The sequence below is a fragment of the Molossus molossus genome, unplaced genomic scaffold (assembly GCF_014108415.1).
Source record: "Molossus molossus isolate mMolMol1 unplaced genomic scaffold, mMolMol1.p scaffold_m16_p_3, whole genome shotgun sequence".
Taxonomy (NCBI): domain Eukaryota; kingdom Metazoa; phylum Chordata; class Mammalia; order Chiroptera; family Molossidae; genus Molossus; species Molossus molossus.
The window spans coordinates 48,238,930-48,289,904 of record NW_023425366.1 but is presented as its reverse complement, the minus strand read 5'-3'; the positions used below and the strand labels follow the sequence as shown (position 1 = coordinate 48,289,904).

The window sequence follows — 50,975 nt, the reverse complement described above, 5'->3', positions numbered from 1 at the left end:
TGTATCTGTAGACAAGCTATGTTGCAACTGAACCATGATTTAATAAATGGAGTCGCATCCCAGTCTTCTAACTCTTTTCCTAGTAAATTGATCATTGTTATTCTAACTTGAAGACTATTGTTAACTATTTCTTATCCTTGTACAGGTGGCATCCATTAAACTGAAACCTCTTTCAGTTCGGGCCCTATGCGGGTCAGAACTTCATTCATTCATCCGTGGTGTCAGCAACGTCTTTGCTTCATTGAATTACAGTTTTCGAATACTGGAAGAACATTTTCTCAACTTTTCTGTGTGTGCTATTCACAGAGTGAGGCCTAAAGAATGACAGCTTTTAAGTTTAATCTACATTATTAACATTTTCCTTATATTTTCAAGTCTAGACAAACAATAAAATAATATATCAAGCCCCAAGGCATAGCATTTTCTGATTTCCATGGTGTAAACACTCCCATCATGCTGATTTCCAGCTAACCATGTAACATCACTGAACACGGAGTTGGGAAGAGCGGCACGGTAGCACCAGCATTACACAGTATTTCTGCTATATTCATGCAGTAGACAGCAATCCCCAAAGAACACAGATAATAGCAAAATAATTTCATAGTGATGAGTTTTGAATATTTATTACCTCTGTTTTAATAAAATATATTCAATTATAAGTTCATAGGATTTAATTTTTAATAGTGGCTGTGTTTTGCAACCAGCTCTTAAAATTCCAGGAAATTGAACATTGGCTCCCATGAGCCGGCGCAAGCTGGCTTCAGCACAGGGGTGGATGTTACAATATTTAGTGGCTTAGCATATATTTTTTTAGTCCAAGACTCCACCAGAAACTTTATAATTATCCCCTCCTAGAGATTTCAACACTCTTCTAATTGCAAATTCTTTTAGTTTAGGATCTTAAACTTTGAGCTATAAAAGAGTTTTCTCTTTGCGACTGTAAGGCACTCCACATTAAGAAAAATGGGGTGGTGTTCTAGACTCCAAGAAGTTTTGATAAATGTTGTAGGACTTCTCAGAGCCTATAATAGGCCAAGTACATATTTTGATTCTCCCAGAAGAGTATATAATATTCAGTTATTATGTTTATTTAGGAGGATATAGTTTAGAAAATGCTGCTACACTGTGGATGGACTTGTGATAACACTGCAGCTTCAGCACAGCCGTCTCTGTTCCTCTCCCCCAGCACTGTCGAGGCCCCCAAGTCCCTACAGTGGAGATGAGTATTCCGCTCCTGCAGTTGTCCATATCACACCATGGTCCTTTGCCCTGCTCTTAGAGATCGGGGTCGACCTGTGTGGATCGAAGGGATAATGAATACTTGGGTTACCACTTTAATTATCCTTTTAGAACGGAGGCCTGAATCACACAGGTTCCTAGGTTACTCTGTCTGCCACATCCTTTTCTAGAATGCTCTTCGTCCTATTCCTGTACAGGGAGCAGGTGTAGAGGAGGTGGTGGGAGACTGACTCACACCCTCCCGTGCCAACATAGGCCAGTTTGCTTTCGGATGCATGCCTCGCCTTTTCTCTGTTTCGCTATATGTCGTGATGAGAAGGGGGCCTGCTGGAGAAGAGAGGTGGCCACCAACCTCCGAAGCTTCTGTTTTCCAGCCCCCCTGTTAGCTGGCTCCCAGCCAGATTTGGTCCTTGGTGAAAGACTAAAGGGAGGGAGGAAGAGGGAAACCTAGGTAGCTGCCCCTACTTCTGCTTCGAGCAGTGTCTGTGGCAGTGGATGCGTCTTCTCCATTGTTCTGTTCTTGAAGGGCCATCCTTTTTCCCCTGGTTCCAGCTAGTACCATGTGGTGCCAACCTAGGAACATGGCTTCCCAACTTCGTCTTTCTGGCATAGAATTGGTAGACACGTTCTGCTGCTGCTCCTCTCTAGGTGGCCTCACTCTCTTGGGTTTGTTCTCGGCTTTCACTGCCTGTGGTGGTAGACACTGTGGGGCTCTGCCCTTATCCTCGAGGTCGGCGATGTTCACCCGGTGTGCTGCAAGAGTCTTTAAACATGCAGTACCTGACTGTTTAGTCAGGGGCACTGGGCTCTTTCCCTTAGGTTGTCAAATAAAGAAATGACAACAGCCAACACAACAATAGCTGTCTGGTGTGAATGAGTCAAAATTATACCTATTTTTTTTGCGAGATCTGCAAAAACGGTGTTTTTTGATGTGCCACAGACTTTTAGTAATTAGTTGATATGTGCTGTGAGATGTAAGAGGCTGAAAATTGCTGCTCTAGGTGTTTATGTTTATGAGCTGGAGGCTGCTTCCTGGAACACCTGAGACTTGCTGGCCCGGTCTGGTTCTGGCCAATGGAGCACGCTCAGCCTGTGTTTAGAGCAAGCTGGGGAATTAATGTTCCCAGAAGCAGCCATAACTCAGGAGTGTTGATAGATAAACACCCTAAGGCTGTTCTGCATGGCTCCCAAGGTCCTCTGCAGGGTTGAGCACTCCTTCCACACCGGGAATATGCTTGGTAATGAACCCTTTGGGTTGGCTTTCTTCTCTTGCCCATCTCACTTACCTACTTTATAAGTTTCTGGGGTCACCTCCCAGCTAAATTACTTGCATTCGAATCCCTGTCTCTGAATCTTTTGGGGACCGCAACCAAGGAACCTGTGTAACCTATTTCCTGCATTAAATCCTCCTGTTTTCCTGGTGAGATTCCAACTGATACACCTGCTCTCTGACACAGGACCAAGCCCTGCTGTAGCCACCTTCCTACCCTGCTGGGAAGGGGGAGGAGACCTGCAGAGCCTCTGTTCCTCCCAGCAGATCCAACAGGGAGGCCTGGGGCAAATTATGTAAACTGAGAATCTAACAGGGGCAGGGAACCCCCATCATCACTATGTATGGCATCATTGAACAATCTGCAACACTGGTGGAAGAAGGCATTTGAATCTGGCCAGTTTTGATTTCAGATTCTTTCAGATACTGTTCTGTGGTGATTCACTCTTCTAGAAGTCAAGTCTTAATGCTCAACTAATTCTTTGTTTTCCCCTCAGGATTAAATGTGCCCATTCTAGTCCTCTGTATACGGGGCACTGCCAAAGCGGTGAGCTGCCAGGAGCCTTTTGGTGGGCTACTCAGTGCCTGGTTACTCAGTGGATAGACTACTTAGCGGTGTAGGGCTCCAAACCCAGAGTGTTGAAAGGGAATCTCTATGTGGTATTTTATTTTATTTTATTTTATTTTTATTTTTATTTTTTAATCCTCATCCGAGGACATTTTTCCATTTTTTGTACAGACAGTGTGGGAAGGAGAGAGAGGAAGAGAGAGAGAGGGAAACATCGATGTGAAAGGGACACATCGAGTGGCTGCCACCCGCATGACCAACCAGGGCCGGGGACAAACTGCAACCGAGGTACATGCCCTTAGCGGGAACCAAACCCGGGTCTCTCCGGACCACAGTCGGATGCTCTAACCGCTGAGCCAAACCGGCCAGGGCTCTATGTGGTATTTTAAAACAAGCTCTAACGTAGTGGTCATGAGCAAAAACCCTAGGACTTGGATGCCCTTCATTATGTTTGTTTTGTGGCCTCGGACTGTGTTTGTTTTTCACTGTGAATCACATCATGTGACTATCAAATAGACACACAGCCCTGTGTAATGATGGCAGTTGTGTGGGGCAGCAGCCCTGGGAAAAGGAGGCATGACCATAATTTTATGCTGAGAGTCTCCATAGATTTCAGCATTGCTTTGGGTCTGTAATATATAGGGGAAGTAGAAATCAAGACATTACCAGTGACTGCATGGCAACCTGACTCCTAGGAGGTCAAAGAAAGCAGAGATCTAAAAACAAACAAACAAACATCAAACCAAAGTGTTTGTTTAAAAAGGACCCTTTTGGCATGGCTGGTGTGGCTCAGTGGATTGAGTGTTGTTCCATAGACTGAGAGGTTCTGGTTCCATTCCGTCAGGGCACATGCCTGGATTGTGGGCTTGATCCCCAGTAGGGGGCGTGCAGGAGGCAGCCAATCGACATTTCTCTCTCACATCGATGTTTCTATCTCTCTCTCTAAAAATCAATAAAAACATATTGTTTAAAAAAAAATAAAAGGACCCTTTTGGTTACAGGGAAGCAGGTGATAAGTGCCCAGGAAAATCACCTGCATGGGGTGTCAGCATGGGGAGAGTCTGAGAAGAAGAGAGGGCCACTGGCTCCCATAGCTCATTGCAGCAGAAGGAAGAGAAAAATAACATGATTAGCATGTTTCTCTCTCCCCCTTGATTAAGATGACAGAAGAAGCAATCTGCTGTTTGTGCAGAAAGGCCACCGGGAAGGAAGGAATAGAGCATCTGTTCTGAGAAGCTGCTGTTTAAAAATGCAAGAAGTACACAGAGCAAAGAAGAAACTCTCCATAGTGCAGGCCACTGGCTCGGAAAACAGGAGAACCGGAGAGGCACCTGCTGAGAAAGCCACAGGTTGTCCCAGTTTTGCCATGCAGCTCTGCTGTCCCGTGGAGAGCTGGCATGTCTTTCCCCCAGAGCTGTGGCTCTTGGCGGTGCTCCCTGGCTCTGACGTCTAGCTAAGGAATACCCTTAGTAAGGAGGGAAGCACCACCTACCCTACCTCTGTGGCCAACCCCCCCCCCCCCCCAGTGACAGTGCTGTCCATTTTTAGAATGAGCCACAGCCCCACCTTCACACCTTCTCTGTTCTTTACCCAAGGGTTGATGGTAACTCTTTCTAATGGAAAATATTGTGAACCAGTGTCTCTGATGAGATGAGGTCACTCTGAATCCCCCAGGTTTAAAAGGCTTGTGTGTATCTAGAAGAACCAGGCACCTCATTTGAGGGGGCTAACAAAATGGCCTGCCATCTGGGCCAAATGGTATGACGTCCTGAGAATGTCACTTGGCTTCTCAATCCGCCCCTCCTTGGGGGAAGCAGTTAGGTGCAAAGCGAGGTCCCCTCATCAGGCACTGCTGCCTTTGATAGTCACATTCACCACCTGAAAAGCTGTTGGTCAGAGGGATATAGTGTGACCCAAGTTCTTCTAAGTACCTTTCTGATGACACGTATATTCTACCCCCATTAATTTGTAGACCAACTAGATTGTAAGGTGTGTGGATAGCAGCCATCAGAACATTCCTTGTGTGATTAACTTAAGACTATCCTCATAGCAGGAACTTAACTGCTATTGAACTCTGTGAATAAGTTGGCCCTTGGGTCTTGTACCTTTCTCAGTAATAGCAAACCAGCCTTGAAAATAAGAAAATGAAACAATCTTCTTCCCTGAATCCCAGGGGCCTTTTTTCTCCCCATTCACCTAGTAGAAAGAATCATCTTCAAACCTATTTTCTCATAGTAAAATGGGAGTAATAACAGAACCTTCTTACAAGGATTTAATGCGGTCAGGCATATAAAACAGCATAGCATCTAATAACTATTATTATTATTAATCTATTCTTGTTTCTAAGATAAAGCATATTTTCTCTAGGAATTCGGTGAGCCAGACGGGAGCTCCCTGGCTCTCTCCTTGAAAGGGAAGGCACTCTAAAAATGTCTGATGCAGAAGGAACCCAGTGGTAGTCACACTATTCCGCTGGCTCCTGGCGGCCATTTCTCAGTGAGGAAGCATTTGCATTCCATAGCCTGTCTGCAAATCCGGCGGAACCCACAGACACATAGCTTCCCTTCTCTTATCACTCTAGCCAAGTGTCGCCAATTCCTCGAGAGAAGTACTGCCTCAGCCCTGCCTTGGCTTTGGATGGATACTCCCATTTGCTTTGGGCTTGCTTTCCGGTCAAGACAACTTATTCTCAGGTTCTAGGCTGAGAAGATTTTTCGGAAATGGTAAAGAAATGACTTGATGTATCTGTACTCTGTGAAGCCGAAACACCCGCAGCCAGCTCTGAGCTTCATGTTGTCTGCAAGGTCAAGAGGAGAGAGGTCGCCCAGGATGACTTTGGTTCTGTGACCCACCTTGCAAAAAAGCCGTTTGCTGAATTACTACATTATTATTACTGTTGTGTCCTAGTCTTTTAAAATTAAGGGCTAATGTAATAACTGTCATTTGAAGACTGTGTATGTCTCCTATAAAACCCTCACAGGACACATTACTATTATTGCTGGTGTTACTGTTCTTAGTCTCAGCTTTAGTAACAATATCTTACACTTGTAACATGCTTAGCAGGGCAGGTACAGATAAACAGAGGCGGGGAGAGATGTGAAGTGGTGGTGTGAGGCCGAGCCGAGCCTCACATCCGGGTGTTGGAGCTCCACAGCCCGCCACACCGTCAGACCACACTGGAAGCATGCTATTCTATGTAAAAAGTCCTCTAAGAATTAGGACCAGAAAAAAGCTTTAATCGCCTTCGAACTTGTGTTAGCTAATCTTTTCATTTGGCTTTGGGCTGACAAAAAGTTCAGAAGCCAAAGTAAAGATCAACCACAACCACATCAGTGTAGGCTTTTGGATTTCAAACTCCCCCATCCCTTTGTATTTCTTTTGATTTTCTATCTCTTTTAATGGTCTGATGGGTTGTGCCTTTTATTTTGTGCCATTTTAATCCTGTGGAGAAGTAAATGGGGAATACATTTTAAGAAAGACAAATCAATCAGCTACTGCAGGTTTACTCAGCAGGAAAAGAGACCACAGAACTTTTCTTTTATTCCAGATGTTTTGTCGCTCTGCTCTCTAGGAAAGATCTAGTCAGAGTAGGGTTGCCAGATAAAATACAGAACACCCAGTTAAGTTTAAATTTTACATAATGAATAATTTTTTTGTATAAATATGTCCTAAATATTGCACACTAATTTTATATACTAAAAATTACTCTTTGTTTATCTGAAATTCAAATTTAACTGGACATCTTGTGTTTTATCTGCTAAATCTGGTAACTCTAATTCAGACTGACAAAGATCCTAGATGTCTAACTTGCTTTTTCACCCATACATAAAATAGCTAAGGATAAAGATGCAAAACTAAACCAAGTTTATAATAATAGTTAAAAATTCTGAAGATGCCCTGGACACAATTAAACCCAGTGATCTCACTTTTAGGAATATATCCTAAGAAGCCTGAAACACCAATCAGAAAGAATATATGCACCCCTATGTCATAGCAGCACTATTTACCATAGCTAACTGCCCAAGTGCCCATCAGTAGATGAGTGGATAAAAAAGCTTTGGTACATGTTCAGCTATAAAAAAAAGAAGGATCTCTTACCCTTTGAGACAGCATGTAGGGAACTGGAGAGTATTATCCTAAGCAAAATAAGCCAGTCAGAGAAAGAAAAGTGTCACATGATCTCACTTATATATGGAATCTAATGAACAAAATAAACTGATGAATAAGCGGATGAACAAAATATGTCCAGAGGCATGGACGCATGGCATAGACTGATGGATCTCAGAGGGAAGATGTGGGGAGGGGAGAGATTAAGCAAAGAACTTATATGCATAAGTGCATAGCCCATGAACACAGACAGTAGTGTGGTGAAGTTCTGGGGTGGGATGTGAACCATGTGGAGGGGGCCACTGGGGGAAAAATGAGGGACATCTGTAATATTCTCAACAATAAAGATAAATTTTAAAAAAGAAAACAATTTTGATCAACTGGCCTTTGGAAACATTTAGGTTCATGCCAGAAGTCATTGTCCATGCCCGGGGAAAGCACGCTGCGCGAGGCTGGATCTGACTCAGGCCTGGGACTCGTGCAGACCACGTGGACCCTCCCATGGTTTCCCAGCCGCTGCCACCAGCACTTGGCTGGATCAGCCTCTCCACCATATACCAACTCAGGGTTTGGCAAGTTTTCCCAACCTTTGATTTGGATTTTTTGGTATCGATTCCGGTTCATTTATCTCCAAAGTGAATGCTCTTTCACAGCAGTTTGGAAGTATAAAGGGATGATGAGTTTTTAAATCACACAGACATGAGTCTGAACCCTAGCTCTTTTACTTGATAACTGTGACCTGTACTCCAGTTAACTTGTTAGAAAGAAAATGAAAATAATACCATATACAGTTGTGATATAGAATGAATGAGAAAATATTTGTCAAATTACCTGGCACAGCCTTGGTAATAATTAGTTTTCTTTATTAGGAATATTTTTTAAAATATTTTTTTTATTGATTTTTTTGAGAGAGAGGAAGGGGCAGAGAGATAAAAACATTAATGTGAGAAAGATACATTGATCGACTGCCTCCTGCACACCCCCCACTGGGGATCGAGCCCACAACCCAGGCATGTGCCCTGACCGGGAATTGAACCAGGGACGATGATCAATCCACTAAGCCACACCGGATCCGCTTGATTTGGAATTTTTAAATCACAAATTTAACTCCTACCTCACATAAAAGAGGCCAAATTCTTTCTCTGCCCCAGTTAAAAATATCTGCCAGTCACTTCCGGGACAGCTGGTGTATTTATAGGAGCTTCCAGAGTTTTCTCCTGTACCCACCCCCCCAGGCCCCTCATCATGGTCTGAAGCCCTCGTTCAAATGAGGGGTGCCTAGCCCAGAAACCCCATGATGACCTCCTGGTCCCACATTTCCTTCGGCCTCACCACCCTGCCATGCTCCAGGGGAAGCAGAGAGGATCATCTTTCCTGAACTCTGTCCCACTGCGGACATACGGCCCCAAAGCAACTGTGCCGGGGCCTGTATGAGCCACAGAGTCCTCTCCACAGGGCTTAAATGACCCATCCCTTTGACCTGGCAGGGGACAGACACCTCATGTCTCTTTCCTTCAGAGAACAGTGTTCAAAGCTTTCTCCCTATAACAATAAAAGTCCTCATGCATATGCTCTGGTCTGGATTATTTTCCAACAGTTTTCTAGACACACCTAAACGTAACTAAAGCTCAGCAAGCATCAGACCCTAAAGCTCACTCTGTGATCCTCTTGGCATAAACCATGTCTGACGAGGGGACACTACATGGCCTTAGGGAGGGTGTGGTTGTGATCCTAATTTGCTTAAAGCCGTGTTTCACAGACATTAGTACAAAAGGACATTAGGCTGCCTGTCAGACTCTACTTCCTCTTCCCCTTGAAGCTGCTTTTTTGGGGACATGAAGTCCCAGAGTTTTCTAGTTTCCCCCAACTATACCAGCAGCCAACAACCGAAGATGCAGCAGGAGTGATCCTGCGTCCAGGGCCAAGTGTCCTGCTGAGCCAGAGGGTGTGCTTCCCACCCAAGACAGACAGTCAGTGGCTAACAGCAGGCCTTTCAGGGCCTCTACAGTTGTCTCTCTTTTCCCGTCCTCTCCTCTCCCTGCTCTGGGGCAGGGATGGATAGCGGTGCCTGCAGAATACGCAAGACATTCCATCTCCCTGCGCCAGAGCCTCGCGTGAATTCCGCACTCGGCCCAGCTTCGCCCTGCAGGTTTCCCTTGGGTGTTTTCCTTCCATGTTAAGTTCTGACTAACGGTGCTGGAAGGGATACCACGTGACACACACACCCTTCCTAAGGAAGGCGCTTCCGGTTTTCTCAGTGAGGTTTGCGCAAGTGAATCTGCAGCCTCAATAATAATAACGTTTCCCAACTGCTAGGTTGGAAGCCCCTGATCCTCAGATCTGGGTACAAGTAGTTTTTTTAATAAATGATCCCAAGAAGCACAGTGAGCAATGGAGCCAATGAGGGAGGTGGGGGGTGGGTATTAATGACATTCCTGCTGTGAGCTCAAGACCTGGGGCTCAGTTCTGTTGGGGAACTTGGACAGTCTGTAAAGGGCATGCCTCACACTGTCCCACAAAAGAGCAAGGAGGCTAAGGTATTTATCCACTGATTTCTTCCCCTTGTGGAATAAATACCTGATGGACTCTCCTGGGCATGGGCCAAGCATGCCATGGCCAGAGAACACCCTGTGGCACCGAGAGGCTGGAAGCCTTTGGCCTGGACTGGCACTGTCTGCAGGTGACCTCTGGGCTGGGCAGACTAGAGTGGGGCATTAACAGCCTCTGCTGCAGGAACCGTGTCTTCTTCCTCTCTGCATCCTCGCACTGTGCCTGGCACCTCACAGATGTTCAATACATTTTAGTTGGGTGAGCAGATGAACGAATGAGGAGCCACGTACACAGATACAGTCCAATGGCTCAACAAAGGTTGCCCAATTGTCAAAAACCATTTGGGACCTTTGGAACACAGCTCCAATGTCAACGGCAGTGGTTAGTAATGGATATGTGAAGATAACCAGCTTTCAGTTTGAGCAGAGTAGATGGGGAAGAACCAGCAAGGCCTTCAGACTCCAACCAAGAAGGGGCATCTCCCAATCGAGCACCTTGGGAGTTATAAACTGGATAGAGGTAAAAGATGTTATTATTACCTCTTTTCCTGGCTGTTTCTGGCCACAGGATACTCAGAGCCCCTCTGGGCTGTCCATCTCATTGTTATGTGGCGTTTTGCCAGTTGGATATGTCTTTTAATGTTGAAGCAAAATTTCCCTCTCAATTGCTCATTGGTCTTCATTGGCTTCAAATTCTGGCTTCATCACTGTCAGCAGTGTGGCCATAGTTCAGTGGCTCAGGCTCTGTGTCTTGTTTCCCTCGCCTGTAAAATGCCTATGCAAATGCCGCACAGCATTGTGCCTAAGAGCTGCTCTGATTTCCACCTGTCTAGGTTCAAGTTCAGGCTCTACAATTGACCAGCTTGACTTAGAATAGATTTCCTTATCTGCAAAAGAGGGATAATAATAGTGCCTAATCCATGGGGTTGTTGCAGACCACTTGGTAAGTGTTAGTTATTATGTTATCTCTTAGAGGTGTTGTAGTTATTACATCAGATAATACATGTGAAGCTCAGTTCCTGATATGGGTTTAATACCAGTCACTATTTTTTACTGCAGTGTTATTAAGATACCTTGTCAATTATTTCTTTGTTCTACTTCCTCTCTTTCTCAACTAAACATCCATTTCTCGTAGCATACATAGTGAAGTTTCCTATAATCTGACCTGTGCAAATGCACTGTGACCATCATCCTGCCCTCTATACATTCACTGTGCAACATACAATTTCTGTGATTCAGTAAGTGTGTTCTTTTACTTTTCTTCACAGTTAATTACATATCCATTTTCATCAGAAATGGCATCACATTTAAACATTTATAAAAAGACTAGAAAATAAGACTGCACCCTACAGTCTCTTCTGGTCTGCGGAAACCCAGTTTTATCTTTTGACCAAATAGTCTCTTCTTTGGTCCAACAAATACTGCCCCATTGGCCCAGTTTTAACAAACAACAGAACCTATGTCAGGAACTGATAGAGAGATCGCATGCTAGAGTGGGACTAGAGTTGAACTGTGAGATCATGGGAGGGGAGGAAGATGTGAATAAAAAGGAAAAAAAGAGGAAGTTTGAGACTCTGGTGAAGGGTCTCAGGAATGGAGTTTAGGATTCCACTTGGACAAGCTTCTCCTCTAGCTAATTTCTGGACACTGTCATTTATTGGATATTAGCTTTCTTTGAGCCCCAGTCACCAGTCTCCCCTTGGGATCCTCTTTCTCCAGCTGGTTGATTCTTTGAGACCCTGGGCCTTGGGTTTGTTAGGTGCAGTCAGCACCTTGCACTCTCACCTGCACAAGGCCTCAGGCATCACCCTGGTGTCTGTCCCTCCTGTGCCTCTAGTAGCTCTTTCCCAGTCCTTTTATGGGCCCGCCTGGGATCCTCACATCCTCCTCTATTCATTCCCTCTCTGCTATCCCTGCCTGTAACCACCATCCATGCTCTGTCATCCCCAACATTGAAACCCATAGTCCAAATCTCCTGCTTCTCTTTGATATTGGCCCACACATTTATAACTTCTAACTAAATATTTTCATCTGGATTTCCTGCTGGCCCCAAAACTCAAAATGTCCAACATGAAATACTTTATTTATCCCCACTCCCAGCTTCTGCATCATGCTGCGCTTCCTATTTTGGAGAATGACACAGCTATTCAAGCATGAAACCGAGGAATCATTGCCCACTGCCTTTTCCACTTCACTGAGACCCCTCTGATTGTATTGATCATGTATCTCTTGCGTCTGTCTTGCCTTTTCCAGGTCTCCTGTCCTTGCCATTATTTAGACATTCTCCCACCTGGGCCATTCCACAGCTTCCAAAAGATGTCCCTGCTACCATCATCTCTCCACCTTTTTCTCCCCTAGCCTCGTTCTCCACACGACCACCAGAGCCATCTCCCTAAGCTGCAGATGTCATCGTCATCTTCTTGGACGTGGGATTTAAGCTCTTCATCAGTTGGCCTTCCTCCAGCTATATGTTAATGCCTGAGAATTAATGTGTTATCTGCTGAAATCAGCCAGTTAAAAATATTTCTTGAACACCTTTTATATGCTTAAAAATGTGTTAAGTCTTGCGAAGGACATAAAAGAAGTTTAGTACATGATCTTCAACTCGAAGGGCTTTCAAAATTAACACGTGAAAAGAATTATTACATAGTTAAGTGCTTAATTGTATAGCATAGACTATAAAAGCAAATGAAGTATATTTCCAGGTTGGTTTTCTAAGGTCCATAAAAATCCACAAATATGTGTACACATATCAATTATGCATGTGTAATTCCCTGATAAAAAGTTTATAATACAAATTTGCCTTGATAATGCTAGTTATTTACACGATGAAGGGGGAAGGAGGTCACCTCTATCGGGCAACAGGCCTTCATTAGTTTGAGTGCTTATTTCACAGAACTAGTTATTTCATTACATATTCATTTTACTCTCATTTCAGTAGGAAGGAAAATGGTCTATGTAATTGAAACCAAAAACGGGCCATTGCTTACACTTTTTAGAGGGATATAAATCAGACAGAATCGACGTCAGGTCAAATAGGCAAGGTGAGGAAGAAAAGCCACTCATAACTGTATTATGGACTGCATGTTTGTTTCCCTCTAAAATGCATGTCATAGCCTAATTCCCAATGTGACGGTATTTGGAGTGGGGTAATTAGTTCACGGGGGTGGAGTCCACAGGAATGAGATTAGCAGCCTTGTAGGAAGAGACAGGAGAGAGACGATCTATCCCTCCCTCTGCCACATGAGAATATGGAAGAAGGGAACTTATCTACAAGCCAGGAGGTTGGTCCTCAGCAGACTCCAGATCTGCCAGTGCCTTGATCTTGGAATTTCCAGTCTCCAGAACTATGAGAAATCAATGTTTATTGTTTAAGCCATGGTCTATGGTATTTTTGTTACAGCAGCCTGAACTGATTAAGACAAACTCTTTAGCATAACAACCTAAATCAGCGTATTGCCCAGCTTCCAGATAAAGAAATCCAGCTCAAAGCAGAGAGCCTCTCAAATGATGGGACTCCTCCACAACCTAACACAGGTCTCTCTCTTCCATTATGAATCTTGGGGCAGGCTGGCCCATTGTGGTACTCCCATTTTGTCAAAATACTCCCCATGAAGAACTCCCCAGGGAGCCACAAGAACTCAGCTTTTTTCTCCCAAAAATGGATGGCATCAGCTTTGCAGAAAGGAGACCAATTTAGATGAAACATGGTGCCCATTACTTTCCCTATAAAAATTGTTCTTAGGTGATGTATCAGAAATGCAGGGACGTGATATCATCTCTACTTGTTTCTGCTCATTAAAAAGGAAACAGTACTAAAGGATTTAAATCATGCTGGAGGGTTTTCCTAAACTTTAGACTAGGAACCGGGAGGCTTGAGTCCTAGTCCCAGCTCTGCTGTTTTTGTGTGCCTCATAAGCTCTTAACTTCTTGAGTCCAAGACCCCTGATTCCTCAGAAAATCTTGCTGACAACAAACACATTCTGCGTGAAAACATTTCAGGTGCCTGAGACTCCTACTTCAATCCTTTCAAGTGCCCCTGGGCTATTTATATCCGAGGGTCGTGATCCCTTGGTGACTTGCCTCTGTGCCGAGTTTATTCTGGAGAGCACCTGCTCACTCGGTCCAGCGCCAGCATGAGCTTTAAAAGGGCCTATTGTATTGACATAGTGTTTTTAAGGTTTGGAAACACTTTTCCCACACACCATTTCAGTTCATTCTCACAACACCTCTTTGAAATAGGCAGAGCAAGTATTATTCTTATTCTTATTTAAGGATGAGGGAACCAAGCCTCAGAGTCCAGGAGTGTTTCACATCTTTTAACTCCCCAACTCCCCAGCTTCTCTCTCTGCTTCGCATAAGGTTCACATGTTGATTTTTCAGATCATTCTTCATCCTCTGTGCCTTCCATATTAAAGCCTAGAAGCTTCCCACCCCACCCTACAGACAAATGTTTTCTCTTGTTCCTTTTAATCTCAGGTTGTTTATAATTCTTTATCTGGGAGAAAATGAAAATTTCTACCTTTTCTATAAGCACATGCTGCCTGCCTACCCTACACCAGGTATTCCACCCACTCTCGTCCTCCTTCCCTTCCATTTATTCTCCTTCACTATGAAGGTCATGTATTTATTCAGCAAATATTCTTCGAGTTCCCACTTTTTGCAGGGCACTAGTTAGATATTTAGCAGTGAAGGTAGCAGTACAGTTGGTGGGGACAGCTATTTGCATTTTTAAGTGGTATGCCTTTTATGGTGCTCTTTATTTCTCTACATTTGAATGTTCAGTCTTGAATTGTAAATTACACAAGGATGGATCCCTATGTTTTGAACTCACCCCTAGTGGGTACATGAAGAGAGATACTTCAACAGGGCATTTTTGTCTAACTCTGTGATTGCTGCTGACATCAAAAGCCAGGACTGGTCGAAACATGAAAATAAAACAAAACAGTTTCATCTCAAAAGAAAAGGCTAAATAAATGGTGGCAAAAGCAAGATCACTTTAACTAATGAACAGAATATGTTCTTTGGTTATTATTTCTAACACCACACCCAGATTCTCCTACACCCTGCTGCTGGGTTAATGGAAATTTTCTACTAAGGACCAGCTACATTGACAAATGCTCATTTGTGCATCTGCTTCATGAAGCCTGTAGTGAAGTGTAAGTTCAAGACCTTTTTAATTCATTAGTCGGTAACTTACTGATTCTGAAAGCTACAGCTCCTGTGCCTTGTCATCATTTTCATAAAGCATTCCTCGGGGTGGTGTTCACTGTAAAATATTGAGCTTATTAAGAGTTTTTGGGCCTCTGATTAACTTCCACAGCGAAAGCTATGTTAAGTAAATTAGGTACCAAATAAATCTAAAATGATTGTGGAAAGTCATCAGCTAAATTAAGACACTGGCAGCTCACATAACAAGATGCAAAGCAATGGTAATTAAGAAAAATAATCACCTTTGCTGCTGAGAGTACGGGTTTGACCCCCAGTGAAGCAGCTCCCAAGGCATCTGTTCTCTCCTAGACAAATCTTGCTCTCCCCTTCTGCTGTGAAGGGCGAGGGGCAAGAGGGCCCTTCCCGTGTCTCAGTGTTCACAACATACCCTGGTGCAGACGACTTTGTTTGGGGCCTACTCTAGCTGGAGGCAGAAGGACAGAGACAGAATTACCCAAGATCTCCCATAAGCCCTATGTGTGGCTGCCTCACAATTCTCCTCCCGGCTCTCCTCTCTGGAAGAGGCATGAAAACCAAAAAGTTCACTTGTATAGACTCATTTACAGGTATGGTCATGTGACTAGTGAGATGTGACTGGGGTCACTGGATAAGGTTATGAGAAACCTTTTCAAAAGGGACGGATGTGACCGGCCTGACCATCCTGTCTTTTGCTCCCTTGCCCTTCTGTCTTCTTCCTGCTTGGCAGGTAGGCAGCTGCCTGGCTGGAGGCGCAGCAGCCACGTTGAAGGATGGCAGAGTGGGAAGCCAAAAGGAGCCCAGGCATCTACTGGTTGCCTTCTTAGTTGGGAGAAGAACCCTTATCTGTTTAAAGCATTTTCAGCAGGATTTTGTTGTTTGCCATCAAATACAAACCTTTTAGGATTTCTCAGCTCAGAGGATCATTCCTCAGCAGTTCTGTTGGGTTTAGCAGAAATAAACTAACAACAACCAGAACAGCAGTAACATGACAACAAGACTTGATTCCTTCAGGGTAACAATGTACATTTTAAATTTTCAGACAATGACATGAACTTCTCTGGGAACTCAGGCCCGAACCCATGAATACAGACCAGTGTAGTAAGCATTGTTTTCATCTGGCCCTTCGATTCTCTTCTTAGGAGATAACTTTCCATCTATCCCAGTCGACTTATCTGAGAATGATGCATCTGTGTTCGCTGTCTTGGGATCTAGCATTTAAATCTCTCCTGCTCCGAGGAGAGCGTCTAAAGTTTTAACAATAAGATGGAGTTTCTTGGCTATACCGCTTTCACCTACCATACTTCGGTTCTTTTATTAGTCCTGGCAAGTGACGTGATAACAACAAAGATAAATTCAGACCAAACAGAAGAGGAGGAAGGGAGAATGAGAGGGTGATAAAACTTAACTCTTAAAGAACATGATCTCCTGGGTCACCGTCCGTTTGCCACGCCCTCCATATGCTTTGGACACTCCTTGAGCATTGAAGTAAGAAGACACTGGAAGGTGGAAGAGATGTTGGAAGGAATTTGAGAGGAAGGGACCCCAACAGTCCTGGATGGTAGAGAGGAGCCAGCTGAGGTTTGATCGTCTGGGTCTGCTGGGGAACAAGCGTCGTGGTGGCACGATGCCCTCTGGCTTCACGCAGCTGGCTGCGGGCTGAGGGGCAGAAAATGGAAAATAACAGCTGCCCACACAAATGGCTGTGGCTGGGACTCTCGGGAGACTTGAACCATTTGATTTTCACCCTGACTGATTGTTCCCATTACATGGGGTAATTTCATTCCTTTGAAAATCACTATGAACTTTGGGCTGAGTAGAAATGGCATAATCTGTCACTTAAATGTGTGGTGTGTAATGGGGAAAATATGGAAAGAGTTTGAAATCTTTTTACCAATTCTTAACATGAACAATTTAAGATTCAGTGTTGCCTCAGATCAAATAAATGATGTCACCGTCCTCTTTGTAATTCAGCTCATAGGAAATAAACACTTCGTTTTCATGATCTTACATAGATAGATCCTATAATGACCTATGTAAAGCCAACTGCATTTTATGGGAAATATTCTTAAGAGTATAGGAAATAATACTGGACTGGGGCTTAGAAGACCTGGGTTCAATTCCAGCTCTGCCCCTGTTTATGTGACTGACCCTGGGGGAGTCTGTTACTCCTGGGCCTTAATCACTCATCTGTGAAAAAGGAGACTGGACTGCATGCTCTCTAATGCCTTCCAGCTCCAACAGTTCATGGTTCTGTGGTTTCCAGCCCGTCAAATCACCTGGGTTTTCCTCTGTGAGTGCCACACAAGTTGGACACTAGAGGTCACATTCAGATAACCACTCATAACACATCTGAGTCCGGTAAACATGCTCCATTTCCTTCCATAGACGGCTCTCAGCAGCTAGATGATGACTGGCCTAGTTTCTCATTTTAAAAAACCTTAAATGAAATTGTGTTGTTTCCCTTTCTGGCCAGCTGAGGATTCTGGGGGAAAGTAAGACACAGGTTTCTCTGACTCAGAACTTTCCCTTTGGGTTAAAGGCTATTTTCTTTCTTTCACACATGACCCCCAAGGCAGGCCAATCATTCATTCATGGGGCAAATAAATTCTTCCTGAAGATTTTATTTTTTTCCTCCTCCTATATTGCTTCTTGGCTGGGTAGGTAGTAACCCACAACCAGATCACTTTAAAAAATATTGGAATTGTCCTCATGGAAAATCATTTTTGATAATGTCTCATTGAATGATCAGTATTTCTTCCACAACCTGCTTTTATTGTCCATTTTGCTTTCAGGAGAAGTTACCTGGAGGGACAGGCTCCTTCCCTAATTTCTTTGTCAGAGGTCTGTTGCAATCTTTCTTTTTCATGTTCCAATTTAAGCATCCCTCTGTTTAACCTTGGACCATAATATGCTTCATCTTAATGCTCAACTCTCAAGGAAGATAGGAAATTAAAATTATTAGTTATCATGGGAAAGGATAATGTTATAAACCATTTCCATACTTAATAGCAAAACTTCCTTGCATGTATATGACTTTAGAATTTTCAAAGTGTTTTTACATATATTGTTTCCTTTAAGTATCATTTGTGTTCCTTATCCTTCCCCCTGCACCTCACCCCCACCTGGCCCATCTCCTTTTCTAAGAACTAAAACTCAAGAGGGACACAGGAAGGTAGAGCAGAGAAGGCAGCCAGTCAGAGAAGTGGGTGAAACACTAGTCTTGGCAACCTGGATTAAGTCTGACTGTGTCTCTTACCCGCGGTGTATCTTTGGGCAAGTTGTGCTCACTCTCTGAGCCTGGATTTCCTTACCGGCAAATTGTGGATACGAATGCTTCCTCCCTCTGTGTGCTCTGGACTTGAAGGGAGGTGGTCATTTCTCACCTTCCCGGAACCAGTCTGCTACACTCAACTTCCTGGCGGAGAATTTCAAGAAATGCCAGTCTAAGGCACAGTATTTGGGCAGAGCTACTGGGCTGGAACCCTGAGCTATGTGGACAACCTGGAAGAAAAGCAGGACTCCTTATTCCTAGAGACAGCAGGAGAACATGGTTTCCTGCTTCCTCTCCTTTGGGGCACAAAAGACAGTCCTCTCCTCTTCCCTTCTTTTGTCATTCCCCTGGGAGCCCCAAATCCCTCAGATCAGAGGACTCTGGGTGGCAAGCTTGGGTGCCACAAGCGACCACGGCTTGGCCAGCTCTTTGCTTGTCCCACTATGGCCTTATTCCTGCTGCTGTGTTGCGTTAACTTTCCCAGGGTAAGAAGTTGTTTAATTTCCTTCAGTCTTTTTAGACTTAGAATATTCTCTCTCTCTCTCTCTCTCTCTCTCTCTCTCTCTCTCTCTCTCCAGTAAAACATGGTGGAAAGCATTGGCATTGGAGTCAGAAATGTTTGTGTTTGGACCCAAGCTCTGGACTGCTAGCTGACCTCGCTGAGCCCGTTTCCTGCCAATGCAGACAGCACAGTGTGGAAGCTCAGGGTGCCGAGCAGGACTCCTGTTGTCCCAGCATCGTGGTTACACCAAAGGTGAGCACAACAGGCACTAAGAGCTCAGCGCTCCAAGTTCAATGAACAGCCAGTATGCTTGAGAGAAAAAGAGGGGGGACCTCCACCCCATCAAAGGGCCTGGAAGGATGTGGAGGTGGATCCCTGTGACCACATGAGGGAGCTCAAAGGATGGTGGAGAGGTAGGAGCTTTGGGGCTGCCTAGTGGCCTCGGGGTTACATGGTGGTGTGCCCAACCCAGTAGAAAAGTGGCTGAGTATCTGGGTCCCAAGGGAGATGCAGCTGCCCCTTGGAGAAGGGGTTCACAACGCAGAGGTGGCAGTGAGGCTGACCACCAGGAAGACCAGGAGTACCATGTGTGAGCACAACAGCCAGCAGCAGAGGCCACCAGAAGTAGGTAAGAGTTTGGCCCAGAGTCTGCAGGGTGAAGAAGAAAGTTCTAAGGCGGAAAACAAAGGAAAACAATGTGTAGACCAGACTTCACTAACTCTCATTCCAGAACTGATGGGAAGAGTTGAGATTGGAATGAAGTTTTAAAATAGATAAGATTAATCTCCAATGCAGTAGTACCTCTTCTTTATGGTTTCCCCTGTTGTGGTCTCAGTTACCCATGGTCAACTGTGGTCCGAAATATTCTATGGGAAATTCTAGAAATAAACAATTCATAGTTTTAAATTGTGCACTGTTCTGATTAGCGTGATGAAATTTTGTGCTGTCCAGCTTCATCCTGCCTGGGAGGTGAATCATCCTTTTCCAGCATATCCACCCTGGATGCAACCCACCCTCAGTCATCTAGTAGTCCTCTCAGTTATCAGAGAAAGAAAGACCACATTCACATAACTTTTATTACAGTATGTTGTTAAACTTGTTCTACTTTATTTTTAGTTGGTGTTGTTAATATCTCATTGTGCTTGATTTATAAATTTAACTTTATTATAGGCATGTGTGTATAGAAAGAAAGCAGTATCTATAGGGTTTGGTATTATTCGCAGTTTCGTGCATCCACTGGGATTCCTGGAATGTGTCCCCCATGGATAAGAGGAGGCGATCTATCAAAATGAGATCGTTTCAACAACCGTAAGTGATAGTGTCACAGAAGCTGCCCTAAAAGTATTTACAGATCAGTTACCTGATGGCAAAGGAGGGTGTCAAAAGAGCCTATTTAGTAGTTAAAAAATTTTTAAGTGTTTATACCCCATGTAACTTCTTAGTGATCCAGTTAAAGCAATGATTGTAGTTCATTGTTTTGGTGGTTCCTAAACAGTTTCTAGTTGCTGCTTTCCTCATCATCAAGATTCTATTTAAAAACATTTATTATTATTATTATTATTGTTATTATTAGATCCTCTATTTGGTTATCTTACAAATCTCTCTGCCCCCCCCCCAAAAGCCTCATTTTGTCTAATAAATTATATTTCTACCTCATCTTGATGAACATTTTAAACATATTTATTTTAAAATTACTTTCAGATTAATCTAATATTTGTAGTTCTTTGGGTATAATTTTTCCTACTTTTGCACCAGTTGATTATCTCTGCGAAAATTGCATTTCCTTATTTGCTTTTAGTTCATCTGCAGTGGAAATTATCTTCTTTGTGTCCTATGCATACCTGGGTTGTAGAAATAGCCCTGTAGCTCAGTTTTAAGCTCACCTCTGTCGGGCTCTTAAGAGGTCTCTCTCTCTCTCTCTCTCTCTCTCTCTCTCTCTCTCTCTCTCTCTCTCCTGCAAAAGTCTGGTTACCCAGCTGCGTGCAGAGCAGTGTGGGAGTTCCAATTTTCTAGGCTGACTCTTCTACCAATAACAGGAATTGGCACTTGCTTTTAAGCCAAGTCCTTGCACTATAGACAAAGATTTCCCCAACTCCTGACCTTGTCTAGGGAATCCATTTAATCCCCCCAACTTGTGCAGGGACTATGACCTCTGCTCTTGTCCCCCTTTCCCACATACCCCAGTTTATAAAAACCTGATGTCAGGTTTCCTTACTCCTTGGGCCAAGAAACCCCAATTTCACTCAGCACCAAGGGGCCCCTCTTCATTTCTGGCATTTAGAGCTTCCTCTTGTTTTTGAACTTGACAAATATTGTTAAAATATTTACTCAGTGTTTCTGTGTATTTGCCAGGGAGGGAGATGAATCCAAGGAATGTTTTCTCTGTGTCCCATTTTTCTAGTTGAGAATGGGAGAAAGCTTGGGGACATTTTTGTCAATAGATTTTGAAGACTGGTGTATTTGGAGGGAATTGGTACAGAAATTACCAGCAGTAGTCACCCCATATTTCTAGAATGGGTATGAAGTTAGTCATGGTGTATTTACTGTTAAATGTTCTATAAATCCCTGACGAAATTTGGAAGGGTAGAAAGACAAGAAATTAGGAGCTGTTTTCAGCTTTGGACTTGGGGAGATGTAACCCAATTCTAAGGGTAATAGACTAGTGCCTCTTGGATTTTAGGAACTATTTCAGTTTTGCAGCTGTTAGAGAAGGAACCCACCCCACCCTAGCCTAGGAATAATCAGAATGAGAAAAATAATAGAAGTGCTTTTTTGGTATGTATCTCAGGACTTTGTTTTTCTGTTTTAATCTATGAGTTTCTCAACCTCAGCACTGTTGACATTTGGGCCAGATAATTCTTTGTTGTGATGAACTGTTCTCTGAGCTGTAAGCTATTTAATAGCATCTCTAGCATCTACCCACCAGACACCAGTAGCAACCCCCAACCTTAGTTGTGACAACCAGAAAATGTCCCCAAACATTGCCAGATGCCCCTCTGTGTGTGGAGGTACAGGGTAGAATCCACCTTCCCTTCATTGAGAATCTGATTTTTGAGAACAAGGAATTGTCAGCCTTATCTAATTGGATCAATCAATCATTTGACCAAGACGTACTGAGAACTTTCCAGGTAGCAGGCCCTGGCACATAAAATCAGTATAGATCCTTTCCTACAAGTGAGCACAGCCTAATGGACACAGATAGGGGAACAAATGTGGGAATTATATTACAAGGTCACATGGGCAGAATGACACAGTGTGTGGGGACAGACTGAGGAGAACCTTAGAGAGGTGACAGCACTTGGTGGGACTTCACCCAGGAAGGGGGATTGTGGGGCAGCCCAGAACCAAACATGCAAGATGGTGAAAGTTAGAGAGCAGGCTGTGTTATGAAAATTCAAAACATCAGCCTTTAACATTAGAAAGGGATGCTTTCCTTTGAGAATCCTCAATTTTGTAAATACTTATGATGCAGTTTTCATAGGATGGTACCTTTTTATATTCCTAATAGCAGAGCACAAAGGTTCCAATCCTTGTCAACACTTGTTATTTTCTGTTTTTGTTTTTTGTTTATGTGTGTGTGTGTGTGTGTGTATAGTAGTCATCCTAATGGATGTGAGGCGGTGTAGCTTGCAATATGGATTTTGGACTTGCCATAATTGTGTGAGACAATTCTTTAAAATAAATCTCTCGATAGATAGATAGATAGATAGATAGATAGATAGATAGATAGATAGATAGATAGAGATGATAGATAGATATAGAGATATACATATAGATATAAACATAGATATACATGATATATAAACATATCCTATTAATTCTGTTTCTCTGGAGAACCCTCGCTAATGCACCTCCCACAACGGTTCTCTACTAAGAGTAGTCAGAGGGAGCTCCTTAAAATGAAAACCAGCATGCCACTCCTCTGACCAAAGAAACCCTCCGCTAGCGTCTCATTTCAAACAGCACATGAGCCAAGTAATTACATGGCCCATGAGGCCTTGGTTGCTCGGGCCTGCATATTTCTTTTCTAATGCTGTTTTCCTCTTCTCTGCCTTCCAGGCTGCTTTCAGTTAAAGGGTGTTGTAACAGAAGACTGGGTAATACTATGGATATATGTGGACACCACAAGGACAGGAAACAAATGACCTGTCAGAGGCCTAATGGGAGTCAGATTGGGAACTGGGTAGTTCCTCAGTCAAGGATCAAGGCTACCCTTTCTGTCCCTCAGGGGTCCACAGCCTCTTGTTCTCCCCACTCTACCCATGTCTGTTCTCTTCTCCTCTGCCCTCCTCTGCTTGCTCATACTGCACATGGCCTCCAAGTGGCTGACTCATGCCTCAAACCATCCAGTCATTCAGCAAGTATTAAATATGTTACAGGCCCTGTAGATTAAGCCATGAAGAAAACCAACAAAAACGGCGTCTTTCTAGAGCTTAAGTTAAGAGTGTATGTCTGGGGGTGGAGGACTGGGGATAGAGGAAAGATATAAAAATAAACAAGGTGAATATGCAAAGCAAATATTATATCACATGCTTAAAAGTATTTCTGGGAAATAGAAAACATTGGAGGGGTGTGATACTATACAAGGTGGTAAGGGAAAGGCTCATTGAGATGACTATAAGAAAATCTACAGGAAAGAAGGAAACAAGCAAAGAGAGTAGGATGGCTGGGGAGAGTAGGGTGAGGTCAGATTGCTGTTGGACAGAGAGAAGATTAGGGAAGGCCCTGCAGACCAGGAGACTTGGGCTTTTACTCTGGGTGAGACAGGGTTTTGGGAGAGGAATTTTGTGATCTGATTCACATTTTAACAGGATTACTTAGACCATTGTGTTGAGAATAGACTGTAGGGAGACTAAGACAGAAGAAGGCAGTCCATTTAAAAGGTAATTCCAGCCCTGGCCAGTTTGGCTCAGTGGTTGGAGCATCGGCCTGTGGACCAGAGAGTCCTGGGTTCGGTTCCCACTATGGGCAAGTACCAAATAAATAAATAAATAGTAATTCTAATAATCTGTGAGTGGTAGGGCAGCTTATATCAGCGTGGAAGCAGAGAATCTCCCATTACTCTAGTATGGTTTGGAGTAGATTCTTTGTAAAGAGCTTGTGGAATGGATGGGACAGAAACCAAAGCATAATCAAAACATAATTAACATCCTCTTTTAATAATCTTACAGATGGTTGCCACACGATTTGTAAGCAGATAATCACCAAATTTGATCACTAAATCCTCATTCATCATCCACCTTGCCCTCTCCTTGGGGTACTGGATAATACTTGTTTGAGATGGGGGAACTAAACTTTAACAAATTTTGTTCAGTGAATTATTAAATTAGAAAAGAGTTTTTGCATATTTCACAGGTTCTTATCTCTGTTCTGAAAGTAGTCGATAACTCCTTCCAGAAAACCTGTAGTCATCCTGTTGACATTAAACAGATCACAGTTGCCCTATTGGACACCAGAGAAAGATTATGCTGTAAGGTATTAACCTCACAGACCTCACCATTTATCTAGTTGATGCAAAGGACCTTGAGGTAATTTAAAAACTTTTTTCCATCTTATCTTAAGAAGATAAATGAAATGAATTGAAATACTGTAAAACTTATTAAGATAGTTTGGGGAATATTCTAAGTGGAAAAGTAAGATAACCTCTAGGATCTCACTTTGGAGGACTCCCTCAGTTTGGGGCCTCTTCCTTTTGTGCATAGGAAGGCCTCCACGGACAGAGGGAGAACAAAGTTCTCCTTGGTCACACATTAGCTTTGCACCTCATCAATGGTCAGAGTGAAGCTGCTTCTGCTCAGAGCCTATAAACAACAGAAGGAACCAGGCCTGGCCCAGACTTCAGAGGTCCCAGAAGCTGCACCTGATTCTCAAAACCATCCCAACATGCCTGAGACGTTGAGGTTTTGGAGGAGTGGAAAGAAGGCTGAATAGGGGCTTGGGAACCACAGCAGATCTAGGTTCATCATCCCTGAGCGCAGACCAGTGATGGGTAGCATATAGGAAGAAAGGGGTCCATCTTTCCTTTCTACGGTGTCCATAGTCCCATTCAGAATAAAATATCAGAAAGTTGCCTCCATATTGCTGCTTCTCAGACATGTGAATATTAACATTTGGTGCCTAAAAGGCCATGGCAACTTTTCTTTGGCTTTATTCTATTTATTACTATAAACTTACATTGAAAGAATACACAGTCCTGGGGGTCAGAGTGAATGGAAGCTACACAGATGATCTCCCAGGACCAAACGAGAATTACAACTAAAATAAAGACAAATCATCAGGAAAAAACAACAGAAAAGCAGCAGGAGAGGACCATATAATCAGGGACACTGGTAGGATCTGTGAAGGTGCAAGAGGGTGGAAGCCCACGAACAGCAGCGGTCTTAGCTGTGAGCAGCTCTCTCTGGTTAAAATCCCAAGCCAGCTCCACAGAGCAGAGGGCCGGGACAGAGCACTTGATTGGCTACAGCCACTCACCTTGGGCTCTGGCAGAGGGAAGGCAGACTGGACTGGAACTCTGTGGGGACACTTGGGATTTGGAGGGCACTCAGAGTTTTGCTGAGTCACGGCCAGAAAGGACAGTGGCCAACTTGCTCCTTCCCTGAGCTGCTGCAGGGAGAAACAGTAGCCCCTCTCTCAGAGATTCAACCCCACCCAGGTGAGCCAAAGAAATTCAAATTGAGGCTCATTTACAACCAGCATCTGCCCCACCCTCTGGAAATCCTCTTAGGCAGTACACCTGAGGGCTACATCCCAAGGCCCTGAGTAACCGAGACTAATAGCCTCCAGGCAAAAAGCTAGAGGATAACTAAACCTTTCCTGGGCTTGCAAATCTACCCAGGAAAGTAAGACTCGACAGTGGGGTTTAACGTGGGCCCTCCCACACTCATCCAAACCCAGTAGAGGAAGTAACAAACAGCAGAACACCAACACCCACAGGGAAAATTTGGCAGGCTCCAAAACCCACTGAGATAGCCAAAATGGTGAAACAAAGAAACAAATCCCAAATGAAAAGAACAAGAGAACTCTATTGAAGGAGATAAATGAAATTCAGTTAAGCAAGTTATCAGAGGTAGAGTTCAGAGCCATGATCTTGAGGAAGCTCAACAGCATGAGTAAGGACATCTATCTGTGGGATGCGGTGAAAGCCGTTCTGAGACGGAAGTTCATAGTACTCCAGGCTCACCTCAAGAAACAAGAAAAATTTCTAATTGACTACTTAACCTCACAACTTAAAGAACTAGAAAGCAAACAAAAAGAAAACCCTAGATCAAGTAGAAAAAGGAAATAGTAAAAATCAGAGCAGAAATAAATGACATGAGGACCAAAAGAAACAATTCAAAGGATCAATGAAACAAAGAGCTGGTTTTTCAAAAAGATAAACAAGATTGATGGACCCTTAGCTAGACTCACCAAGAAACAAAGAGAGATAACCCAAATACACAAAATCAGAAATGAAAGAGGAGAAGTAATAACTGATACCACAGAAATACAAAGGATCGTTAACAAATACTATGAACAATTATACTCCAACAAATTGAACAATCTAAGTGAAATGGACAAATTTCTAGAGATACATAGTCTCCCAAAACTAAACCAGGAATAGATAGAAAACTTAAACTAATCAATAACAACTAAGGAAATTGAAGATGTAATCAATACTCTCCCAGCAAACAAAAGCCCATGCCTGGACTACTTCATGGGGGAGTTTTACCAAATATTCAAAGAAGAACTAACACCCATTTTCCTCAAACTATTCCTAAAAATTCAAGAAGAAGGAAGACTTCCAAACTCGTTTTATGAGGCCAGCATAATTCTAATTTCAAAACCAGAAAAAGACACTACAAAGAAAGAAAACTACAGGCCAATATCCCTGATGAACATAGATGCCAAAATCCTTAACAAAATATTAGCAAAGTGAATCCAACAATACATTAAAAAATTATTCACCCTGACCAAGTGGGATTCATCCCAGGGATGTAAAGCTGGTACAATATTCGCAAATCAATAAATGTGATACACCACATAAACAAAATGAAAGATAAAAACCATATGATCATATCAATCGATGCTGAAAAATCATTCAACAAAATCCAGCACCTATTTCTGATAAAAACGCTCAGCAATTTGGGAATAGAGGGATCATATCTTGACATAATAAAGGCCATATATGAAAGACCTACAGACAACATCATACTCAATGGGCAAAAACTAAATGCATTTCCCTTAAGAGCAGGAACAAGACAGGGATGCCCACTTTCACCACTCTTATTTAACATAGTACAGGAAGTCTTAGCCAGAGCAATCAGAAAGGAAGAAAAAATAAAAGGGATCCAAATTGGAAAGGAGGAAGTGAAACTGTCATTATTTGTAGATGACATGATATTATACATAGAAAACCCTAAAGACTCTATCAAAAATCTACTAGACTTAGTAAATGAATTTGACAAAGTAGCAGGATACAAAATTAACGTCAAAAACTTGATGGCATTCTTATACACCAATGATAAACTCACAGAAAGAGAAACTAAGAAAACAATCCCACTCACCAGTGTAGCAAAAAAATTAAGATCCCTAGGAATAAACTTAACCAAAGAAGTAAAGGACCTATTTGCAGATAACTACAAGACATTGAAAAAAGAAATAGAGGAAGATATAAAAAAGTGGAAGCACATACTTTGTTCATGGATTGGAAGAATTAACATCATTAAAATGTCCATATTAACCAAAGCAATCTATAGATTCAATGCGATCCCCATCAAAATACCAATGACATATTTCACAGAACTAGAACAAATACTTCAAAAGTTCATATTAAACCAAAAAAGACCTGGAAAAGCCACAGCAATCCTGAAAAAGAAGAACAAAGTTGGAGGGATCACATTACCAGATTTCAGGTTATACTACAAAGCCACTGTAATCAAAACAGCCTGGTACTGGCACAAGAACAGGCATATAGATCAGTGGAACAGAACAAATAACCCAGAAATGGATCAAAGGCAATATGCTCAATTAATATTTGACAAAGGTGGCAAGAGCATACAGTGGAGTAAAGACAGCCTCTTTAAAAAATGGTATTGGGGAAATTGGACAGCTACATGCAAAAAAAATGAAACTAGACCATCAACTTGCACCCTACACAAGAATAAACTCAAAATGGATAAAAGACTTAAATGTGACTCATGAATTCATAAAAATTCTAGAAGAAACTGTAGGCAACAAAATTTCAGACATCATACGCAGCAGAATTTTCACTTACACATCACCTAAGGCAACAGAAACAAAGGAGAAAATGAACACATAAGACTACATCAAACTCAAAAGCTTCTGCACAGCAAAAGATACAATCATGAAAATGGAAAGGCTACCCACTGTATGGGAGAGCGTAATTGCCAATGATATATCAAATAAGGGGTTAATTTCCAATATATATAGAGTGCTCATACAACTCAACTAAAAGAAGACAAAGAACCCAATTAAAAAACAGGCAGAGGAACTAAATAGACATCTCTCCAAACAGGACATACAAATGGCTAAGAGACATATGAAGAAATGCTCAACATCGCTACTCATCAGAGAAATCCAAATTAAAACAATGAGGTATCACCTCACACCTGTCAGAATGGCCGCCATCAACAAATCATCAAACAACAAGTGTTGGCGAGGATGTGGAGAAAAGGGGACTCTAGTACACTGCTGGTGGGAATGCAGACGGGTGCAGCCACTATGGAAAACAATATGGGGTTTCCTCAAAAAATTAAAAATTGGATTGCCCTTTTACCCAGTGATCCCACTTCTAGGAATATACCCTAAGAAGCTTGAAATACCGATCAGAAAGAATGTATGTACCCCCATGTTCATAGCAGCTCTATTTGCAATAGCTAAGATCTGGAAACAGCTCAAGTGTCCATTAGTAGACGAATGGATAAAAAAGCTGTGGTACATATACACAATGGAGTACTATACAGCTATAAGAAAGAAAGATCTCTTATCCTTTGAGACAATATGGAGGGGCCTGGAAAGTATTATCCTAAGCCAAGGAGAGAAAGACAAATATCATATGATCTCCCTTATATGTGCAATATAATGAACATAACATAACAATCTAAGCAACAGGGTAGTCCCAGAGATGTGGCAGTAGGGTGCAGACTGACAATCCCTGGAAGAGGGGGTGGGGGGCAGGGATAAACCACAAAACTTATATGCATGTATGCATAACCAATGGACATGAATAACTATGCTGGGGATAGGGTGGGGAGGGAGAGGAAGGAGGGTGTCAATGGGGGAAAAAGGAGAAACATCTGTAACAACAACAACAACAACAACAAAAATACACAGTCCTATAGGAACCCATGAAGGCCATAGTCACTTAGAATGCGATAGAATAGGTTGTAAAGATATATAACTTTCCTGAACTGAACCTTGAGCAAAGCACAATTGCTTACTTCAGGACAAAACAAAGGCCCTGATGATGCACAAGGAGATTCGGGATGCCCTGCCCTGTCTCTAACATCTTCTGTGGCAGAGAGGCTCCCCAGGCCCAGCTCTGGTCTAGATGGAGGGCTGGCTGGGACACCAGTTTCATCTTCAGTGACAGCTTCTGTACGGTGTGTAAAATCACTGTTAGATGAGCTGAAGGGAGTTGTGTGATGATGTGTCCTACATAGACCTAAGGATAAGATAACTATGAAAGGGGTATTGGAAACTACTGGGGTAATTTATAGCACAGCTGGTGGTAGCTCTCTGGTTCGGGTGAGAAAGACAGAAGGTGGGAGGGAGAACTCCAGCCTGGTTCAAGCACTGTGGCCCTAAACCCAGCCTCTCCTACTGAGTTGAATAGCCAGGCTGAGCCTATGAGGTAGAAGAGAGAAGCTAGACTTTCTCCAAAGTGACCTGCAGTGGGCTAGGAAGCAATGGTTTCTGGGACTCCAGTAAGTATCCAGGATATTCTAGAACTGATAATAAGGCTTGAAATAAAATTATTCATGCACCAACCCCAAGAAGGAGAGATTTCCTTTTCCTGAAGATACAGGCTAAACACACCTTTTGTTCCAGGGGCCATATCATAAAAGGTATCTGTCTACATCTACTGGAAGGAGCTAGAATGTCCCCAGATGGCTGTGGTTGCTGGGCTTGAGAGACCTTTCTGGCATTGGTTTAGGGTTGGAATCCTGGGGCTAAAGCCAGAGGAGTGCGTTTGGACAAGTTCAGCGAGCAGGTGGGGCATCTGTGGGAGAAAGCTGGGGGTGTCCAAAAGACAGAGGAGGCAAGAACAAAATAATGGGACCAGGCAGGTGAAGTGGGACAGCAGGCTGAGGCTCCCAAGAGCCTGGATAGGTGGGTAGGCAGTCTGGTTAAAAATTAGGGACCATTGGTTAATAAAACCATACAGGTTTCAGTGCACTGAAAACGTTATTTCAGTAAAACGTTATTTGCACACTGCATTGTACACTCACTACTCAAAGTCAAGTCTCTTTCCATCCCCATTTATCCTCCCTCTGCCCACCTCTACCTCCCCTCCCTTTCCCTCTGGCTATCACCACACTGTTGTCTGTGTCTCTGTGTTATACATATGTGTTTTTTTGCTTAATCCCTTCACTTTTTCTTTTTTACCCAGTCCTCTAATCCTCCTCCCCTCTGACAGCTGTCAGTCTGTTCTCTGTATCTATGAGTCTGTTTCTATTTTGTTTACTTTGTTGATTAGAGTCCACATGTAAGTGAGATCATATGGTATTTGTCTTTCTCTGACTAGCTTAATGTCACCCCAATAAATTCAATAAAAATGTTTTTAAAAAGATTTTTAAACTAGTAAACAAAACAATTTTATAGGAAATGCTTTCTATGTGGCAGGAACTTTGGTATTTTCAATAAAACCCATTTAATCTTCAAAAAACACCAAAACAACTAGAGAGCAAACAAAGAATGAGCTCTTACTCCTCACTGAGTAGAGTGAGGTGTTAAGGAGAAGGCTTGGCAGTCTCAGTGTCTCTTCACCTTCTTCTCAGGAAAGAGAGGCCAGCATCTTGTTTATAAAGTCTGAGGCCCTCACATTACAGCCTGTGCCAAAAGGACACCCCCCCACATACACACAGGCACACACAAGCACACACAGGCACTCACAGGCACTTACAAAGCACACACAGGCACACACAAAGCACACACAGGCACACACAGGTACACACAAGCACACAAAGCACACACACAAGCATACACAGGCACACACAAGCACACATAGGCACTCACAGGCACTTACAAAGCACACACAGGCACACACAAAGCACACACAAGCACACACAGGTACACACAAGCACACAAAGCACACACACAAGCATACACAGGCACACACAAGCACACACAGGCACTCACAGGCACTTACAAAGCACACACAGGCACACACAAGCACACACAGGCACACACAAGCACACAAAGCACACACAAGCACACACAGGCACACAAAAGCACACAAAGCACACACACAGGCACACACAGGCATACACAGGCACAAATAGGCACACACACACACAAGGTGAACATATACAGGGGAAATAAAGAGCTTTCATATTTTCAAGCCCCTTGAGGAAATGTAAACTGGGTAGTCCCTTTGGGGGGTGGGGTTAAGCATAGCCCTTGGGCCAGTGAGGTGGAAGTGGCTAGACCTAAAGGTATTGCTTGGTTTGAGGGGTTCCCTGACACTGGGGGGATGGAGGAGGAGCAAATGGGGAATTGAGGCATGAGAAAGAGGACTGGGTTGCACTCGATCACCAGGTCCAGCCACCCTCCTTCCTTAGGGACACGTTCACATCCCATCCACCACTCTCTCCCTCTGACTTCTCACTGAACATTCAGGTGCCTCAGTGCAGGGCTTATTTCACATAGCCATGATCTCAGGAACACAGGGGCTTCAAACAAGTTTTACTAATCATCCCTTTGTCCAGACTTTGAAAGTCCTGCTTTAGCCTCTAAGTCAAGGCCCAGGAACATGTTTAAAGAGTAGCCATCCTTTGGAATTAAACCTCATTCAATAGTAATCTTTTAAACTGAAGACAGATTCCAGGGTCGATATAGAAGATAGCCCCAGGAAAGCCAAATTCTAGCTGTTAAGCACTTTCCAAAGCTCTCTTCCTCTTTTTGCCTTTGCACTATAAACCTGTGTTTATGTATCAGCCAAAAATATTCTACATTAAATGGTGGATTAAGTTTGTTTTCAGCAATAATACAAATGCCTGAAAGTCTTCAGACTCTCAAACAACTAACTTCTACTTTTTTTCTGCTATTCATATATAAAAAGAAAAATTTTTCTTGATCCTATTCTGAATCTTCACCATAAAAACTGTCATCTCAACTGACTGGCATGAAAAACTAAATGTTTGTTTATTCCCCAAACAAGGTTTCCACTCTGGGTTCCATGGCTTACATGTGGCCACATGCCTTGTTGTGAAATTAAAGTCAAGAAGAAAGTTTCTATTCACTGGATGAATTCCAAAAGATAATGTAGCCATGGCAACCTCCTAGTCATCCCTTTGTTAGCCACACAGCTTAGAATAATTGCTTCTGCATTCATTTATGAAGCCTATGCCCCTGTTTCCATAAGGGATCTGAGGCAGCCCTTCGGAATATCAATAAACATCTACCTCCACCTCACACATGTAACAAAGCTCACAGTAGTGCTGATATGTTTTCACTTAGAAGATACCTAGGTGATTTTATCTAAAACTAAAAAATTTACATATTTTGTACATTTTAATTATTTAAAATAATCAATTATAATTTTGTATATTTCTGTGTTCTTGAATATTATAACTCCACAGAACTTGAAATTCACAATTTTAAATTTTCACATCACCAGGAACATGACCATATGGTTCATTTATATGTGGAAGCCAGCCAGAAAACCCAAGGTCAAGGTCGCCACTCCTTCCCTTATTGTCTTGGACCAGCAGCAGGTGTCACTTTAGTTCTCACTCATAACCATCCAGTACTGAGGAGACTCTTATCCACTGTCTTTTTACTCGGCTGGTTGGCACTTATTTGGAACTTCATCATTGCGTACTCTTTAAACCAGCTTTCTTTCTCATCAACCTTCCCTTTTTTGGGACATTTTCCTCAGACTGACCTTTAGCCCAGCTCTCTCTTTCTTTGTGATTAACTATCTCTGAAGTGTTTTTTTTTTCTCACAGTTTTCCACTGCAGCTTCCAAGGTCATTTGAAATCTGTGTGCCAGTGACTGTTACCATTCTGCTATCAATAGAGTAAAGGGAAAATTGGAATTCCTTTTATATTGGCCTTTCTCAAACCATATTCTGCACAACATTAGTTCCTCCAAATGTTAACATATGTTATAAAGAAAGGTTCCATGATTAATATGGTTTGTGAAACACTGGTGATTATTATACACATTAGCATTTTGAAGGCTCCAAGAAGTCCTAGAGTAAAGAAATTTGCTTAATTTGGCTTAACCCAACATTTCCCAAATTTATTTGCTACAGACCCTCACAGACCCCTCCACCCTACCCACCACCTACTTTAATAAAATACAGTTTGGGACATGAGCATTCATGAATCTTGCATGTGGTAGACAGTTATTATCCAGATAACATGAGGATATATTTACATATTGAGATAATTACTATTATGACCCCAACTTTGGCTGGGGATTGGATAATATTTTCCCAAGGATGCCACTCTTTTGCTGAGACCAGAATGGTGAAGGAGTTAGCTACCTGCTGGTGGGGGTGGAGAGGGGTGAGGAGCCTTCCCTAGGTCATGCAGTCCATCTTTCTGTCTTAGTGGAATGGCTTCTAGGCTTATAGGTCTGCTCAGACGACAAGGATTCAGAAAAGATATTTTATTCTCTGACATACGGCCATCCATTTTAATCTCTGTAACACTGAGATTTCCTCAGAGAGAGAAAAGGAAAGAACAGAGAAGCCACTAAAGCTTTGGGGGGAAACAAAAACCCTCTTAGGATTAGGAGACAGCTGGGATGTGGGAGGTGTAGCTGGAGGCAGCGAGGAGGGACATGCCAAAGATAACACCCATTTTTATAACAAGAGTTGGTTATTTTTACAAATAATTGCACAGATTGTTCAACTGTGGTCTATGAAACATAGACTGTCAGTAGTTATAGGATATTGTATAGTACAAATCTCAAGAGTTTAGCATATTTCCCATCATACATTTGTTAATTGAATGCTGAAATTATCTACCTTCATCCATGAATGGACTAAACTTAGTATTTAAAGGATTGAGACCAGGTGCAGGAGGCATTCACAATTAGGGAAGCGATTATGGGTCTATTTAAAGACCATAAAGTTGAGGCTTCTGTCTTTGATTTAAAAAAAAAAAAAAAGATTTTCAGGGAAGATGATCTGAACAGTCCTCTCTCTCTGGCAGAAAATCTAGTTTTGAGAAATCTGAATTCACTCTCTTCTAGGCTCCCCTAAATGTAATACAGTACAGTAAGCCAGACCTTACTGTAATGTAAACAGGTGATGGTGGCTTGTTAGGAGTGACACGAATCTTGATGATTGACCAACAGAGCACCGATGATGAATGGTTTAGCTTAGCAGGCACCTCTTGGCCTGTGAGGTCAGGTAGTCAGAAAAGTAGGAATCTGGCAAAGAGAGTGGTGAGGTTGTACAAATAAAATACTTAGACCTGGTGTGTAGGTAGAATGGGTTATGAAAGGATAGGGTCTCCAAGGGTTGAAGCTTAAAGGAAGGGGAAAAGACCAAGAGCACGAGGAAGAGACTGTACTGCCGTCAAGCAGTAGCAGCCTATTGAGCAACATGAGATTCCAACCTGCCTTCACGGTGTACACTCAGTGCCTTGAGAACTGCTCATCTCATAGCAAATCCACTTCTACTAGATTGGCCCTGGGGGTTCAGGGAGCAGGGTCAGAACCGAGGCAACCCTTAGACGTGAATTCTTCCAGCCCCCCGTTGATCTGTGGCTTGGCGGCACTGTGAAGTTAACTCGTGACTGTGAGCAGTCACAGCACAAAGTGGGAATCCTTCTCATGGGCTTGCCCTGGGGGAAACAAACACCATAGTTTGTAGTTGAAGTTCAGAGAATCTCTCTGTGACCTAACTGTCAATATAATGTGATCTTCAGAGTGTGGGTTCTGGAATCAAATGGACTGAACTTCGAATTCTCACTCAGCCACTTAGCAAATGCTGTATTAGTTAGGATCTGTTCAGGAAAACAGAGCCAGTAACTAGATGAAATTTAATATGGAGAACTAATTACAAATGGAATGAAAGAGCTAAAATGCCAAACAGAAGACAGTGAGACCACCCAAAGCTTAGCAGAAGAAGGAAGCTGTTTTCACCCGTAGGGCTGGGGGGTGAAAGGGAGGGTGGGGCTAGCCTGTGGGAGCCAGGAACACGGAAGAAAGGCATTCTCATGGGATCTGGGACATGAAGAAGAGACAGTTATTACCAGAGATATTAAGCACAGGGGGGAAATATCTTGGCTTCTCCTTTATCCTGCTATTCAATTTCCTGCCAATGAACCTTTTGGTGAGTCAGAAGCCCGTTGGCAAGGGAGCCTGGGAAATATAGTTTGCACAGTCAGCAAAGCAGAGGAAGGCTGGAAAATAGATGTGAGAGCAGATAAGCAAATGACCAGTCCAGGAACTATGTAATTCAGCTTCTTAATGCCTTGTAGCCTCAGTTTCCCCATTTGTAAAATGAGCATATTATACCTACCTCTTTGAGTTGTCAGGAGGATTAAATGACTTAACATATGTTTCAGTTGGGTTTTCTTGGTTGTAAGGAGCAGTCTCATTCAAAGAACCTCAAATAATTGGAGTGGAGGAGGGGATAGAATTATAAAGATCCCTGTGAAACTAGGAGTTAGAGGTCCGAGCCCAGGACTAAGCTTAGTAGTATATTGGTGAGGAGCCAGAGCAGCAGTCTCTGGGAGGAGGGGCAGAAATTACTGCGGAGCTGGGTCTCCTGGTGTCTGAGTCAGAAGGACTTTGGAATGTGGAGCACTCCTCTGGATCTCAGTGGTAGGAGTCGTGGAATTTCACTTTTCTTTTCTCCATTAACATGACTAAATTTCTCTATGGGCCTGGTTTCCTCTTTTAGCTGTCAAGTGGTGTCCTCATCCTCCTCTGTAAAACTTATACATTTTGTGATCTCAGAGTTTCTGCTTCCTCATGACTGTATCTTGATGTGATTCATTAGAGACCTTTGCCACTCTCTGTCTCAAGATCTTTCAGCTTTAGTTTTCATTGAAACTTGTTTATTTCTCAACATAGTTCCTGATCTAATTTCATTGGAACAAGAGTCATTTGGAGTCAGTTCTTTTGCATTTGGTAGAACTTTTTATTCCAGGCCCCTCATAGGAGCCCTATGGCTTGGATACCTTGGTCCTTGGTCCAGTGAGCAGTTTTGGAGGGAGTCATGCAGGGTGATATAGTCCAAAATATGGCTGCCCAGCACTGTCGCATTAGAAGGGGCTGTGGATGGGTAATAGCCTGGGGTTTTACTTCTGTCCCCACCTTCTCTGGGGAAGTTTGGTCCCAGAGCCCCATAGGAGTTAGAATGCCTGGTCACCTCTGCTTCCTTATGGTTCAGACCTCAGTGGTCCCACTTTCCACTTTTTCCTCTTCCTATTCCAGTACATAAAGATATTTATCTTGTTTTGAACGTGGCTATGCTTTTTGATTTTTATTTTCTATTTTACAAATCACAGCAATGCCTTTGGAGCAAAACAACGCTTCACATTTTGAACATGCAACACATCTTGACTAGAATTCATGCCAATAATTTCTAAAATTTATGACCCATACAAAGCTGGGAGTTATCAAATTCTTACAAGAAACTCTTAAGGAGAATAGGTGACCAAGTGGAGAGGAGGAAAGAGTTGAAGATAATCTTGCTCACAGACTGAGAGAACATGAAGATGTTGATGTCACTAAAGGCAACTGAAAAATTAGTGTTGTGAGGAATATAACTCAGGCACAGGTAGTTTTGGAGACTGAGGTAAATGTGACTCGTCTTTTGTTGTTGTTGTTAATCCTCACCCAAGGATATTTTTTCATTAATTTTTAGATAGAGTGGGGGGAGAGGGACATTGATGTGAGAGAGAGACATCAATTGGTTGCCTCCCGCATGACCCTGACTGGTGCTGGAGATTGAACTTGCAACCCAGGTAAGTGCATTTGACTGGGAATCAAACCTGAGACCGGTCTCAGGCCAATGCTCTAACCGCTGAGCCAAACCAACCAGGGCTGGACTCCTCATCTTAAAATCAGTAACCTTCTCTCTCATACACAAAATCAACCAAAAACAAAAAAAAACCAGGAACAACAATAAAAGCAATAAACAAGTGGGTGAGTGAAAATGTTGATGAAGGGAAAATGAGCTCAAAGACAGTTTTAGAACTGAGAGGAGGGTGAGACATTTTGTCTTAAAATCATCAAATCCTACTTGCTTCTCTCCATGATATACTGGCCAAAAATCCCAAAGCAACCAACAAAAGAATCAAGAATAAACTAGGACAAGAGCTATATGGAACCATGTGAGAAATGAACTACACATGGATTTATTACTACCTGAGCAGGGTTTCTAGGGAGAAAAGGATCACAGCAAAGGATTTCTCAGTGAATCTCAGTTTCTGCAGTGGAGGTGGACAGAAAGGAGAGAGAGGCAGACCTAATTTGTTCAGCTCTGTCCCCCACACTTCAGGGTCTGTGTGGGTCCAGAGGAGAGCCCCAGGCCGGCTGTGAATGAGGACATGGTCTTTCCTCAACCTCCTGTGATCTATCAGGACTTACACCTATTGCTTTCTCCACCAAAGCATTTGGGGACCCTCTCTCATTCTGGAAAGGGGGATAGGGTAAAAGGGAAATGAGAAAGGTCTGGCCTTGGCAGTCTCGGAGAGAGAAAAGCAAAACTTTCTAAGGATTAGCACGTACACTTGGGCTGTTCCTAGCCCCACACCTATTTCTACCGCTTTTCAGACTTATGGAGGGAACCCAGACTGATTAAGGAGTGAAGGAGCTATCTTCAGGGAGGGGGGATGCCCCTCATTGGAAATATTCTAGCTAGACTTGCTGACTGGAGAAAGAAAGGCTCATTCAGTACTGCCAGAAAAGGAAGGTCTTGGCTGACATCTGTGGGGTTGTTCTTATCTTCAGATCAGATAGAATATTGACTGGCTGCCTCCTGAACTACTGTCCTAGGGCTGAAGAGTGTGTCAGGCCTGGTAAACCAGAAGGAGCAAGTCAAAGTGAGTTGGCGTTAACATGGAGGAGTGGAAGGTTAGCTGGAGAGTCAAGGAACCCGGGACCCCTTCAGGGTTCTGAGACCCTCTCACAGTGTGGCCTGGATTTCTCTTTCCTCTTCAACAAAAGGAAGGATTGGACAATATTGTTTTCAAAGTCTTTCCAACTCTAATACTCATTCACATCGGTGGGGTAGGGGATGGGGACACACAGGGCTTAGAGAGTGGTTCAGTAGGAAGCTAGTGAACAATGTAAGTTTACACATCAGAATGGCAAAAATGATAAAGGGAAGAAACAACCCAATTTCTCTCTTCTCAGAAAGATCAGGAGATTTTAGATCTGATCTTATCCAAGTTGTTTCCTCTTTTCTCTTTTGAAAAAATTTTAAATCACACTATATTTTATTTTACTCGAAATCCCTTCCAGTGACTTGAATAGTTTGCCAGCCTCTGTGTAGCTACCGGTTTTCATATTTAAGGTGGAGCGCTTCATTTATAATCTTCTAGGTCTGGAGCTTACCTGTGATTGGAGGAGCCTAGGTCAAGCAGCTCTGTCCATATCCGTGCTACAAGGGCAGCTGGCTGAATGAGTGTACGGCACTCTTAGCTTCGATAGTGGAGAGTGGGTGATTCCCATCTATAGGACAGGGGTTCAAAATGTTCCAAAGGAATGGCAAGTCCAACACAGGTGGGTTCTCCTGTTCCTTAACCCTTGCACTTCTGCCTGTCTGCATACCAAATGGCAGTTTGGGTTGAGCCTTTGCATGGTGTTTCCACAACGGCAGCAGCAGTGGAATATCACTGTTCCTGTAGTTATTCACACCCCACACCCTCTCATTGTTGGTGATTCAGGTACATAATGTGAGTCATGCTGAGATGCTATTTCCATTGTTCTATAACATTTTACCTAGTTCATTATTTGAGGTATATTGGTTGCCTTCTTCTGCTCCTTTCTTATCATTATAATTGACAGTTTAGGATGGTGAATGGATGGGGAAATGGAAGAGATGTTGGAGTCAGGGATGAGTAATAAACACCCTCGTATTCTCCCAACTGTAAATATTGTGACCTCAATCAGATGACTCATGTTATTGAAAGGACCAAACATTTTTGAGATAAACAGAATTTAGCATCTGCCATTCCTCAAGTATCATAGAGACTGGACAACCAGGCATTGTGTCGCTTCCCTTGAAGACCCCTTCTCTTCCCCAACCCACTTTCTATTTAAATTTAGTATGAATAGGTACACAATGGCCTAGGAGGAATTCATATGACTTTCAAACCCAGAAGTTGAAATGGTCCAAAGGCTAATTTGTCATCCTTACTTTCAAAACTGTTAAAATGTATTATTTGTAGATAGTTATCAGAAATTGGGAGTATATTGCCCTCTTCCACACTTGTTTGACATAATGCTTTCAATTTTTACTCCTTGCTTAAAACTTTTGATCCTTGTTGAGATTTTATTTTATTTATTTATTTATTTATTTTTAATAAAAAAAATTGTGTTTACTTAGAAGCATTCAGAATGTCAACAAAACAGCTGCAACTTTTTTTGCAATTACAGAGTGGTATTCAGTTAACAGAACAACAATTATTTCGTATAAGCTGCATCAGAGACAACTTAAGATGAAAAAACTACCATCCCCATATATAACTAATTTGTGCTGTGCACCAACAAGAACCTGCTTTAAATTTCCATGCCAATTTACAACCCCATACTGTACCAGGCAAGGTTAGTGGCTATTGAAAATACCACCAGGACAGGGCTATCTAAAGACACATTCGGTAGTGTGTTAACTATACAAAAAAAGACACTGTACAGTTTAAAAACAAATCTTACACAGCCTTACATTTCAATTTTTTTTCTTTAAAAGGAGTGAAATGTGTACAGGGGGTTAAATGCTTTATAGACAAGAAAAAAAAAACTGCGCTAGAACCAACTTGTTCATCATCATCATCTTCTTTTTCGTCTTCTTCATCTTCCTCCTCTTCATCCTCTTCATCTTCCTCCTCTTCCTCCTCTTTCTTCTTTTTCTTGCTTTTTGCAGCCTTGACAACTCCCTTTTTGGCCACATCAGGCTTTCCTTTAGCTCGGTATGCAGCAATATCCTTTTCGTATTTCTCCTTCAGCTTAGCAGCCTTCTTCTCATAAGGCTGCTTGTCATCTGCAGCAGTTATTCCACATCTCTCCCAGCTTCTTTGCAACATCACCAATGGATAGACCAGGATGCTCTCCTTTGATTTTTGGGCGATACTCAGAACAAAACAAGAAAAAGGCCGAAGGAGGCCTCTTGGGTGCATTGGGATCCTTGAATTTCTTTTTTGTCTCCCCTTTAGGGGGGATATAAGTTTTCATTTCTCTTTCATAACGGGCCTTGTCCGCCTTTGCCATGTCTTCAAATTTTCCTTTCTCTTTAGCAGACATGGTCTATGGTCTTCCACCTCTCTGAGCACTTCTTTTTTTTTTAATCCTCACCCCAGGATATTTTTCCATTTTTTGTTCAGGTAGAGTGGGAGGGAGAGAGAGAGAAAAACATCGACGTGAAGGGACACATCGAGTGGCTGCCACCCGCAGGACCAACCAGGACCAGGGACAAACTGCAACCAAAGTACACGCCCCTAGTGGGAACCGAACCCGGGTCTCTCCGGACCGCAGGCCGACGCTCCAACCGCTGAGCCAAACCGGCCAGGGCTCTGAGCACTTCTTAGAAAACTCTGAGAAGTTGACTGAAGCATCTGGGTGCTTCTTCTTGTGCTCCTCCAGGCAAGTTTGCACAAAGAAAGCATATGATGACATTTTGCCCCTCGGCTTCTTAGGATCTCCTTTGCCCATGTTTGATTACTTTTCCTCAGCGAGCACACAGTCACCCAGTGCCCGTCCGGCTCGCACTTGCCCCGGCGCTGTCTCTGTGGCGCTCGATGTACTGCAACGGCTGTGAGAGCGGGAGCCAGACGCAGCCTCCTCACTCTCTCCGCTCTGCAACATTCCTTGTTGAGATTCTAAAAGATAGTTTCTCTGATAAAGTAAACTGGGGAGCTGTTAAAAATGCCTAAACCTGGGCACTCAAGATAATTAAATCAGACTCTCCAAGGCCCACCCTCCTACTGCCCTTCATTCTAACGTGCAGCCAGAAGCTGAGAACCACTGGTCTAGACCTTGAAAGCATTTGGATGGTGAATCAAAGAATATCCAGGTGGTGGCTCAGCTGGTAACTGAACTTGACTCAGACCAGACATGGGAAGGTACCAGATGGTCTAAAGATAGTGCAGGCTTTACAACTGGGGGGGATAAGATACTAACGTGGGGCTGTGAGGGGGCGAAGTGGTGAGGCTGCAGGGAAAGCTGGTGATTTTCTGCCAAGGTCACACGGTTCTATTCCCAAAGAAGAGTTAAAAAGCTGAATTTCACCCAAGGGTGAAATCAACCTTAAACACAGGCAGATGACTGTTTAAAATAAATTAAGCAAGACAGAGGAAAACGGCTCAAAGGGTGGGCCTTACCATGACCAGAGAGAGACGTACAGGGATGATAACAGGGGGACCTGTCAGGTTGTGCAGGACTTTGGTTTGGGCGGAGTGCTGTGAAGGTCATGTCCTGAGCAGTCGAACTCTCAGAAGCAGCAGGAGAAGCCTGATGAGACGTTGCCAGCCTAGGACTAGTGGTATCAGCTATGGGGCCTGTGCCAGCTGCTGCAGCAGGAGGGTCTCCCGGGAGCACCTCGTGGCATAATTTGGAAAGACTTCCTGGTTTCATTTCCTCCACACCCGATTCCCCAGACTTCCTAGGGATCCTGGTCCCTCAGCATCCCTTAATAAATCACTGTTGTGCTTAAGCCAACGGGTAAGTCTGTGTTTACAATGAAGGACTCTGAATGATACACATACGTTCTTATTTAATACTCATTCAATTCAACGGGATCAAATATATTAGTCCTATTTAGTAAAAAGGAAAGTGAGAAGCAGGGAAATTAAAAAGCTTGTCCAAGGCCAGACAGCCAAATGAAAAAAAAAAGGGCAAAACTGAAGTCAGGGTCCCATGTAAATGGCCTCAGAGCCCCTGCCCCTTCCCAGACCCGGAAAGAGGCCGCAGATGCTGAATAGTGGAGGACGGAATATCTTTGGCTTGGCATCCTTCCCCTCATGGTTCAGCCAAGGAAAATGATCTGAGGCTCAAGGGTGCCTAAACTTTGCTAACCAATGTCTCCCATTTATTGAAGTTATTCAGAGAATGTGGGCTCTACTGGATGCTTCCATGGTTTTGTGTTTTTGTAATTTGTGATTTCCTAGCAAAACGTCTTTCTGAAAAATTTCTTCCTTTCTGCGTTGAACTTGGAGGAGGAGATTTTTCCCACGCATCAGCCAATATTAGACTGGTCACCACATGTATGGCCTGAGGACCCAGTTTTAGAAGAGTTGGGGCAGGTAGTGATCGTCCTGGAGGGAAGAAACCAGGAGTCGCTGATGGCTCCTCTTCCTGGTGGCTGCTCACAGATGCCACCCACCCAGACCTCCTCAAGGAAAACATTTAGACCCAACGCCACTGTAGCAGAACCAGCTCTATCCAGCAAACCAACTCTCATTCTCCTTGGAAAGTCGCTGAATTTGAAAGCTGGAAGGAACCTTAGATGTCTCATTTTGCGTGTGAGAAAACTAGTCCAGAAGGACTTTCCTGAAGGCACACAATTAATGGCCAGTGAGGGTCATTGCTTTGGGTTGAGCACAACAGAAACGACAGAAGCACTTTATAATCAGAAAAAAAGAAAGCTTAAGAAAGAACATATGGCTATTTATGTTTTACAATTTAACTGGGGAGACGTGTACTGAGAGATGAGCGAGCATGTGAACTGTAAAAGTGCTGCAGGAATTCAGGGCTGGAGGCATCACAAAGGGGCAGGGTGGTCAGAACTGGCTTCAGGGGAAGTGGAGGGGCCACCAGAAGAGCCTGGCATGGGGCTATTGCCAGGGGAGGAGCAGAGAACAGCGGGCCCCTCTCTGGCTGGGCCTGGGGAAGGGGGGGGGGGGCGCTTTCCAACTCTATCCCTGCGCTAAAATCCTGGGTTCTGGAGGAAAAATGGGGAAGCCCAGGAAGGTGGTTGTGCCAGGTGATCCATAGCTGTCCCAGAGAGCGCAAGCAAGCCCTGGGTTACCGGTACAGAGCAGCTTAGGGGTTCAGGCGGGGCTCTTCCCTCCTCCTGGCTGCGAGAAGTTGGCTCTCGCCCGCTGCCTTCCTCGCCAGCTGCTGCTCTTGCAAGGCAGGCTCCGTGCGCACCAGGCTCCGCGTGCACCGAGGTCGGGCCTGCAGCGAAGGCGGTGGCCCTGCAGCCCGCCCTCTCCAGAGCCGCATCCGGTGCCGGCAAGTCCCAGTTTCATTATATACTCGTGCTTCCCATCCATCCAATCCCACCACTGCCGTTCATGCTGCAGGGGGAAAAAGACACTCTTCTCCAATACACTTGTTCACAGTAGCCACGATGTGGAAAGAACAGGCACGCAATATGAAACCCAGGAATAAGGCTGTTAAAAGTATGGAAAGAAACCAGACAAGTAGAAAACAGACCATATTCCAGAAAGCAGAATGGGCCTTGCCCTCGGGTTGCTGCCTGGGACTCCGCTGCTGGGGAGAAGGCTGGAGTCCCAGTTCTCCCCTGCACTGCCTGCCCCACCCCTTGCTCTCCAAGTCTTAGTCAGTTGTCCAAGCTGTTTTGATTGCCTTTTGCCTGTTGAAACTCTCACTAATGGCACAAGACCCTTCCAGGATAGAAAGCTTTATCCACTAACGTTTTCATTCATCCAGTCCACAAATATTTACTGAGTGCCTGAAATGGACCAGGAAGAAAGAGAAAATAAAGAATAAATAAGTGAATTAATTATATGTTAGGAGTTGATTTAAAGACATAGATTAGGGTAAGGAGGATCAGAGTGTGGTGGGTTCCAATTTAAAACAAGTGACCTGAGTAGACAGGAAACTGTCCAGACAGAAATGAGACGGAACAGATTGGCTGCCTCCACCTCAGGGCAGCCCCTCAGGGGGCTTTGCGTTCACAGGTTTGCATAAAGCTGGAGGAGTGTGAAAGGGTGGCTATCTGTACTTCTAGAATAGGGTGGGAGGTGGAGCATCAATTGTTCATATCTTAATGGAGCATTGTAGTTGGACTTCCCCAGCTTCCATTCCTAACCTCTGGAGATCTGGAAAAGAGTGTGACTTGAAGAAAGGTAGGGAGGAGGGGAGGGGAAAGATAATGAAATACAAGGAGTTCTGTGCTCAGATGGGCACGGGTCCTAAGGTTGCTTCTGAGAGAGAGAGAGTGTCAGGTGGGTCCAGCTTAGGGTAGGCACGAAGTTCAGGGACATATTTTAATAATCCTAAATTAGATTTTTCAATTGGGTTGATAATAACAATAATTAAAATTTAGCCTTGGCTGGTTTGGCTCAGCAGTTGGAGCATTGGCCTGTGGATCCGAAAAGAGTCTCTGGTTTGATTCCCATTCAAGGGGCACGTACCTCAGTTTCGGGTTCAAAATCAACCGCAGTCGGGGTTGGGCGGAAGGTAACCGATCGATTTCTCTCTCTCGAATCCATGTTTCTCTCTCTCTCTCCCTTCCTTTCACTCTATCTGAAAAGAAAAAGAAAAAGAAAAAGAAAACAATCCTCAGGGGAGGATAAAAAAAAAAAAAAAGGCTTTTTACTGAGTGCTTACTATGCAACAGGCGTTGTGTACAGGTTTCATAGGGAACCTTTTGGTCTCTGGCTTTTCTTCAACTGGAATATGAAGAGGTTCAGAACAGCCCCCTCATCCCCAAATGTGCCACTTTGGCATGTAGATCATTTTGACTTAGAGACCCCTGAGATCCCACAAGAAACTTTCACCTCTTCCTTAAAGATTTAAATTTGGGGCATTGCTCATAATAACAGTTATCACTGGAAATACTTTTCTGTCCTATCTATATGGCAGAGCAAACTTCTAATCACTGAACATCTGCTCTTCTCATCATCCTGCAATGATCTTCCGCCCTTCTGAAGCCCCAAGGTATCTCACCCCATCCTTAGCTCAGAATGCCGTGAACACCTCATTTTAACTGTCCCGGAACTTCTCGTGTATGTGGGGTCTCTGACTCCCCTGTGTGTGGGGTCCTCATACATACGTACGTAATTAAATCTGGTTGTTTTCTCTTGATAATCTAATCTGTCTCATGTAGATTTAATTATTAGACCCATCAAAAAAACCTAGAAGAGTAGAGGGAAGTTTCTTCCTCCCCCACAAAGGTCGTGTAAGCTCCGGGAGAAAGAGAACGTGTTCTGTTTCACTGCTGAGCCTGAGCCGGCCTGGCACACAGAGGGTGCTCGCTGAATGCACGGAGGATTGCTGTGGGCCTGACAGTGAGGCGCTCTCAGGCCCTTTCTATTCTTCAGGGTGTGGCAAATATAACAATATATCTCTTTCTCCTTATTGGTAACCACTCTGCATATGACTCCTCCCCTGGTTATGATAATGTTTCTTTACCGTGTTTGCCACCTTCACCCACCTGACAGTGAATGGGTGGGTAGAGGAAGAAAAAGGAGGATGAGGGGACAAGAAAACCTTATCTTGCCATCACCCATTACCTCATTTAGTTCTTCTTCTTCTTCTTTTTTTTTTAATGAATTTTTTATTTATTTTTTTGTTACAGATATTTTACCTTTTTACCCCATTGGCACCCCCCACCCCACCCCACCTCCGCCCCGTCCCCGGCTTAGTTGTCCATGTCCATTGGTCATGCATACATGCATATAAGTTCTGTGGTTTATCTCTTCCCATCCCCCCACCCCCTCACCCCCTCTTCTGAGGGATGTCAGTCTGTGCCCTACTTCCATGTTTCTGGGTCTACTGTATTCCTCAGACTATTATGTTCATTATATTCCGTATATAAGTGAGATCATGTGGTATTTGTCTTTTTCTGCTTGGCTTCTTTCACTTAGGATAATACTTTCCAGGTCCCTCCATGTCATCTCAAAGGATAAGAGATCTTTCTTTCTTACCGCTGCATAGGACTCCATTGTGTATATGTACCACAGCTTTTTTATCCATTCGTCTACTGGTGGACACTTGGGCTATTTCCAGATCTTAGCTATTGTAAATAGTGCTGCTATGAACATGGGGGTACATATATTCTTCCTGATTGGTGTTTCAGGCTTCTGAGGGTATATTCCTAGAAGTGGGATCACTGGGTCAAATGGAAGTTCAATTTTTAATTTTTTGAGGTAGCACCATATTGTTTTCCATAGCGGCTGCACCAGTCTGCATTCCCACCAGCAGTGTATTAGAGTCCCCTTTTCTCCACACCCTCGCCAACACTTGTTGTTTGATGATTTGCTGATGGCGGCCATTCTGACAGGTGTGAGGTGATACCTCATTGTTGTTTTAATTTGCATCTCTTTGATGATTAGTGATGTGGAGCATTTCTTCATATGTCTTTTGGCCATTTGTATGTCCTGTTTGGAGAGGTGTCTATTCAGCTCCTCTGCCCATTTTTTAATTGGGTTCTTTGTCTTCCTTTTGTTGAGTTGTATGAGCACTCTATATATATTGGAAATTAACCCCTTATCTGATACATCATTGGCAGTGATGTTCTCCCATACAGTGGGTTGCCTTTCCATTTTGATGATTGTTTCTTTTGCTGTGCAGAAGCTTTTTAGTTTGATGTAGTCCCATGTGTTCATTTTCTCCTTTATTTCTGTTGCCTTAGGTGATGTATCAGTGAAAATTCTGCTCCGTATGATGTCCGAAATTTTGTTGCCTACATTTTCTTCTAGAATTTTTATGGATTCACGGGTCACATTTAAGTCTTTTATCCATTTCGAGTTTATTTTTGTGTAGGGTGTAAGTTGATGGTCTAGTTTCATTTTTTTGCATGTAGCTGTCCAATTTTCCCAACACCATTTATTAAAGAGGCTGTCTTTACTCCACTGCATGCTCTTGCCACCTTTGTCAAATATTAATTGAGCATATTGCCTTGGGTCCATTTCTGGGTTTTCAGTTCTGTTCCACTGGTCTATATGCCTGTTCTTGTGCCAGTACCAGGCTGTTTTGGTTACAGTCGCTTTGTAGTATAACCTGATATCTGGTATTGTGATCCCACCTACTTTGTTCTTTTTTTTTTTCAAGATTGCTGTGGCTATTCGGGGTCTTTTTTGGTTCCATATGAACTTTTGAAGTATTTGTTCTAGTTCTATGAAATATGTCGTTGGTATTTTGATGGGGATTGCATTGAATCTATAGATTGCTTTGGGTAGTATGGACATTTTAATGATGTTAATTCTCCCAATCCACGAACAGGGTATGTGCTTCCACTTTTTTATATCTTGCTCTATGTCTTTTTTCAATGACCTGTAGTTTTCTGCAAATAGGTCCTTTACTTCTTTGGTTAAGTTTATTCCTAGGTATCGTAATTTTTTTGGCATGATGGTAAATGGGATTGTTTTTTCAGTTTCTCTTTCTGTGAGTTCATCATTGGTGTACAAGAATGCCGTCGATTTCTTGACGTTAATTTTGTATCCTGCTACTTTGCCAAATTCATTTATTAAGTCTAATAGATTTTTGATGGAGTCTTTAGGGTTTCATTTAGTTCTTATAACAACCGATTTTATAGAATAGGGGACTGAGACTTAGAAAGAGTACGTGGTTGCCAAGGAGCCTTGGACCATTTTGATTATCCCCCTTGTCCCGCTTACCCCACCTCCAAGGGTAGGATAGTGTTTAGGGCAGGTTCCTTGCTGTTTAGAGGATATTAAAAACACGCTAGATCCTTTAACAATTAATTCAAAGCCAGAGACTACCGTATTTTATTTTTTGGAATGAACAATGAATTGGGTTGAGTTCACTATTACTTAGGGTTGGCTTAGTGCTTGGACATGATTGGGCCATGAAGATAATTTGGGAGCAGGGTTTAGGTTATTACTGTTTGGCCTATTTACCTCCTCTGAGATTGTCAAGGAACGAGGGTGTGTTAGTGCCTGTTGTGTACTTGGTGCTAATCACAGCACTGAGTGGGCAACAGCAGAAAGGATGAAGACGCAGTAGAAATCCTCCCACCCAATCTGACTGTGCTGATGCTTAGCAGTTACTGAGAATAATAAAAATATGACACTACCCAAAGAGTTTTATTTTAGTTGCATATGTACATGTAAATGAATATGTAAACACATGAATTTGTATAAATGCCTATAAATGTAAATTCACTTGCCATGTTTTCACATAAAGCTAAGACCTTTGCTTTGATCAGGGAATGGCTGGCTGGAGTTCTGTATTGTCTTTCTGGAATAAATCACACGCATGATGAATCATCTACCATTTTCCAATTTTGGTTTCTTTCAAGTGAATCAGCAACTTCAGGACAATTTTCAAGTTTGTTCAGTGCAGAATACTTCTAGATTTTTTTGGGCTATTCCCCCCTCGTCTTTTAGAATTTTTTTTTTTAATCACACCTGATGTGAGGTTTTTATGTGTGTGTGAAGTTCAAATTTATGAGTCTTTTCAAAGCACCCAAAATAGATTTTGTAGAAGCATTTCTTTTTTTCTATTCACATACTTCAAGTTGACCTATGAATTAATTAGATTATGTAATTATAATAAAAGCACTCCTGGTATAAACGGATAGGGGAGCAGACTGATCCTTGGCAAATTGAGCGACACAACAGTTGGGGCTGAAGATCCCACCATGATCTGTAAGTACATACAGCTATGAGGAAGCAGTAACTATGCTGAAGCAGCTACAGTTGACTGAGGGAGGGCCAAGGAGCCCATATGCAGAAACAAGCAGGGTCTTTGGGGAGACTATGCTTCAGGAAGAGGAGGGGATCGCTGAATTCTTGAGTCATCTTACTCCCTGATCGATAGCATTCCAGTTCTAAATTGTGTTCCCATACAGATGGATTCTTTCAATAATTCATTTTTTCCTTAGGATTATGAGTGGATCTCTGTTCTTTAAAGTCAAAAAGATGGAAACAGAACAAGCACCCTTACTGAATACTGTGTGTAGGTCATCAGAGGTCCGACGTGTCTAGGGCTTGGGACCAATACTGCAGGTTTCCTCTGCTCTGCTCTTTGGGCTGCACTACTTCTCCTTGGTTGTTCTCTGTGTTTCCCAAGTCCCTTCCCCTCACTCTTGGGGGCGGGGTCTATTTCTTCCTGAATGATCATTATTTCTAGGCTTTGCTCTGGCTTCTCTTTTTTTACCACTTGATTCTCATATTTTATTCACTTTTTTTCCTGCTCCTTCTGTTTTTCTTCCACTTAACTCTCCTGGACTACCAGGCTTTGACATTCTCGATGGTTGGCTTTTATAACCTTCAGAGGTCCTGCTCTCTCTGAGTATGCGCTGTTGTCTGGGGCAAACAATGGTTGTGTCTTCTGCAACCTTCAAGATTTTAATATTCCCAGAGTGCTCACCCCCAGAGGCCTTCGGGATATTTTCAGGTTTGCAGCTGTGGTGGAGAATAGGGTGTGCCAGATGTCAGAGTAATAATTAGTTGACTCTTTTTTTTTTTATATCCTCACCCGAGGATATTTTTTGCATTTATCTTCAGATAGAGTGGGAGGGAGAGGGAGGAAGAGAGAGAAACATTGATGTGAAAGAGACACATCGACTGGTTGCCACCCACACAACCCCAATGGGGGGCAGGAACAAACTGCAACTGAGGTACATGCCCTTAGTGGGAACCGAACCCTGGACTCTCCAGTCGCGGGCCCATACTCTAACCACTGAGCAAACCGGTTGACTCTTAATGCGTTATTATTATTATTTTGGAAGTAAAATCTTGCATTTGGAATCCCTTGCCTATTTGAAAATTAGTTTGCATTCCATGAGCTCAAACAAGGTGAGCTGTAGGGGGCAAATGAGTCAAGGTGTTTGTTGTGCTAAATTCAGGAAAAAGCCAACTCGGATTAAAAACTGACCTCAAGTAATGAATAGCATAATATTGTTAGATAATTAAGAACTGATGATAGTGCTGTTTCTAATACTAGCTAGAAAACACCTGAACACAGTATAAACAAGCAAAATAGAATAATTCTGAAAGAGAGAGTTTTCAATTTCCCACATGCCAGGTAACTGAAATTTCTTACAGTTCACTTTCTTGAGAGATTGGAAAACCTATTCTTGTCTAGTTTCTAGATCCCCATGGATCTTTACATCTGACAAAAAGGTGAACCTTAGGATCACAGGTTGGCCTCATAGCATGAGAAAATAAAGTGACCCAACATCTTTAAAACACCACTTTCTGTGTATGGTTTTAGAAAGTGTGGAGCAAACTGGTTCAGACAGGGCACAGCTTTCTATCGCCCCTTTCCCTTCTCCCACTGAAAAAGTAGAAAAGCAGACCTCTCACCCATTCTGGATCTGACTGTGCAGCACTGCTACCCTGGAGTGTAAAAGATGCTGAACACCAAACAAATAAACAATTCAAGAATGCAGTCTTTCTGAGAGAGAGCCACATGAAAGCAAAGCAGAGACAGCACTGGGAGGAAATAGCAAAGGTATGGCACTTGTTTTATTCAGGGGAAAAGGTCATGCATGCATGCATGCATGTGTCCATCCATTCATGTAGCTTAGAATTTAAATGTAGATGTGTTTGCCAAGGGATGTGTATTAACATGTTTTTTTATTTTGAGATGATAAAATAATAATAATAATAATAAAAAAAAAACCAGAAACAATCAGAAAGAATGTCTGAATGAAAGTAAATCTGATTTTGCTAATTTTCAATGAGGACAGCTTTGCCAAAGATGTAACGTGGTAGACATTTTCTATAAATTATATAAGCTAAGCTTGTAGTTTCAACGTTTTAAAAATATTAAAGTATTAAACAATTTAAAATATGGCAGAAATTTCATTCTTTGCATTTATTTAAACTAGTGATGAAAATTTAGGATTCCAGCTTAAAAATTTGTGAATGGGTATAGAGTTTTCCCCAAAAATTTCACCTTGGGGATATCAGAGCAAAAGAATAGGCTACAGCTGTTATAAAAATGGTCTAGGGAGTGACGATGTTTTGTTTAGCAAAGAGAGGGG

At 43.0% G+C, this 50,975-nt stretch overlaps 1 protein-coding gene across 1 annotated transcript; it reads right to left on the bottom strand.

Annotated features, from left to right (window-relative positions):
• Window positions 1-24,045: 24,045 nt before the first annotated feature.
• Window positions 24,046-40,891, bottom strand: LOC118642004 (high mobility group protein B1-like). The gene is given in 4 exon segments (XM_036279677.1): window positions 24,046-24,138; window positions 39,871-40,102; window positions 40,104-40,357; window positions 40,613-40,891. Coding segments are annotated over 4 exon segments (729 nt in total). The 5' UTR covers window positions 40,763-40,891.
• Between the last annotated feature and the right edge of the window lie 10,084 nt (window positions 40,892-50,975).